Source organism: Schistocerca serialis, chromosome 10 (genome assembly GCF_023864345.2).
Source record: "Schistocerca serialis cubense isolate TAMUIC-IGC-003099 chromosome 10, iqSchSeri2.2, whole genome shotgun sequence".
NCBI classification, from domain to species: domain Eukaryota; kingdom Metazoa; phylum Arthropoda; class Insecta; order Orthoptera; family Acrididae; genus Schistocerca; species Schistocerca serialis.
In genome coordinates, this window is record NC_064647.1 from 163,138,683 (window position 1) to 163,210,771 (window position 72,089).

Genomic DNA, 72,089 nt, shown 5'->3' on the forward strand with positions numbered 1-72,089 from the left:
AGGGCACCTTACGTGCCACTGTCATTACCTCCCTTTCCTGTTCCAGTCGCGTACGGTTCGCGGGAAGAACGACTGTCTGAAAGCCTCCGTGCGCGCTCTAATCTCTCTAATTTTACATTCGTGATCTCCTCGGGAGGTATAAGTAGGGGGAAGCAATATATTCGATACCTCATCCAGAAACGCACCCTCTCGAAACCTGGCGAGCAAGCTACACCGCGATGCAGAGCGTCTCTCTTGCAGAGTCTGCCACTTGAGTTTATTAAACATCTCCGTAACGCTATCACGGTTACCAATTAACCCTGTGACGAAACGCGCCGCTCTTCTTTGGATCTTCTCTATCTCCTCCGTCAAACCGATCTGGTACGGATCCCACACTGATGAGCAATACTCAAGTATAGGTCGAACGAGTGTTTTGTAAGCCACCTCCTTTGTTGATGGACTACATTTTCTAAGCACTCTCCCAATGAATCTCAACCTGGTACCCGCCTTACCAACAATTAATTTTATATGATCATTCCACTTCAAATCGTTCCGCACGCATACTCCCAGATATTTTACAGAAGTAACTGCTACCAGTGTTTGTTCCGCTATCATATAATCATACAATAAAGGATCCTTCTTTCTATGTATTCGCAATACATTACATTTGTCTACGTTAAGGGTCAGTTGCCACTCCCTGCACCAAGTGCCTATCCACTGCAGATCTTCCTGCATTTCGCTACAATTTTCTAACGCTGCAACTTCTCTGTATACTACAGCATCAGCCGCGAAAAGCCACATGGAACTTCCGACACTATCTACTAGGTCATTTATATATATTGTGAAAAGGAATGGTCCCATAACACTCCCCTGTGGCATGCCAGAGGTTACTTTAACGTCTGTAGACGTCTCTCCATTGATAACAACATGCTGTGTTCTGTTTGCTAAAACTCTTCAATCCAGACACACAGCTGGTCTGATATTCCGTAGGCTCTTACTTTGTTTATCAGGCGACAGTGCGGAACTGTATCGAACGCCTTCCGGAAGTCAAAAAAAATGGCATCTACCTGGGAGCCTGTATCTAATATTTTCTTGGTCTCATGAACAAATAAAGCGAGTTGGGTCTCACGCGATCGCTGTTTCCGGAATCCATGTTGATTCCTACATAGTAGATTCTGGGTTTCCAAAAACGACATGATACTCGAGCAAGAAACATGTTCTAAAATTCTACAACAGATGGACGTCAGAGATATAGGTCTATAGTTTTGCGCATCTGCTCGACGACCCTTCTTGAAGACTGGGACTATCTGTGCTCTTTTCCAATCATTTGGAACCCTCCGTTCCTCTAGAGACTTGCGGTACACGCCTGTTAGAAGGGGGGCAAGTTCTTTCGCGTACTCTGTGTAGAATCGAATTGATATCCCGTCAGGTCCAGTGGACTTCCCTCTATTGAGTGATTCCAGTTGCTTTTCTATTCCTTGGACACTTATTTCGATGTCAGCCATTTTTTCGTTTGTGCAAGGATTTAGAGAAGGAACTGCAGTGCGGCCTTCCTCTGTGAAACAGCTTTGGAAAAAGGTGTTTAGTATTTCAGCTTTACGCGTGTCATTCTCTGTTTCAATGCCATCATCATCCCGTAATGTCTGGATATGCTGTTTCGAGCCACTTACTGATTTAACGTAAGACCAGAACTTCCTAGGATTTTCTGTCAAGTCGGTACATAGAATTTTACTTTCGAATTCACTGAACGCTTCACGCATAGCCCTCCTTACGCTAACTTTGACATCGTTTAGCTTCTGTTTGTCTGAGAGGTTTTGGCTGCGTTTAAACTTGGAGTGGAGCTCTCTTTGCTTTCGCAGTAGTTTCCTAACTTTGTTGTTGTACCACGGTGGGTTTTTCCCGTCCCTCACAGTTTTACTCGGCACGTACCTGTCTAAAACGCATTTTACGATTGCCTTGAACTTTTTCCATAAACACTCAACATTGTCAGTGTCGGAACAGAAATTTTCGTTTTGATCTGTTAGGTAGTCTGAAATCTGCCTTCTATTACTCTTGCTAAACAGATAGACCTTCCTCCCTTTTTTTATATTCCTATTGACTTTCATATTCAGGGATGCTGCAACGGCCTTATGATCACTGATTCCCTGTTCTGTACATACAGAGTCGAAAAGTTCGGGTCTGTTTGTTATCAGTAGGTCCAAGATGTTATCTCCACGAGTCGGTTCTCTGTTTAATTGCTCAAGGTAATTTTCGGATAGTGCACTCAGTATAATGTCACTCGATGCTCTGTCCCTACCACCCGTCCTAAACATCTGAGTGTCCCAGTCTATATCTGGTAAATTGAAATCTCCACCTAAGACTATAACATGCTGAGAAAATTTATGTGAAATGTATTCCAAATTTTCTCTCAGTTATTCTGCCACTAATGCTGCTGAGTCGGGAGGTCGGTAAAAGGAGCCAATTATTAACCTAGTTCGGTTGTTGAGTGTAACCTCCACCCATAATAATCCACAGGAACTATCCACTTCTACTTCACTACAGGATAAACTACTACTAACAGCGACTATCGCTCCACCACCAGTTGCATGCAATCTATCCTTTCTAAACACCGTCTGTACCTTTGTAAAAATTTCGGCAGAATTTATCTCTGGCTTAAGCCAGCTTTCTGTACCTATAACGATTTCAGCTTCGGTGCTTTCTATCAGCGCTTGAAGTTCTGGTACTTTACCAACGCAGCTTCGACAGTTGACAATTACAATACCGATTGCTGCTTGGTCCCCGCATGTCCTGACTTTGCCCCGCACCCGTTGAGGCTGTTGCCCTTTCTGTACTTGCCCAAGGCCATCTAACCTAAAAAACCGCCCAGCCCACGCCACGCAACCCCTGCTACCCGTGTAGCCGCTTGTTGCGTGTAGTGGACTCCTGACCTATCCAGCGGAACCCGAAACCCCACCACCCTATGGCGCAAGTCGAGGAATCTGCAGCCCACACGGTCGCAGAACCGTCTCAGCCTCTGATTCAGACCCTCCACTCGGCTCTGTACCAAAGGTCCGCAGTCAGTCCTGTCGACGATGCTGCAGATGGTGAGCTCTGCTTTCATCCTGCTAGCGAGACTGGCAGTCTTCACCAAATCAGATAGCCGCCAGAAGCCAGAGAGGATTTCCTCCGATCCATAGCGACACACATCATTGGTGCCGACATGAGCGACCACCTGCAGATGGGTGCACCCTGTACCCTTCATGGCATCTGGAAGGACCCTTTCCACATCTGGAATGACTCCCCCCGGTATGCACACGGAGTGCACATTGGTTTTCTTCCCCTCTCTTGCTGCCATTTCCCTAAGGGGCCCCATTACGCGCCTGACGTTGGAGCTCCCAACTACCAGTAAGCCCACCCTCTGCGACTGCCCAGATCTTGTAGACTGAGGGGCAACCTCTGGAACAGGAGAAGCAGCCATGTCAGGCCAAAGATCAGTATCAGCCTGAGACAGAGCCTGAAACCGGTTCGTCAGACAAACTGGAGAGGCTTTCCGTTCAGCCCTCCGGAATGTCTTTCGCCCCCTGCCACACCTTGAGACGACCTCCCACTCTACCACAGGTGAGGGATCAGCCTCAATGCGGGCAGTATCCCGGGCAACCACAGTCGTAGTCCGATCAGGGGATGCGTGGGACGAGCTGGCCGTCCCCGACAAACCCCCATCCGGACCCCCACAGTGATGCCCATTGGCAACAGCCTCAAGCTGTGTGACCGAAGCCAACACTGCCTGAAGCTGGGAGCAAAGGGATGCCAACTCAGCCTGCATCCGAACACAGCAGTTGCAGTCCCTATCCATGCTAAAAACTGTTTTGCAAAGAACGTCTGAACTAATCTACAGAGAGCACAAACAAATCGACAAAATTTAAACGGTTATTAAAATACAAGATTGTCTAGTAAATGCAGTAATGCTGCTCCTTGCGCACTGCTGACACTGCTCGGCGGCGGAAGGAGACTACGCGAATTTACACTATTCAGGAACTAAAACGCGATGCTACACTCTCAAATACTATAATACGCCCGAAATTTATGAATTAAACAATGCAAGTACCAAAAACACGCAAAGAAATTAAGAATTAAACTATGTAACAAATGAGTGAGCTAGGAGTATACGACTTCCTGCTGCAGCTGCTTATCCAACGGCGGCAGGGAGCACACTCCTTCTCCAGTACGCTGATGACACCGCCTTCCTTGCCCCTGTCCCCACCCTTGCGCTCCCACCACCTTCTCCAATCCCATCTTGACCACCGCTTGGTGCAACCAGTGGTTGCTTAAGGTCAATCCTGCAAAAACCCAGGTGATCATAGTAGGCAAAACCACCCCTTCCTTCCGCCTCCTCGATTTCTACATCACCATCTATGGCGTCCTATCGCCCTCACCCCCACCCTTAAATACCTTGGTGCCACCCTCGACCGTCCCCTCTCCTGGACCCCCCACCTCTGGATGATCCAAGTCAAGGCATGCTCCCGACTATGTCTCCTCAAACTCCTTTCCGGCCGTTCTTGGGGTCTGGACCCCTCCACCATCCTCCATACCTATAAATCCCTCATTCGTCCTATCCTTTTCTACGCCTACCCTGCCTGGATCTCTGCTCCCACAACCTTTTACAAATCCCTTCAGATCCTGGAACGCCATGCTCTTCGCCTCGCCTATCGCATCTGTCTCCCCTCCCCCACGTGGATCCTGTACGACCTAATTCCCTTCCCCCACCTCCTCCTTTTCCTTGAACGGATACGGATCCTCTACACCTCTCGCAAACTCGATCCTCCTCACCCGCTGGTCTCTCCCATCCTCTCCCACCCCCGTCTGCTGCCGTGCCTGTACTTCCACATTCCACCTGCTTTCCATCTCTCCACTCTCCACACCCTCTCCCAAGGTGGCTTCCGCCAGCTCCCCCTCCCTGATGATGCCCTCCTCCCCTCCATCTACCCCTCCTACCAACTTTGATCCTCCCTCCCTCTTCCTGTGTTTGTTCCTTTGGGCACCCTCTCTCCCTTCTCTCCCCCCTTCCCTCCCTCCTCCCTTTCTCCCCTGGGCTTCCCCTGCCCCCATACCTCCACTCCTCCTCCCATCTCCTCTGCCATTGGCATCTTTGCTCTCCCCTCTCCCTCCCCCTCACCCTTCTTCCCCTCTTGGCAGGTCCCCGGACTCGCACACGTTACGTGGACATTCGCGCGCTGGAGATCATCGCCATCCATTTCTTGTGTGTGCCATCGTGTTTTGTGTTTAGTGTTCGCTGTCACACTCCAACGTTCACATGTACCATCGAAATCATCAGTGTTTGTGCGTCGTGTCAACAGTTTGTCGTGTGGATTATCGTCGAGTGTGAACGGCTCCGTGTTTTTGTATTCTGTGTCTACCGTTTTTTTTTACCCGCAATTATGTCAATTATGTGTATTCTTTATGTTTTCTCATTATCTACTCTAAGGCTGAAGAGCAGCGCAGAATGCTGCTGCCAGTCTACCTGTTGTACAGGCATTAAAAATACAATAAAGGGAAAAAAAGGTCCTTATACCTCTGCCGTGATAACGCTTGAAAGCAACATCTAAGTCACGTGACTCACGGGAGAAAGCCGAATTCCTGTCATTATGCGTTGTGTGAAGTGGAGCTGGCAGTTACAGTTTCTCTCATTTATAACTGAAATCAAGCATTGATTTCGACAATTCAACGAACTGTAATATTGCTATTACATATGTAGTAGTGCAGTTAACGTAGTTTCCCCGAAATTCCTGGTAATAAAGCAGTGGTTATCGTTTTTACATGTCGTCAAGTTGAAAAGTGTTGCCCGTTCTTCTAACAAGCGACAGAATGACTTCTTTAGTGAATACTTATTATTATTATTATTATTATTTTGCACTGTGAATTCTTGTAGTTCGCCGCTTCCATAAAAGTGGAAGACAAAACAACAATTTCGAACGCAGCATTAGTTTTCTAACGATTCTACAAGAATATGTGTAAGCACTTTAGTTAGCTTTTGTAAGAAATGAAATTCGTTTACGTACATAATGTCAAGTATTTGCACAAAATGAACTCGTATGTTTTCTGGCTTTTGCTTAATCCAGTACAGATACCGAAACGATATCAAAATAGAAAGCGTAATATATTACAAAACGTTGATTATAGTGGTGTAGTGAGCTAGATGTTAACAATATGTCGTCTCAAAATCTTAATTATTCACGAAGTTTTACATTCAAGGACCACCATCCATAAGAACTTTCAACTTATGAAAATACCTCTGCAAGTATTTTAAAGTAATTCACTTACACGACTGAGATTATATTTGGTCACTTTACCTAATCTGTCGGAGACGACACAACTATCTAATCTCATCTTATCTGGAGATCTTTACTTCTGCATCTAATAAAAAGCACGTTTAATCTGTAACAAAAATGTCATAAATTGTGTACTGTAAATGCGTAATTACATGCTCGGCTTCGAGCCCCAAGTCACGATGTTGGTTTCAGTAAAATGACGTCATGCGCAATCTATGTTATCTATGGTCTTTGGTTTGAGCTTTGAACTGAGCAATTGTATTGTCTATGACTGGTGACGCAAACATTTCTTTTGTAGCAAGAAGTGGGTCTTAACCATCATTAAGTGGTTTGGCGTTAGTTTGTACGCTGTTGTCTCCGATATTTATAAAGCGCTTGTTGTGCTGTAAAGTTTTGGAGCTAATGTTACCGAAGTAGTGGCTCTAACTGGTGTCATATTGGTCGAAGAGTAATTACTGCATCAGAGACGTGAAGAAGCAGTGTAATCTTGGTTTACCAATCGTGCATTGTTGACGAGACAAGGTAAGACTATTCAATTAATTTTCTTAAAGACGAGAACTGGGACCTTAGTGCTGTTTTCTATTACGTTATTACTTGTTAATGACTCTTAAAGACACTATTAAATTCAATCTAAACCATTTCATGTTCCTGAATCAGAGTCACTTTTATAACCAATCGAAGTTTTGTTTCAAACCATAGTGTTTCGTAATCTAGAAGGCTTGAAAACAGTAAAATTAAGGCTGCTGAAGTAATTGTGATAGTTCACGCGGAGAAAACAGAAGTTTTGAGGTCATTGGTCGCATTGTGATTCAGTTCTTTCTGACGTAAATGTTTCACCGTATTAACTTCAAAGTTTTACTGAAAGCTAATTTCTTGCTAAATAAAATTATTTCCATAAAGTGATTTATAAAATTAAAGATGGCTGCTTCACAGCATGTGAATAAGCTAGAGAAAATAATTGGTACTAACTGGCGTTAAAATCCAGCAGATATCCAGAATTCCATTCAAAATTAAATCCAAGTATGTTAGCTCCATAAAAGCCTGGCGACTGTAAAGAAAACAAGAAATACTTAGTAATAGTATTTATGACAGGAGGCTAGTACAAGGTGAGTCACAAACTATTTTTTCCGAACTTGGAATTTTCCACTGTGGACTGGCGGATATAATCACAATATCAAAACAAAATAGTTTTTTTTCCTGCCTTCCCCGAATTCCTCTCCTGTGCCAACATCTCAGAGTAGCATTTGCAACCTACGTCGTAAAATCTTTGTTTTCCTCCACAGCTTTTTCCCTCTACAGCTCCCTCTGTTACCATGAATGTCACTCCGTGATGCCTTAACAAATCTCCAATCATCCTCTCCCTTCTTGTCAGTGTTTTTCAGATATTCCTTCCCTCTCTGGTTCTGCGCAGAACCTCCCCATTCCTTACCTTATCAGTCCACAGTCCACCTAATTTTAAACATTCGTCTTTAGCACCAGATCTTAAATGCTTCGATTCTCTTCTGTTCCGATTTTCCACACACTGTGTTTCACTACCATGCAATGCTGTAGTCCAAAAGTACATTCTCAGACATTTGTTCCTCAAATTAAGGTCTATGTTTGATACTAGTAGCACGGCCGGAGTGGCCGTGCGGTTCTAGGTTCTGGAACCGAGCGACCGCTACGATCGCAGGTTCGAATCCTGCCTCGGGCATGAATGTGTGTGATGTCCTTAGGTTAGTTAGGTTTAATTAGTTCTAAGTTATAGGCGACTAATGACCTCAGAAGTTAAGTCGCATAGTGCTCAGAGCCATTTGAACCATTTCTTTGATACTAGTAGACATCTCTTGGCCAGGAGTGCCCTTTTTACTAGTGATAGTCATATTTTGATATTCTCGTTTCTCCCTTCATTTGTTATTTGGTGCCTAGGTAGAATAATTCCTTAACTTCATCTATTACGTGACCATCAATCCTGATAAGTTTCTCGCTGTTCTCATTTCTGCTACTTCTCATTACTTTCGTCTTCGATTTACTGTCAGTCCATATTCATTAGACTGTTCATTCCATTCAGCAGATCATGTAATTCTTCTTCACTTTCACTCAAGATAGCAATGTCATCGGCTAATCGTATCATTGATGATGTCCTTTCACCTTAAATTTTAATTCCACTCCTGAACGTTTCGTTTCTTTCCATCATTGCTTCTTCGATGTACAGATTGAACAGTAGGGGCAAAAGACTAAATCCCTGTCTTACACCCGTTTTAATCCGGGTACTTCGTTCTTTCTCACTCTTATTCCCTCTTGGCTCCTGTACAAATCGTATATTACCCGTCTCTCCCTATAGCTTACCCCTATTTTTCTCATAATTTCGAACACTTGTGCTATTTTACATTGTCGAACGCTTTTTCCAGGTCGACAAATCCTATGAACGTGTTTTCGTTTTTCTTTAGTCTTGTTCCCATTAACAACCGAAAAGTCAGAATTGTTTCTCTGGTGCCTTTACGTTTCCTAAAACCATACTTCATCTAACACATCCTCAGTTTTCCGTTCTTCTGTATGTTATTTCCGTCATCAAATTGGATGAGCTATTAAGCTGATTGTGTGATAATTCTCGCACTTGTCAGATCTCGCAGTTTTCGGTACTGTGTGTATCATAATTATCGAAAGTCAGATGGTATGTCGCCAGACTCACACATTCTACACACCAACGCGAATAGTCGTTTTGTTGTCACTTCTCCTAACGATTTTAGAAATTTTAATGGGATGTTATCTATACCTTCTGCTTTACTTGATCGTAGGTCCCGCAAAGCCTCTCTTAAATTCTGATTCTAGTACTGGATCCAATATCTCTTCTAAATCGACTCCTGTTTCTTCTTGTATCATATCAGACAAATCTTCTCCCACATAGAGGCTTTCAATGTATTCTTTCCACCCATCGGTTCTCTCCTGTGCTTTTAACAGTGGGATTCGCTTTGCATTCTTAACGTTACCATTCTTGCTTTTAATTTCACCAAAGGTTGTTTTGACTTTCCTGTATGCTAAGTCTGCCCTTCCAACAATCGTTTCTTTTTCGATTTCTTCACATTTTTCGAAATTTTTGTTAAGTTCTATGGAAGCAAACTGCTGAGGTCATCGGTCCCTAGGCTTACACACTACTGAATCTAACTTAAACTAACTTACGCTAAGGACAACACACACGCTCATGCCCAGGGAAGGACTCGAACATCCGACGGGGGGGGGGGAGCCACGTGAACCGTTTCAAGGCGACTGAGACCGCACGACAACCCCGCGCGGCTTACACATTTTTTTTTTTTCATGCAGCCATTTCGTCTTAGCTTCCCTGCACTTCATATTTATTTCATTCCTCAACGACTTTTCTGTATCCTGCGTTTCCCGAAACACATTCGTAGTTTCTTCTTTCATCGATAAATTTAAGTATTTCTTCTGTTACCCATGGTTTCTTCGCAGTTACCTTCTTTGTACCTATGTTTCCTTCCAATCTTCTGTGATGACACTTTTTAGAGATGTCCATTCCTTTTCAACTGTACTGCCTGCTTAGCTATTCCGTATTGCTTTATCTATAGCCTTCGAGAACTTCAGACGTATCTCGTCATTCTTAGTGCTTCCGTATCCCACTTGTTTGCGTATTGATTCTTCCTGACTAATGTCTTAAACTTCAGCCTACTCTTCTTCACTACTATATTGTGATCTGAGTCTATATCTGCCCCTGTGTACGCCTTACAATCCAGTATCTGATTTCGGAATCTCTGTCTGACCATTATGTAATCTTACTGAACTCCTTCCGTATCACCTGGCATTTTCCAAGTATACCTCCTTCTCTTGTGATTCTTGAACAGAGTATTCGCTATTACTAGCTAAAATTTTTACAGAACTCAATTAGTATTTCTGCTCTCTCATTCCTTGTCCCAAGTCCATATTCCCCTGTAATCTGTTCTTCCACTGCTTCCCTAAAACTGCATTCCAGTCCCCCATGACCATTAGTTTCATCTCCCTTTATGTACTGTATTACCCTTTCAATATCTTCAAATACTTTCTCTATCTCTTCATCTTCAACCTGCGACGTGTGCATGAATTCCTGAACTATCGTCTGTGTTGGTTTTCTGTCAATAAGAAGGTAGGCAGTGTCAACATTATGACAGTGCTTTGTATGCCATAGTGGGTATGGTTGAGGGTCAATCGTCAGTATCCACCAGTAGCTTTGGAATAAGTAATCGATCGCCTTTCTCACGTTTGAGACAATTCAGGTAGGGCACACACGGGTCAGTCGAAACGTGGCAAATAGAGATGGGCAAACTGAAACACGTAACTGTTTCGAAACAAATGAAACAGTACAATGTAATATTTCGATACGCTGTTTCGAAACAGTGAAACAGTTTGTGTTTTGTAATCTAATAAACCTACACATTTTATCATCTTGAATGTCTACTCTAAGTATGTCCATATAAACACAAATGAGGTGCGAGAGCGCTAATCATGTCGCAGAAAGCATGAAACTATCTCTTAGGCGTCTTGGCAGTTTCGTATTTCCTGCAGCAAATTCGCTGCTTTCGTGTCGTGTGACTTTCATACTTTTCAATTGGCTAAGGAAAGCCACAGCTAAAGACAGAAGAACCACCACGAACGGAACTGGAGGTGGTAGCAAACTGCAGAAACAACGGCTTACTACTGGGATTCCCATATTCTGTTAGTAGGCCTATGCGTAATATACCCATTCTGCTAATTTCCATTCACACAAAGGGAATCATTGTGGATAATAGGCACAGTGACTATAGACTCACAGATAACGCCAGATAATTCGAATAAATAACAAAATAAAACAGAAAAATTTTTGCCTTTCAAGGTGTTTCGAACTATTACTATAAATTCACCATGCTTCCCAGCCCTTCCCGTACACTATTACACTATCAGTGATACGTCAAACAGATTGCTTGCAATTACATCTACATCATATTTATGTATATGTCTAATAACTGTCACTCTACGCCTTTTTTTTTCAAAATGTTGTAGGCTTACTTGCGTTTCTGAATGTGATTACTGTACATGAACAGAGAAGCGTACGTTATAAAAAAGTGTAATTTAACTGAATGATTTTCACATATTTATTATTTTGAATGTGAATAGTATGCGTTGTTTTATTGTTTGGTTAGTGTTTATAAAGCAGATGGTACGCCATTTCGTAATAGGACAGTCAGCTAGGAACGAAGCTTTATTTTCGGATATCTTAAGCTTCATGCTATTGCTTGTCAAAAAGATTTCGACACTCTTGAAAGTGTTTCATGAAGTGTTACGTTGTATTTCAGCACCTGTGCCGAGCCCGAATCTCGTCCGACACAGAGCGGAATGAAACATCACTGTTTCGATACAATTAGTCCGTTCCAAGCACAGGTGGACTGAAACAGCCTTATTTTGAAACAACGATACAGTTTCTGTGTATGGCTCGAGATCGAATCTGGTCCGAGACAGGGGCGGAATGAAACACCACTGTTTCGAAACAGTGAAACACAGCCGTTCCGGAACACTGAAACAGTTCCACGTATCGATACACTGTATCGAAACGTAGAAACAGTGGCCAAATCTAGTGGCTAAGTTGATATCACTATTTGCTGGACATTAACAGCGTCGGTCCGCCTCTGAGAGAAAGCAAAATACTGGGGTTTGGCGTAACGGACGTAGTGCTGTAGGGGGCAAAGTCGCCCGCTGCCTCAGTTCGAGCTAACAGTAATAGAGACGAAAGAAAAGAAAACGGAGTGCGGCGAAAGGGTGGTGCATAATTTGACTTGTCGTTACGAATAACGGAAGCTCTAACCCGACCTGTTTGAGACGAAGTAAATTGAGGCAACAGGCAAGAGATGAAAGACCTCTTGTTCGACAATCAACAGTCACTGTAGAACTGCTAAGGCTGCGGTCATAATGCCTCACGCTACAGTCTGGAACCGCGCGACCGCTACGGTCGCAGGTTCGAATCCTGCCTCGGGCATGGATGTGTTTGATGTCCTTATGTTAGTTAGGTTTAAGTAATTCTAAGTTCTAGGGGACTGATGACCTCAGAAGTTAAGTGCTCAGAGCCATTTGAAGTGCTCAGAGCCATTTGAACCATGTTACTTTAAGTGAAACTTCGAGATGTTCAAATGTATTAACAGCCATCAACGTTTTTCGTAATTACAATTTAGTTATGTACTCTTTATTTAAAAAATCGTGTGTAGTAACAGCTTCCGTACTGTTGTGCTATGGTGTCGCGCTGTTAATACGGAGTATGAAAGCAGCTGAGGCTGCTTCCTGTTCCGTAGTGAAACACGCTTGTGGAATACGGTTAAAATGTGCCGAGAAATAGGTTGTTCTTAATGTTTGTCATAAATTTACAGAGACAATCGGCTTTGAAGTTTTCCAAGACACTGTATTTGATACGTTTGCAAGAGAATTGCTAGTTTTTGTACAGCGGAATTGGTAGCTTATTAGCTGGGTACCTTATTGCAGCTCGTGGTTAGCTAGTTAAAGTCTCACGTGAGTCAGTTTTTTTTTCTCGTTCAACTTTAATCTCATAATAGTAAAATTCATCAATTTTATGAGTAATGCACGATTCTTGTTTTTAATTACACATTGCACGAGAAATTCCTGTTTTCATTTCAAACATTTTCAATTATCGATATTTTATGGAAGACTTAGCAGCCTTTCATAAAATATCGATAATTAAATAATAAAGGTTGCTTAAATTAAGAAAACATCACAGTTTAATTTTTAAGGCAAAAATGAAAAACTAAATACTCTTTATTTGGACTATACCACGGATGTGTCGTAGAAACACGAAAAGCAGTCATTCTCTCAGCATCGGGCACACCAAACAAATGCTGCATTTTTACATTTGCCACTGTACCGTTACAATAGGAACGCAACAGAGCTGATCTGGAACCAAATTAAGGGATTTGGCCCGACAAATAACAAGATTGTTAAGCTACCAGACGTACTGGTACTAACGCACACAGCTTTTTCACATGTCACTGCCGAACGTTGGTGGGATATAGAATGACACATCATAAAAGAAGAGGAGAAAATGAGGCGCTTAGTTGGCTTCGTGGATTCTGTTGTTGATTGGCTCGTTATCAACGTAGCAGGTGACAGGTACAGTACTGATACGTATTTCTCGGATTCGGATAAGAAAGGAGCTAAGAGATTACAAGACCACTTACTTTAATTAGTACCGTAAGTGGCTTCAGTAATCAACGGTACGGTTTGCATCACACATAACTCGCTCAGAAAACTGCACTGTGTTTAAGTTACGAATTTCCATCACTCTTGTGTGTAAGTAGAACACTGTCAAGTGACAACGAGAGCATTTCATGCTTTCCGCCTGGTCACCTAAGAAGCGCGCGGTAGTGGAGTTTTGCCGAATAGTATTTCATTCTCTGTAAAAATTAAATGACATTCGAAGCTATATTGTTCCTTTGCCCGTCTCTTTTTACGTCTGAACTGCAACTGCTCACATGATTGCAGGCTAGTTGGACCTCTGGTTGGCCAGTGCTGTCCCAAGTTTAATGCGCCGGTAAAGCTGTTGTCCTGCCCATTATGGCTCAGTCTGTGTACGTGTAACGAAGTATAAAACGTATCCTTATGACTGTACTGGTCACAACTTGGCTTCCGCCCCACGTGAAACGAAATCCAATGAGATTCGAGCAAACGCGGAAGAAAACATGGCGTGTTGTTTCCATCAGGTTTATTCTTATGATGAACAGAGTATACACTTTATGCTTGTCCTTACTGGTGTGTTAAATGACAGTCACTGAAGGTTAATTGACGCACGTCAGCACAACTTTAAATAAATACAACGAAACGGAGTGTTTATAACTTGCTTTTCAAAGTCACCTCGAATTAAGCCGAGTAGGTAGCAGAACGTTTCTCCCGTCATCTCATATATTCGTAAAACTTGTCTAGTTATTCCGATAACTAAGGACCGAGTGTTCAGTACTCGCCACGTTATTTACGAGACAGGAAAGCTCATTCACGCGCATTCGGCGTCTCGTTAATAGCTGAAGCCGCTATGCAGCACTCGTATCCAAGCACATAGGCGTCGTCGGCCTGTGTGGCCGAGCGGTTCTAGGCGCTTCAGTCTGGAACCGCGCCACCGCCTTGGGCATGGATGTCTGATGTCCCTAGGTTAGTTAGGTTTAAGTAGTTCTAAGTTCTAGGGGACTGATGACCCCAGCTGTTAAGTCCCATAGTGCTCAGAGCCATTTGAACCATTTTTTTGATGCATAAAATTAAACTACGCCCTTCACCGTACTGTAACCATTGTCACGTTATAGACACACTGGCTCACACCTTCGTTTGTAGAGAGAACATCGCGACATGGAACTCGACGCGGAAAAAGCTATCGATTATTAACAGGACGACAGAGTATGCGATTACTGTGGACAATGTGTTACAACCAGACTGGCATTTGTATCCTGCCGCGAAGAACAATAGTTATACCTGGCTTCTCGGACAATGTGCGTACTACATTGTTACGCAACAGCATGCAGACCTCCAAGCGTTCATTTTGTATGGTCAGGAACATCATAATCTGGAAAAAAAAATCTTAAGTATAAACAATTGTTCCAAAACTTTCTTCTTTGCACTTTACCTCAAAATTGAGGTTAAGTCTCGTTTTATTACTTCATGTTTGGAAAAGCAACTTCCACATAGTTGAGGAGTGCAAGCGCGACAAAGCCACAGGTACACACGCCAGTCAAGGAGACTGTAAATTGTCCAAGAAGAAATGTTGTGAAATTTGTTGGCGAAATCTTTGCTTTTATTTTCTTTCTTTTAAACTACATTTCCAAATGGTGAGGAGGATGAGGAGGAGGAGGAGATCTGTGTTTAACGTCCCGTCGACAACGAGGTCATTAGAGACGGAGCACAAGCTCGGAATGGGGAAGAGTTGGGAAAGAAATCGGCCGTGCCCTTTCGAAGAAACGCTCCCGGCATTTGCCTGAAACGATTTAGAGAAATCACGGAAAACCTAAATCAGGATGGCTTGAGACGGGTTTGAACCGTCGTCCTCCCGAATGCGAGTCCAGTGAGCCATCTCGCTCGGTCCAAATGCTGAGAATCTACCAACAAAGAAGACGCAACTTTCTTTTCTTTACGTTTATTTATTGTGTATAGGAGTCATATGCAATATTCATTTGCATATTTTTTAAAAACAAAATAGAAAAGAAAATAAATAATAAATAAATATAAAAACAATAAACGAACAAAAATATTAAAAAATGAATAAAATGAAAAAATAGTGTCAAAACACTAAAAAAAATAAGACATACATAAGTGGCCCAGTTGATTAGATGAATCCTGGGGGGGAGGGGGGGGGAGGATCGGGGACAGGGATGCGACCCCTGCTCACTTTGTCCCCACCTCTCCCTTTGGGCACCGTAAGAAAAAAAGAGAAACGGTAGGAGATCGGATTCGCATTGAAAGGGTCGCAGTTTCCTCTCCGCCCGGTCGCAAATATTTTTGTGCTCCTTGGCAATGCGTACACTACTGACATTACAATTAACCACAACATAAAATTTTGTACGTGGCTGCACGTTCTGAGACCGTGAATAGTTACAATTGAAAGAAAAACAGCCCTAGGTCACTATTTTTAACAAATTAACCTGGTTTCAACACTGCTAGGAGTGTCTTCCTCAGAATCTAAAACAAAGAATGGTCTATATTCTGCAACATGGTCACAGAATTATGACTAAAAAGGTATGATAGGGTATAAGTACGGAATCATCGTGACAGACGGGCAGTACTTATGTCATTTATAAAATAATAAATATGCCAAAAGGGCATTAGTCACAAAGATATTTAAGATAAAAGAAAACTGTGATGGCGAGCCACTAAGGGACGCTCGATACTTGCGTGGTGCAGCTTGCAAAACGGACTGCCAGTCTGTCACGATGATTTCGTACTTATACCCTATCATACGTTTTTAGTCATAATTCTGTGACCATGTTATAGGATACAGACCAGTCTTTGTTTTAAATTTTGAGGAAGACACTCCTAGCAGTGTTCAAACCAGGTTAATTTGTTAAAAATAGTGACCGAGGGCTGTTTTTCTTTCAATTGTAACCACATCACATAGGTTGTTTTATTAATTTATATAAGCACAAAAAGTATAGGCATAGGATAAAATACGGGACTGCAAACATTAAAAAATGGATTGTAGTTAACGCGTGCACGGGAAAATCGTGTATGTAAATCGATACTAACATTCTTTTGCAATTTTGCATGTACCGAGGTGATACTTTCCCACTCCTCAATGGCGATTCGGCGTATATCCCTCAGAGTGGTTGTTGGGTCACGTCGTCATAAACAGCCCTTTTCATTCTATCCCAGGCATGTTCGAATGAATCCTGTCGAACATGGTGGCCACTCTAGTTGAGCGATGTCGTTATCCTTAAGGAAGTCATTCACAAGATGTGTACGTTGGGGGCGCGAAATGTCGTACACGAAGGAGGTCTCGCCGATATGGTTGCACTATCGTTCGGAGGATGGCATTCACGTATCGTACAGCCGTTATGGAGACTTCCATGACCACCAGTGGCGTACGTCGGCCCCGCATATTGCTACCCCGAAACACCAGGGAACCTTCACCTTGCTGCACTCACTGGACAGTGTGTCTAGGCGTTCAGCCTGACCTGGTTGCCTCAAAACACGTCTCCGACGACTGTCTGGTTGAAGGCATATGCGACACTCAGCGGTAAACCGAACGTGATGCCAATCCTGAGCGGTCCATTCGACATGTTGTGGGGCCCATCTGTACCGCGCTGCATGGTGTCGTGGTTGCAAAGATGGACCTCGCCATGGACGTAAGAAGTGAAGCTGCGCATCATGCAGACTATTGCGCACAGTTTGAGTCGTAACACGACGTCCTGTGGCTGCACGAAAAGCACTAATCAATATGATGGCGTTGCTGACAGGGTTCCTCCGAGCCATAATCGGTAGGTAGCCGTCATCCACTGCAGTAGTAGCCCTTGGGCTGCCTGAGCGAGTCATGTCATCGACAGTTCCTGTCTCTCTGTATCTCCTCCATGTCCGAACAACATCGCTTGGGTTCACTTAGAGACGCCTGGACGCTTCCCGTGTTGAGAGCCCTGCCTGGCGCAAAGTAACAATGCGGTCGCATCGAACCGCGGTGCTGACCGTCTATGCATGGTTGAAATACAGACAACACGAGCCGTGTAACTCCTTCCTGGTGGAATGACTGGAACTGCTCAGCTGTCCGACTCCGTTCGTCTAATAGGCGGTGCTCATGCATGGTTGTTTACAGCGTTGGTTGGGTTTAGTGACATCTCTGAACAGTCAAAGGGACTGTGTCTGTGATACAATATTCAGTCATCGTCTATCTTCAGGAGTTCTGGGAACCGGCGCGATGCAAAACTTGATGTGTGTAGTTTGAAGCAAGCTTCTCTGGAAGTGTTTTCTTCTTCTTTATCGATGAAGTATGTGCAGTCTTGACATTGTTTTATTAGATTTTTTTACCTGAAGATAAAAATATACATCGCTGGGTTACAATAGTGGCCTACATTTAGGGGGAATTACTTTGATACTGCACGTTAGCAGTCCGTCTTCATCTTGGAACAATTTGTCGTATATTTGTGGATTTGTTTGTCCTCCCCACGAGTCAGTGAACAGAAGACAGTTATTCTCTCGCACGTATGGCTTCATCACATCAGTTAAATACTTTTCGTACAACTCTGTTGTCAGTTTACTGGAATTTGAAGAAGTTATGATTATACCAGAATGAGATTTTCACTCTGCAGCGGAGTGTGCGCTGATATGAAACTTCCTGGCAGATTAAAACTGTGTGCCGGACCGAGACTCGAACTCGGGACCTTTGCCTTTTGCGGGCAAGTGCCCTACCAACTGAGCTACCCAAGCACGACTCACGCCCCGTCCTCACAGCTTTACTTCTGCCAGTATCTCGTCTTCTACCTTCCAAACAAGCCATGTCTCCGCAATATCCTTTCTTTCAGGAGTGCTAGTTCTGCAGGGTTCGCAGGAGAGCTTCTGTAAAGTCTGGAAGGTAGGAGACGAGATACTGGCAGAAGTAAAGCTGTGAGGACGGGGCGTGAGTCGTGCTTGGGTAGCTCAGTTGGTAGAGCACTTGCTCGCGAAAGGCAAAGGTCCCGAGTTCCAGTCTCGGTCCGGCACACAGTTTTAATCTGCCAGGAAGTTTCAAGTTACGATTATATTTGTATATTTTGCCTGGTATGTATCTTCTGATTTTTTAACCCACGGTCCAAAAGAGCCATTACTCTCCTGTAGGCATATGTAAATATGTGGTAATAGTTTTCCTGAAAGGCTCATAGCATATTGTGCTGTATAGGAGAGTGTTACTTTGTACATATCCTTTCGTTTCAGGCATACCAGTTCTGACCCTTGGTGTTCTAGGGTTCGGTCATATGTCGACTGATACTGGCAGCCTGGAAGGGGAAGATACAAATGTAAACCTATTATACGTGGCAGTGCGAAGAGTATGTCGATTGAAGTAGACAAATAAAACGTCTGGCTTTCCTGTCTTATCGGTGTTGATAACAAATTCCTTACCGTAGTTGGGGATAAGAGGTCGAGTCTGGCTCCGAAAATTCTCTGCCACGGCAAGGGTTTCCTCAAGAGTAGCAGTCTCTCTTTCCGATACAAATTTTGTAACCTTTCAATGTCGGATTTTATGCCTTTGTTTAAACCCCTTGACCAACGTTGCTCAAGCTCTGAATTCCAAATCTGGAAACTGTCTCGCAGCAGCAAGTGCCCACTGTTGCAGGTTTCTAGTAGTGACTTGCCGGTTACAGATCCGTGCTTCTACGAAGCGATCATACGTACAGGAATTAATTGTGTGATATTTGTCGTTCCGAGTTCCACCCTGTTTAATATGTTCTTCCCAAATTTTCAAATCCCCCATGTGCTTCAAGCGAGATGCACCTTTTGTTTGCAGACTCTTCAACTTCCACTTAGGATGTGTATTTGCAAGATTAACCGCCGGACGCAGTAGCCGAGCGGTTCTAGGCGCTACAGTCGGGAACCGCGCGACCGCTACGGTCGCAGGTTCGAATCCTGCCTCGGGCATGGATGTCTGCGATGTCCTTAGGTTAATTAGGTTTAAGTAGTTCTAAGTTCTAGGGGCTGATGACCTCAGAAGTCCCATAGTGCTCAGAGCCATTTGAACCAGCTTGTGTGACAAATTTGGGAATATACTAAAAGTATTTTTTGTCATCAGTCTAGTGACTGGTTTGATGCGGCCCGCCACGAATTCCTTTCCTGTGCTAACCTCTTCATCTCAGAGTAGCACTTGCAACCTACGTCCTCAATTATTTGCTTGACGTATTCCAATCTCTGTCTTCCTCTGCAGTTTTTGCCCTCTACAGCTCCCTCTAGTACCATGGAAATCATTCCCTCATGTCGTAGCAGATGTCCTATCATCCTGTCCCTTCTCCTTATCAGTGTTTTCAACATCTTCCTTTCCTCTCCGATTCTGCGTAGAACTTCCTCATTCCTTACCTTATCAGTCCACCTAATTTTCAACATTCGTCTATAGCACCACATCTCAAATGCTTCGATTCTCTTCTGTTCCGGTTTTCCCACAGCCATTCTTTTTCACTACCATACAATGCTGTACTCCAGACGTACATCCTCAGAAATTTCTTCCTCAAATTATGGCCGGTATTTGATATGAGTAGACTTCTCTTGGCCAGAAATGCCTTTTTTGCCATAGCGAGTCTGCTTTAGATGTCCTCCTTGCTCCGTCCGTCATTGGTTATTTTACTGCCTAGGTAGCAGAATTCCTTAACTTCATTGACTTCGTGACCATCAATTCTGACGTTAAGTTTCTCGCTGTTCTCATTTGTACTACTTCTCATTACCTTCATCTTTCTCCGATTTACTCTCAGATCATACTGTGTACTCATTAGACTGTTCATTCCGTTCAGCAGATCATTTAATTCTTCTTCACTTCCACTCAGGATAGCAATGTCATCAGCGAATCGTATCATTGATATCCTTTCACCTTGTATTTTAATTCCACTCCTGAACCTTTCTTTTATTTCCGTCATTGCTTCCTCGATGTACAGATTGAAGAGTAGGGGCGAATGGCTACAGCCTTGTCTTACACCCTTCTTAATACGAGCACTTCGTTCTTGATCGTCCACTCTTATTATTCCCTCTTGGTTGTTGTACATATTGTATATGACCCGTCTCTCCCTATAGCTTACCCCTGCTTTTTCAGAATCTCGAACAGCTTGCACCATTTTATATTGTCGAACGCTTTTTCCAGGTCGACAAATCCTATGAAAGTGTCATGATTTTTCTTTAGCCTTGCTTCCATTATTAGCCGTAACGTCAGAATTGCCTCTCTCGTCCCTTTACTTTTCCTAAATCCAAACTGATCGTCACCTAGCGCATTCTCCTCCGTAGTGTGAGCCATTTGGCCGGCCGCGGTGGTCTCGCGGTTCTAGGTGCGCAGTCCGGAACCGTGCGACTGCTACGGGCGCAGGTTCGAATCCTGCCACGGGCATGGATGTGGATAATGTCCTTAGGTTAGTTAGGTTTAAGTAGTTCTAAGTTCTAGGGGACTGATGACCACAGCAGTTGAGTCCCATAGTGCTCAGAGCCATTTTTTTTTTTTTTTTGTGAGCCATTTGGGGAAGAGCACCTTACCTAGTGTCTCCGACGTGCGCCCTCCTAGTATATTCCACGTTTTCTTGAACGTCGTTGTCTGATGCTAGGGTGCATAGCCATCACGGTAGCCAGCCCGTGTGGTGGGGTCGCAATGTACCCTTTTGGTTGAGCCCCCTGAACACACAGGGATCACACTTCTGATACCTGAGCTGTGACCTCCTCATGCATGCCTTGGAGTGGTTGCTCGTCATCCTGGAGCATCGGAACTCCTGGCAATGGCCGCCGTGCCAGATGGCCCTTGCTGTGGCTGGTTGGTGTCCGTGAGGAGAGCCCCTGATTGGAGTGGGTGGTATCAGGGTGGACACTACGCAAATGAAACGCATACGGGTCCAGAACTCTGGCCATTCTTCCGTGGCCGTCTCTCTGCGTGGAACTGGTCCAAGTGCTGCTTCTCTTGTCCCTTCGGCCTTCCGTTCCATGGCTACCCCCTGGGAAGAGGGTCAGGCTCGTCAGCTAGGGGCGAAACCTTTCCCCCGTTATCTAGTTTGCACCAGAACTGATGGAGATACTTTCACCAATACCAAACCTTTATTCTTTGTGGAACATATTGAAGACAAGTTTGGCGAAGTGGACTCCCTGAGCAAGATGCGGTCGGGTTCATTGCTGATCAAAACTGCTTCAGCTGCCCAATCTGCGGCCCTTCGTGCCTGTACCCATCTTGGCACAATTCCTGTGTCCGTTACCCCCCACCAGTCTCTAAATATGGTACAAGGTGTGATTTTTCACAGGGACCTCATCCTTCAAACTGATGAGGAACTTCGGGACAATCTCGGACGGCGGGGTGTTCACTTTGTTCGGCATGTTCAGAAGGGTCCTAAAGACAGTCGCATTGATACTGGTGCCTTTATCCTGGCCTTTGAAGGGGATACCCTCCCTGAGAAAGTTAAGATTATGGTTTATCGATGTGATGTGAAACCGTACATCCCACCTTCTATGAGGTGTTTTAAGTGCTTGCGTTTTGGACACGTCTTCCTGCTGTTCACAGGGCCCTCTCTGTGGTGACTGTGGACGTCCACTCCGTGAGGGGAGTCCCTGTGTTCCCCCTCCTATGTGTGTAAATTGTCATGGTAGTCATTCTCCACGTTCACCAGATTGCCCAGTATATAAGAAGGAAAAGAAGATACAGGAGTATAAGTCCCTCGATCGTTTAACCTACACAGAGGCCCATAAGAAATATACGCATCTTCACCCTGTGTCCATGACATCTAGTTACGCCTTGGTTACATCTTCACCCTTTCCTCCCCCTTCCATACCCCCATCCTGGACCCCTCTCCTCCCCCCTCTCCTGCAGGTCCCACACCTTCTCCTCTGGGCGTTGCTCCCCCTCCCCAGCCGGAGAAGTGTCCTACTCCTTCGACGTCTGCCGGTCAAGGGCGCCTCTCCCAGGATGCCCCTCCCCGGCACCTTCCAGGCCAAAGGTCTGCTGCTGCACGACGACCGTGAGAGCCGCGGTCTGTCGGCCCCCAGATCGCCCGGTCTCTTTCTGTTCCTGATCTTGCTGCAGCTGGCTCCTTTATGCCACACAGCCCTCCTCGATCTCAGCCTGAAAAGAAGAAACATAAGTCCTGGGACAAGGAGCCACTGATGTCACCAGAGGTCCCTTCCCCGACTTCACAACCGGATTCTGACCTGTCGTTCATGGATGTCGTCCCCTCCTTGTCGGTGACGGGTGGGGACCTGGCGGTATGACTGGCTTTAGCGTGTTCAGCCCCCATTTAAATCATCGTTGTTCTCCAATGGAATTGTAATGGATACTATCGTCACCTTCCGGAATTGAAATCCCTTCTTTCGTCTTACTCTGCAGCTTGTGTGGTTCTCCAGGAATCTCATTTTACTGATTCTCACTCACCGACCCTCCGTGGGTTCTGTGTTTTCTGTCGAAATCGGGTCTGACCCCTGCGGGCTTCTGGTGGCGTTTGTACGTTGGTTCGTACAGACATTGCTAGCACGTGGATTCCTCTTCAAATTACATTGGAAGCGGTTGCTGTTAGGGTCTACCTAGACTCTGCGGTCACAGTCTGCAATCTTTATCTCCCTCCTGACAGGACTTTTACACCTGCTGCCTTAACTGCCCTCCTTCAGCAACTTCCTCCTCCCTTCCTCCTCCTTTGGGATTTTAATGCTCATCATCCCTTGTGGGGCAGTGCCTTTCCATCTAGACGAGGTCTTCTTATAGACCAGTTTATTGCAGACCACGACTTGTGCCTTCTTAATGATGGCTCCCCTACTCATTTCAGTGCCGGTCATGGTACCTTTTCTGCCATTGATCTTTCTCTTTCTTCTCCCTCTCTCGTCCCTTCATTACACTGGTCGCCACACGACGACCTTTGTGATAGCGACCATTTCCCGTTGATTATCTCGCTCCCTTCCCGCTACCCGATGGACAGGTTACCTCGCTGGTCTTTCCAACGCGCCGATTGGCCTCTATACACTGCACAGGTCGTGTTTTCTCCCTCTTTGTCGGGTTGTATTGATGACGTCCTACATGACGTGTCTGACGCGATTGTTCGCGCTGCTAACTTTGCTGTCCCGCGCTCATCTGGACCATTTCGTCGCCGGCAAGTCCCATGGTGGAGTATGGCCATTGCCATTGCCATCCGTGATCGCCGTCGAGCTTTGCAGCACTTGGGTAAGAGGCACCCATCCGTAGCCAGCCTTACTACCTTTAAACGCCTCCGCGCTAAAGCCCGTTATTTAATCGGAGCAAGCGGATATGTTGGGAACGATTCGTTTCTTCCCTTGGTTCTACTGTCCCTCTGTCCCTCTGTCACGGGTATGGGCTACACTTCGCACTCTCCAAGGTTGCCATTGGCAGTCCACCCTCCCAGGCCTTCACCTCCCAGATGGCCTTTGTACGGACCCATTAGTTCTTGCAGAACATTTTGCGACCCATTTTGCAGTGGCATCAGCATCAGCCTCCTATCCAGCTGCTTTCCTTCACCAGAAACAACGGGCCGAAGCTTCCACCTTATGTTTTACCACTTGTGAATCAGAATCTTACAGCGAATCTTTTACTGAATGGGAATTTCTTTTTGCTCTGTCTTCTTCTCATGATACGGCCCCTGGTCCAGATTACATTCATAACCAACTGCTTCAACATCACAGTGCTCCACAATGGCAACATCTTCTTTGGGTGTTTAACCGTATCTGGCTCCAGGGTGACTTCCCATCTCAGTGGAGGGATAGCATCGTGGTTCCTGTCCTTAAGCCTGGTAAGAACCCCCTATCTGTTGACAGCTATCGATCAATTAGTTTGACCAATGTTGTTTGTAAGTTACTTGAACGGATGGTAGCCCGTCGGCTCAATTGGATCAGCAAATCTCGGGATCTATTGTCCCCTTACCAGTGTGGCTTTCGAGAGGGACGGTCTCCAATCGATCATTTACTTCACTTGGAATCCGCAGTTCGGCAGGCTTTTTCCCAGCGCCGCCATTTGGTTGCAGTGTTTTTTGACCTTCGCAAGGCCTATGACACAGCCTGGCGCCATCACATCTTACTTACCCTTCATCAGTGGGGTCTTCGGGACCCTCTCCCGATTTTTATCCGCCAGTTCCTGTTCCATCGGTCATTCAGAGTTCGAGTTGGTACTGTGTTTAGTTCTCCAAGGACCCAGGAGACGGGCATCCCACAGGGTTCTGTCTTGAGTGTCCTTCTTTTCCTCATTGCTATCGATGGACTTGTGGCCTCTGTCGGTCCTTTGGTCGCCCCTGCCCTATATGTGGATGATTTCTGCATTTGGGTTAGTTCCTCTTCGATGGCATTTGCAGAGCGGCAGCTCCAGGGAGCTATACGGCGTGCCTCCGCATGGACCCTCTCACATGGGTTTCAATTCTCTCCTCTAAAATCGCGGGTGGTCCACTTGTCACCATACTACGATCCACCCTGATCCAGAACTCTATCTCGATGCCCAACGATGGCCTGTGGTCCCACGGTTTCGTTTCCTGGGTCTTCTTTTTGACAAGAAGCTCACTTGGCTGCCCCATATCAGACATCTGAAGGTAGGATGTTTCCGTAAACTCAATGTCTTTCGCTTCCTCGCCCACTCCTCTTGGGGTGCGGACCATTCCCTCCTTCGTCTTTATCTTGCTCCAGTTCTGTCTCGCTTGGACTATGGTTGTCAAGTTTATGGTTCAGCTGCTCCTTCCACACTGCACGTGCTGGATCCAGTCCACCATCGTGGTATCCGTTTGGCCACCGGTGCCTTCCCTACTAGCCCTGTTGATAGTCTCCTGGTTGAAGCTGGGATCCCCCCCAACCCCCCCCCCCTTTCTGTTCGGCGGTCCCAGCGTCTGGTGTCTTATGCACTCACTATCCGTTCCTCTCCCACTCATCCTTCCTACTCTATCCTGTTCCCAGACCATGGACGTCGCCCTCCCGACTCCCACCCTCGGGTGGGCTTACCGGTTGGGCTCCGCCTTGCGTCTCTTTGCCGTGATTTTCAGCTTACTTCTTTGTCCTGCCTTCCTCGCTCCTTTCCTTCCACCCCCCCTTGGTTAGTTCCTCGGCCTCGAATTTGGATGGATCTCCGCCGAGATCCAAAAGATTCCATCTCCCCGGTTGTGTTCCGTTCCTTTTTCCGCCAAATTTTATGGGAGTTTTGGGATGCTGTTGTTTTTTACACTGATGGCTCTAAATCTGCTGATCATGTGGGGTATGCCTTCACGTCCTGTCGGAACGGAAAACCATCTGCTGCCACCTACATGTGGTGTGTTTACTGCGGAATTGATGGCAATTTCCCAGGCCCTTACCTTTATTAAACAGTCCCAACACAACCGCATTTTGTTATGGACGGACTCGATGAGTGGCCTTCGTGCTATTGACCGGTATTTTTCGCGCCATCCCTTGGTCTCTGCCATCTATGACCATCTCGCTGATATTCACCGTGCTGCTTGTTCCATTGACTTCCTTTGGGTCCCTGGCCATGTGGGTATCCCGGGTAATGAGCTCGCTGATCGTTTGGCTGGGGGAGCAGTCACTTACCCCACGTTTTCTGTAACCCCTCCTGCAGCGGACTTATGGCTTCACATCAAATCCCACTTCACACAGTCATGGGCCAGTTCTTGGGAGGCTACTCCCCTGTCTAATAAACTTCGTGTGATTAAGGTGACACAAGGCCCGTGGTGTTCTTCCTTTCTTTCGCCTCTCCCGAAAGGACTCGACCACACTGTGTCGTCTCTGCATTGGCCATACCAGGCTGACCCATGGTTTTCTTTTGCGTGATGAGCCACCCCCATTTTGTGGTTGTGGAGCCTTCCAGTCAGTAGCCCACATTTTGGTTTCATGCCCCCTTCTTTTGGCTCTGCGTGCTAAGTACAGACTCCCCCACACTTTACCTTTGATATTGGCTGACGATTCCCGGATGGTCTCTCTGGTTCTCGGTTTCCTCCGGGAAAGTGGTTTTTATTCTCAGTTTTAAGGTTTTTAATCTCTCTCTGGTATTGGGGCAGGGCGGTGAGTGTTTGGGTGTCTCCCACTGTAAGCAGTGTTCAGCGATTCCCGATTCACCTCCCTGACCGGAATCCTCTTTTCTTTCCCTTTGACTCTGTTTTTACCCTTTTTTTAAGGATTGGTTAGTTTCCTTTTCCCGCAGCCTTTGAATTTAGCTCATTCCAGTCACTGTGTTTTCCTTGAAAAAAAAAAAAAGATCCATAAGCTTTTTCATAAGAAATATTACAAAAAAAAGCATTCGCTTCAGGCCAGTATCTTCCATGCTCAACTACTGAATGAGAGTTCTAAGGTCCCCGTATGTGCACATTCTTTCACTTTACTTTACCAGCAACATGACATGTAGCTTCCTTCATCACTGAGAACTAAATGGAATATAAATCAATCGTGTTCATTGTTTACCAGCAGAGGATTGCTGAAGTCAATAGGTTCCCTTTTATCAACAACCGAAAGAGCTTGCGATAATTCTAGTCTGCAAGCCTTATACACCGAACGTCACATGAACACTCAGCAGGCAGTCATGTAAGGAACTGCTCGTCTGCTGCTTGTGCGGCGAGTACACTACTACGTAAAAATGTTTGCTGAATTCTTTCCACGGTTTCGTCGGAAGTGCAGGGTCGATCTGGACTCTTACCTTCGCATAAACATTCTGTCTCATCAAACTGACGATACCATCAACGAAACTTTTTCAGCAAGGGCATATCAAACCTACAATGGCGATGAAACTCACGCTGGACTGTTATCAGTGACTTACTCTGGCTATACTGTAGCTAAAGTACACAAAAATGGTTCAAATGGCTTTGAGCACTATGGGACTTAACATCTGAGGTCATCAGTCCCCTAGAACTTAGAACTACTTAAACCTAACTAACCTAAGGACATCACACACAACCATGCCCTAGGCCAGGATTCGAACCTGCGACCGTAGCAGCAGCGCGGTTCCGGACTGAAACGCCTCGAACTGCTCGGCCACCAAGGCCGGCTGAAGTACAGAAAACGCATTCTGTTGAGCGGACGCTATCTCGCTTCAGACTGGCTGAGCAGACATTCTAGGCCACACCCATTCAGTCACCACACATTTCGTGCCCGGCAAAGCCCCTATTTCGTAATTATTACGATTTAAAATGTGGTCATTCTTTTTGATACACTACAGAGTTAACGTTATGGGAGACATTATACATTGAAGAGCCAAAGAAACTGGCACACCTGCCTCATATAGTGTAGGGACCCCGCGAGCACGCAGAAGCGCGGCAAAACGCCATGGCATGGATTCGACTAATATCTGAAGTAGTGCTGGAGGGAACTGACACCATGAATCCTGTAGGGCAGTCCATAAATCCGTAAGAGTATGAGGGTGTGGAGATCTCCTCTGAACAGCTCGTTGCAAGGCATCCCAGATACGCTCAATAATGTTCATGTCTGGGGAGTTTGGGGACCAGCGGAAATGTTTAAACTCAGAAGAGTGTTCCTGTAGCAATTCTGGAAGTGTGAGGTGTCGCATTGTCCTGCTGGAATTGCCCAAGTCCGTCTGAATGCACAGTGGACATTAATGGATGCTGGTGATCAGACAGGATGCTTTCGTACATGTCACCTGTCAGAGTAGTATCCAGACGTATCAGGAGTGTCATATCACTCCAACTGCACACGTCCCACACCATTACAGTGTCTCCACCAGCCTGAACAGTCCCCTGCTGACATGCAGGGTCCATGGATTCATGAGGTTGTCTCCATGCCCGTACACATCTAAACGAGACTCGTCCAGCCAGGCAACATGTTTCCAGTCATCAACTATCCAATATTGGTGTTGAGGGCCCCTGATGCGGCGTAAAGCTATGTGTCGTGCGGTCATCAAGAATACACGTGTAGGACTTCTGCTCCGAAAGCCGATATCAGTGAAGTTTCGCATGCTGACACTTGTTGATTGCCCAACGTTGAAATCTTCTGCAATTTGCACGAGGGTTGGACTTCCGTCACGTTGAACGATTCTCTTCTTTCGTCGTTGGTCCCGTTCTTGCAGGATCTCTTTCCGGCCGCAGTGATGTCGCAGATTTGATGTTTTACCGGACTCCTGATATTCACGGTACACTCGTGAAATAGTCGTACGGTAGAATCCCCACTTCATCGTTACCCCGGAGATTCTGTGTCCCATCGCTCATGCGATGACTATAACATCAAGTTCAAACTCACTTAAATCTTGATAACCTGCCATTGTAACAGCAGTAACCGATGTAACAAATGCGCCAGACACTTGTTGTATTATATAGGCGTAGCCGGCCGCAGTGCTCTATTCAGCCTGTTACCATATCTCTACATTTGAATATACATGCCTGTATCTGTTTATTTGGTGCTTCAGTGCTTTTTTTCTGAAAGCAGGTTGGTTTTATTCAGAATTCCAATACATCATATTATTTCCTACTCTTTTGGCTACAAATACAACTCAACATAATCTCCTTTGAATGCGATGGCATAACGCAGACTTACTGGGAGGGCCTGTATGGCCAAGGAGCGAATATCTTGCGGCATCAATACTCTCCCCATCAATGATGTACTGCTCCCTGTGGGGAGCATACTTCATTGGGCCAAACAGATGGAACTTGGAAGATGCGAGATCTGGACTGTACGGTGGTTGAAATTGAACCATCCAGTGAAGTTTTGTGAGCTCCTCTCCGGTTGGCAGACTTCTGAGAGGTCTTTCATTGTCTTAAAGAAATTCGTTTGCCTTTTCGCTGGCATTTTTGTGGCAACGAACATGTTGAAGCCGTCCTGAGGGTGGCACTGTGCACTTCAGAGCTGATCGTTGCACCACGAGGGAGGATATCAAACAGAATAACCCCTTCAGATTCCAAAAGGACTGTCGGTTAACTTTGACAACTGATGGTGTCGCTTTTTGTGGTGTGCGTACTGTAAGACCTAGATTATTTGACTTGTCACTCTAACGAAGTAGGCGAATGTCAGCAATATGTCTCGTGGTCTTATCGTGGCGTGTTTATCTTCTGCCGTTATGTCAGATGATAGAAATGCCACTTGCATGCTTAGAGTAGCAGATTGACGGTGACCAACATTAAACAGAACTAGATTAATTTTCACACACATTTATTAAAATAATAAGCATAAACATTACATAACTTGATTCTGTACGCTATTTACAATTGACAATCTGAATTTCCTTTGGTCTTGTTACGTTAATCTTATTCTCACATATCTCTGATACTTGACAAAGTGTCTATTCATTTATCTTCATGGCTACATATAGGAATATGGTAATCTTATTAGGCGCCGACTGAAACTTGACTATAGACTAATGCAGACTGACTGATCGGAGGTCTGTACACTCGTTATAATACCTCGAGCGTTCAGGTTTCACTGTGCGAGTGTGATATGTGAGGAGAAATGGTTCTACATTAGCAGAAGTCTCATTGGATGCCTTACATATTAATACGCGGATCAGCGGAAGCAGAATTTGGTCCGTCTCTAAGGCAGCGCCATCTCGTAGTGCGGAGACGGACGAGCGCTGCGCCTGCGCTGTTGTGCTTAGCAGGGCGCGCTCTGTTGGGAAAGTTGTGTATGCGCTGACTACGTGCAACTATGTACACAACACTTTTGAACTACTCCTTTGAGAAGTAGTGTGGCGCCACTCCATGAATTGCCATTTTATTTCCAGTTCGAAGTTGCGAACCCAAGTTTCATCAACCTGTGACGATGTTCGACGAAAGATTATCAAGATAAGCCATGTACGTGGCAAGCAATTCCGCACAGATGGTCTTTCGTTACTCTTTGCGGTCTTCTGTTAGGTGGCGGGGAACCCAGCGGGCACATACCGTTGGCGTACCGCAACTGGTGGACGAGTGTGTCAGTGCTACCGACAGTGACTTTCAGTTGAGGAGCGTGAGGTTTGATCGTGATCCGTTGATGATCTCGAATTGGAGTGTCAGCATGTTGCAACATTGCAGGAGTCACAGCTGTGTGCCTCCGGTTGGCACGCGAGAGATCGGACAGGTTTGCGTGACGTTGTTGCGATGACAGACGCCTCGTTGAACGACTCACCGTGCTTTTGTTCACTGCCAGGACGCCGTAGACATTCTGCAAGCGCCTATGAAAATCTGCGACGCTGTGGTTTTCCGCCAAAGGAAACTCAACGACAGCTCTCTGGTTGGAATGCACCCCCATCATTTTGAAGGCTACGTATAGTGCTGCCTCCTATTGGAACATCGTGAAACTATAGGGACTGAAACGGGAATATTCCACAACGTCCCACAACCAACTCCGCATTTTTCAGCCAATATTGGCCGAGAAAAAGATGCCCGCCCTTTGTATTTTTTGTGCCTTGTGCTGTGTTGTGTAGACAACAGTTCAGTTGAAACCTTTAAAGAAATCCACTAGTGTACAGCTGCACTATTGATGACAAACAGCTGCAGACAGCGTCTGCCGTAAAATATCTAGGCGTAACTATCCAGAGCGACCTTAAGTGGAATGACCATGCCGGCCGCAGTGGCAGAGTGGTTCTAGGCGCTTAAATCCGGAACCGCGCGACCGCTACGGTCGCAGGTTCGAATCCTGCCTCGGGCATGACGTGTGTGATGTCCTTAGGTTAGTTAGGTTTAAGTAATTCTAAGTTCTAGGGGACTGATGACCTCAAATGTTAAGTCCCATAGTGCTCAGAGCCATTTGAACCACTTGGAATGAGCATATAAAACAAATAGTGGGAAAGCAGACACAAGACTCAGATTCATCGGAAGAATCTTAAGGAAATGTAACTTATCCACGAAAGAAGTGGCTTATAAGGCGCTTGTTCGCCCGATTCTTGAGTATTGTTCATCTATCTGGGATCCCTATCAGGTAGGACTGATAGAGGAGATAGAGGTCGTTTAGCTGGCGAGAGAGCTTCACGGAGATGCTAAACAAACTCCACTAGCAGATGTTACAATAGAGGCGTTGTGCATCACGGAGAGATTTACTATTGAAATTTCGGGACAGCACTTTTCAGGAGGCAATACAGAGGCTTACCGACAATCATTCTTCCCACGTACTATTCGCGAGTGGAACAGGGTTGGAGGGATCAGATAGTGGCAGCGAAAGTACCCTCCGCCACACACCACTAGGTGGCCGGGGAAGTATGATGTAGATGTAGAGGATGTACTGAAAAGCGAGTTTACAAGATCCAGGACACACATAAATGCCTCTGTGAGATGTGTGGTTATCTGCTACATACAGAATGCAAGGGCGCGCTGAAAAATAATGCCTCCAAATTTTTTTGTGTGAGGGCTCTAGAATCATTTTAAGTATGACATACGTCATTAACATTCTATGTCTTTTTTCTTCATGTTTACATCTTCTCAACATAATCATCCTGGCGACGAACACATTTGCCTCAACGAGAGACTAGTCTATTGATAGTGTCACTGTAGAATGTTTGACTTTGTTGCTTGCACCGTTTCATCACTGTCAGAAGCGAAGTCCTCTAAGGCGGTCTTTTAACTTTTGGAGACAGATGAAAATAGGACACGGCGAAACCGGGTCTGCGTGGAGGATGAGCGATGACAGTGAACCCAGATGTTAGAGCGCCCGTTTATGGTCCGGCATTGTCGTGCTAAAGCAGGCGGTGCTCCATGTGTCGACGAACTCTTCTAATTCGAAACTCGGTTACAGCACAATGTTTCTCTCGCCGACATAAGTCCTCTCACGCTAAGGCATTACTTTTCAGCACGCTCTCTCTTTTCTGTTGTCTTCTGCTGAATAAATACTTGGTTTGTTTTATGTACACTGCCCCGGACTGAAAATAAGCAAAATACGCCAACATTGTTATGTCATCGCAGTGAGTTAGCCCTCTAAGAAAGTAGAAAAAGAAAGCTTTGATCATCCAGTACACCATTTAGCCCAATTGCTTGATGTTAAGAAGTATCATCCCATCCTTCATTGTTTATCACATCATTAAATACTGCTCTAAGGTCTGTACTGTAAAGAATAATGACTTGTACAACGCGTGTATGAAAATTCTACCTTATTTCACAAGGACTTGGTAGTTTAAATCCCCTTTCCCTCAGAAATTCATTTCTTTTACTGGAACGGCTAAAAATGCATGAAATCCTATTAGATTTGCCACAAAAATATTCACAGGCGTAATTTTTTTACGAGCACAGAGGACTAGGTTCAACTGATATGAATAGCAGTGGATAAAGAAAGCATGATATGCTTGTTTCACAATAGAATGGACACCGTTGTTGGTCCGTGGCGTTGCACTGTACCGTCGTATGTATGCGATTCTAATTTGTTCTTACCAGTATTCCAAGTGCTTAGCACCTGCAAGAAAACAGAGGCTATGCCTTGTGTACTCCGGTCTTTGGATGAGTCATAAAACCGTACGAATCTTTCTTGCATTTCTCCTGATTCGTTAATTGCGAAACGTACAATTATATTCATTTGACTTCTAGTTGAGACATCTGTTGTTTCGTCGCTTGAACTGATATAAAAGGACTATTTTTACCTTCACTTGAAATTTGTTCTCTAACAAACATCCGTGCTACAAGCTATTAATTCATTCTGTATGTCACAGGAAGTGCTGTTAAGTACTCCATCGGATGCCAAATGATCTTTCATGCACGGTTCTTCTTCTGCCACGGAATCCAAAGTTCTAAATAATTTTAGAAATGATATTTTGAAGACTATCCTCGACTACTCCTTAACGCCATTCAAAGCCGTCATTGCCCATTTCAAATAGTACACAGTAAAAACAAAAATGTTTGTTCCTCACAAAGCTGCCACTTAACCACGGTTTTCAGTTGTACCATTGTGTTTGGGAACGTCGTACAAATTTTCGATAAGATTCTTTTAATAGACAGACTTGGCGTCGGCTTTCGTTCCTTCACCAGAGTTTATCTTGCAAAGAAAGACGAGAGAAGAATGCAGGTTCTTCATTTAAAAAATTCAGTCGATCTTGTGATGAAATAAACGCCTTGATGACAGTTTGAGGTATTCAGCAGTACTGTGCATCACAAGATAATTATTTAAATATTAGACAACTCAGTTTTCCTCTCGACAACGCAATGACAAGATAGACAACGAAACCTTACATGTGACAGGGCACCCGAAATATACTTAACTAATCAGTTAATTACTACCACTGCTTACTACATTTTAACTACAAAATTCATGTTCCAAGTTTCACTGTAAGTATGTCTAGTATTAATGATACGGAAACCCACAGGCATGCTGCAGAAGTACCAACGTTTGAAATAAGGCTATTAAATTTTAATCTCGGGAACAATGAAAATACATAGGCAATTTCCTTTCATATTGCAACAACATTCAATGATGCATTCACATTTATTTTCTATGACTTATGAATGTCTTCTTGTTCTTTGTGTTATAAACAAACACTTAAATTAAGGGTTAATGTTTCTAATTCTGCCCGGCCTGCTGCTAGCGCCTAGACGATGCAAAGTAGCGCTATCTGTTACAGAACTGCTGAATTACTTTCATTTCACGTAGAGGTGTAAACACCTGCTGGCGACAGGTAGAAACAAATAGAGTTCCAGTTTTCAAATCATATCCACTCTTTAGAAACCCCAGTCCGCCACGCTAAAGAAACGGTCTTACTGCGCATGCTCATAACAGGCTCGGAATTCCGAGCTGCTATTGATTGCAAAGCTGGGAGCGTGATACAATATACTGGCGGTTGCATATACGAAGTTCAGACGTAAGCTATTTGAAAACATTTACGAGAGTATGTGATCATATAGGATTAAATTCAGTTTGGACGAATTAATTTGGAATTTTTTGAATAGGTTCAGCCTTAGAGACTTAATGGACGCGTCGCCAATGACCGAAACGTAGCTCTGTTAAAAAGCAGAGGGAGAATTAAAAGTGAAATGCTATAGAACAATTATACGCAGAGTCCTCAGACGTTGCATCAATACTTAGTGGTCGTGCGGTAGCGTTCTCGCTGTCCGCGCCCGGGTTCCCGGGTTCGATTCCCGGCGGGGTCGGGGATTTTCTCTTCCTCGTGATGACTGAGTGTTGTGTGATGTCCTTAGGTTACTTAGGTTTAAGTAGTTCTAAGTTCTAGGGACGCCTGAGGACTCTGCGTATAATTGTTCTATAGCATTTCAATTTTAATTCTCCCTCTGCTTTTTAACAAAGCTACGTTTCGGAAAGTGGCGACGCGTCCATTAAGTCTCTAAGGCTGAACCTACTCAAATTCCAAATTAATTCGTCCAAACTGAATTTAATCCTATATGATCACATACTCTCGTAAATTGTTACTTAGGTTTAAGTAGTTCTAAGTTCTAGGGCCCCCCATGAACCATGGACCTTGCCGTTGGTGGGGAGGCTTGCGTGCCTCAGTGATACAGATAGCTGTACCATAGGTACAACCACAACGGAGGGGTATCTGTTGAGAGGCCAGACAAACGTGTGGTTCCTGAAGAGGGGCAGCAGCCTTTTCAGTAGTTGCAAGGGCAACAGTCTGGATGATTGACTGATCTGGCCTTGTAACAATAACCAAAACGGCCTTGCTGTGCTGGTACTGCGAACGGCTGAAAGCAAGGGGAAACTACGGCCGTAATTTTTCCCGAGGGCATGCAGCTTTACTGTATGATTAAATGATGGCGTCCTCTTGGGTAAAATATTCCGGAGGTAAAATAGACCCCCATTCGCATCTCCCCGGGTGGGGACTACTCAAGAGGATGTCGTTATCAGGAGAAAGAAAACTGGCGTTCTACGGATCAGAGCGTGGAATGTCAGATCCCTTAATCGGGCAGGTAGGTTAGAAAATTTAAAAAGGGAAATGGATAGGTTAAAGTTAGATATAGTGGGAATTAGTGAAGTTCGGTGGCAGGAGGAACAAGACTTCTGGTCAGGTGACTACAGGGTTATTAACACAGTCAAATAGGGGTAATGCAGGAGTAGGTTTAATAATGAATAGGAAAATTGGAATGTGGGTAAGCTACTACAAACAGCATAGTGAACGCATTATTGTGGCCAAGATAGATACGAAGCCCACACCTACTACAGTAGTACAAGTTTATATGCCAACTAGCTCTGCAGATGACGAAGAAATTGAAGAAATGTATGATGAAATAAAAGAAATTATTCAGATAGTGAAGGGAGACGAAAATTTAATAGTCATGGGTGACTGGAATTCGAGTGTAGGAAAAGGGAGAGAAGGAAACATAGTAGGTGAATATGGATTGGGTCTAAGAAATGAAAGAGGAAGCCGCCTGGTAGAATTTTGCACAGAGCACAACTTAATCGTAACTAACACTTGGTTTAAGAATCATGAAAGAAGGCCGTATACATGGAAGAATCCTGGAGATACTAAAAGGTATCAGATAGATTATATAATGGTAAGACAGAGATTTAGGAACCAGGTTTTAAATTGTAAGACATTTCCAGGGGCAGATGTGGACTCTGACCACAATCTATTGGTTATGCCCTGTAGATTAAAACTGAAGAAACTGCAAAAAGGTGGGAAGTTAAGGAGATGGGACCTGGATAAACTGAAAGGACCAGAGGTTGTACAGAGTTTCAGGGAGAGCATAAGGGAACAATTGACAGGAATGGGGGAAACAAATACAGTAGAAGAAGAATGGGTAGCTTTGAGGGATGAAGTAGTGAAGGCAGCAGAGGATCAAGTAGGTAAAAAGATGAGGGCTAGTAGAAATCCTTGGGTAACAGAAGAAATATTGAATTTAATTGATGAAAGGAGAAAATATAAAAATGCAGTAAATGAAGCAGGCAAAAAGGAATACAAACGTCTCAAAAATGAGATCGACAGGAAGTGCAAAATGGCTAAGCAGGGATGGCTAGAGGACAAATGTAAGGATGTAGAGGCTTATCTCACTAGGGGTAAGATAGATACTGCCTACAGGAAAATTAAAGAGACCTTTGGAGATAAGAGAACCACTTGTATGAACATCGAGAGCTCAGATGGAAACCCAGTTCTAAGCAAAGAAGGGAAAGCAGAAAGGTGGAATGAGTATATAGAGGGTCTATACAAGGGCGATGTACTTGAGGACAATATTATGGAAATGGAAGAGGATGTAGATGAAGATGAAATGGGAGATACGATACTGCGTGAAGAGTTTGACAGAGCACTGAAAGACCTGAGTCGAAACAAGGCCCCCGGAGTAGACAACATTCCATTGGAACTACTAACGGCCTTGGGAGACCCAGTCCAGACAAAACTCTACCATATGGTGAGCAAGATGTATGAAACAGGCGAAATACCCTCAGACTTCAAGAAGAATATAATAATTCCAATCCCAAAGAAAGCAGGTGTTGACAGATGTGAAAATTACCGAACAATCAGTTTAATAAGCCACAGCAGCAAAATACTAACACGAATTCTTTACAGACGAATGGAAAAACTAGTAGAAGCCGACCTCGGGGAAGATCAGTTTGGATTCCGTAGAAATACTGGAACACGTGAGGCAATACTGACCTTACGACTTATCTTAGAAGAAAGATTAAGGAAAGACAAACCTACGTTTCTAGCATTTGTAGACTTAGAGAAAGCTTTTGACAATGTTGACTGGAATACTCTCTTTCAAATTCTAAAGGTGGCAGGGGTAAAATACAGGGAGCGAAAGGCTATTTACAATTTGTACAGAAACCAGATGGCAGTTATAAGAGTCGAGGGACATGAAAGGGAAGCAGTGGTTGGGAAGGGAGTAAGACAGGGTTGTAGCCTCTCCCCGATGTTATTCAATCTGTATATTCAGCAAGCAGTAAAGGAAACAAAAGAAAAATTCGGAGTAGGTATTAAAATCCATGGAGAAGAAATAAAAACTTTGAGGTTCGCCGATGACATTGCAATTCTGTCAGAGACAGCAAAGGACTTAGAAGAGCAGTTGAACGGAATGGATGGTGTCTTGAAGGGAGGATATAAGATGAACATCAACAAAAGCAAAACGAGGATAATGGAATGTAGTCGAATTAAGTCAGGTGATGCTGAGGGAATTAGATTAGGAAATGAGACACTTAAAGTAGTAAAGGAGTTTTGCTATTTGGGGAGCAAAATAACTGATGGTCGAAGTAGAGAGGATATAAAATGTAGACTGGCAATGGCAAGGAAAGCGTTTCTGAAGAAGAGAAATTTGTTAACATCGAGTATAGATTTAAGTATCAGGAAGTCATTTCTGAAAGTATTTGTATGGAGTGTAGCCATGTATGGAAGTGAAACGTGGACGGTAAATAGTTTGGACAAGAAGAGAGTAGCTTTCGAAATGTGGTGCTACAGAAGAATGCTGAAGATTAGATGGGTAGATCACATAACTAATGAGGAAGTATTGAATAGGATTGGGGAGAAGAGAAGTTTGTGGCACAACTTGACTAGAAGAAGGGATCGGTTGGTAGGACATGTTCTGAGGCATCAAGGGATCACCAATTTAGTATTGGAGGGCAGCGTGGAGGGTAAAAAGCGTAGGGGGAGACCAAGAGATGAATACACTAAGCAAATTCAGAAGGATGTAGGTTGCAGTAGGTACTGGGAGATGAAGAAACTTGCACAGGATAGAGTAGCATGGAGAGCTGCATCAAACCAGTCTCAGGACTGAAGACCACAACAACAACAAGTTCTAGGGGACTGATGACTATAGATGTTAAGTCCCATAGTGCTCAGAGCCATTTGAACCATTTTTTCAATACTTAGTAGGAAAGAAGCAGCCACACAACAGCGGACACATAAGATATCGAAAACAGCTCATACACGTATGAAGCCTCATGCCCAACTGAGCGTAGAGAACAGCAGTGTTGCGGAAAAGTGCCACAATTGAAACCACTGTATTAAAGACACATGAATGTGTATCTCTAGGACTTATGACCTGTAACTGAAAAAGTGTCGTGATGGTCTCTCCATTGGGAAGAGATTCCAGACGAGTCCCCCATTCGAATTTCTGAGAGGGAATTATCAAGGGGGAGGTGATCTTGAGAAAAAGACTGAATAACCAACAAAAGTATAATTTTCTAAGAGTCGGAGCGTGGAATGTGAGAAGTGTGAACGTGGGAGGAAAACTAGAAAATCTGAAAAGGGAAACGCTGATACTCAGTCTAGATATAGCGAGGGCCAGTGATATGAAAAGTGAAGGAGACAAGGATTTCTAGTCAGATGAGTATAGAGAGAGCAGAAAATGGTACAATGGGAGGAGGATTCATTATGAATTGGAAAATAGAGCAGAGAGTGAGTGAACAGTTCAGTGGTAGGTTTTTTCTTAACAGTATCGATAGAAAATCAACATCGACAACGATGGTTCAGGTATACTTGCTGACCTCGCAAGCAGAGGATGAAGAGATTGAGAAATTATGTGAGAATACTGAATGGGGAATTCAGTATGTAAAGGGAAATGAAAATCGAATAGTCATGGTGGATTCGAATGCAGTTGTAAGGGACGAAGTAAAAGAAAATGTTATGAGAGAATATGGCTCGGTAATAGGAATGGGATAGGAGAAAGACTGAGTTCTGCAATAAATTTCAGATAGTAATAGCGTATACTCTGTGCAAGAAACACAAGAGGAGGAAGTACCCTTGGAAATGGCTGTGAGATGTGGGTAGATTTGTTAGACTTCGTTTTTGTCAGGCAGTGATTCAGAAATCACGTACTGGATTGTAAGGCGTACCCATGGGCAGATATAGATTCTGATCACAATTTAGTAATAATGAAGAGTAGGCTGAAGTTTAAGAGACTAGACAGGAAGAACCAGTGCACAAGGAAGTGGAACACGGAAGTATTGAAGAATGATGAGATATGCCTGAAATTCTCTGAGGCTAATAGATACTGTGATAATTAATACTTCATTAGGCAATTCAGTTAATAAGCAATGGAAAGATCTAAAAAGTACAGTCGCAGAAGTTGGAAAGAAAATCATTGGTTAAAAGAAGGTAACTGCAAAGAAACCGTAGTTAACAGAAGGAATGCTTCAGTTGATTGATGAAAGAAGGAGGTACAAAAATTTTCAGAGGAATTCAGGAATAGAAAACTACAGTTCACTTAGGAATGGAAATAAATAGGAAGTGCAGGGAAGATAAGGCGAAACGGCATCACGAGAAATGTGAAGAAATCGGAAAGGAAATGATTGTCGGAAAGACTGACTCAGCATACAGAAAAACCTTCTGTGAAATTAAAAACAAGAATGATAACATTGAGAGTGTAATGGGAATTCCACTTTTAAATGCAGAGGAGAGAGCGGACAGGTGGAAAGAGTATATTGAAGGCTTCTCTGTGAGGGGCAGGACTTGCCTGATGACGTGGTGGAACAAGAAACAGGAGTCGGTAGGAAAGAGGTAGGGGCTCCAGTAGTAGAATCAGAATTTAACGGGACTTTGAAGGACGTAAGATCAACTAAGGCAGAATGGATAGATAACATCCCATCAGAATTTTTAAAATCATTGCGGGAAATGGCAACAAAACGACTATTCACGTTGGTGTGTAGAATGTATGAGACTGGGCCAGAGCTGACAAGTGCGAGATTTACTACACAATCAACGCCAGCAGTTCGTGCTTCCAAGTTGCTGACAAGAATAATATATAGAAGAATGGAAAAATAGAGAATGTGTTATATGATCAGTTTGGCTTTAGAGCAGGTAAGGGCACGAGAGGCAGTTCCGACCTGGAAAAAGCGTTCGACAATGTCAAATTGTGTAAGATGTTCGAAGTTCTGAGAAAAATTGGGTTAAGCTATAGGGCAATATGTACAAGAACCAAGACGGAACAGTACGAGTGCAAGATAAAGAACGAAGTTCTCGGATTGAAACCGGTATGAGACGGATGTAGTCTTTTGCCTTAACTGTTCAATCTATACATCGAAGAAGCACTGACTAAAATAAAAGAAAGGTTCAAGAGTGGGGTTAAAATACAAGGTGAAACGATATCAGTGCTAAGATTTGATGTTGAATCTGATATCCCGAGCGAAAGTGAAGATGAATTTCGGGATGTAGTGAATGGAATGAAAAATCTAATAAGTACAGAACATGGATTTAGAGTAAATTGAAGAAAAAGGAAAGTAATGAGAAATAGCAGAAAAGAGAACAGCGAGAAATTTGACATAAGGAATGGTGATCTCGAAGTAGATGAAGTTAAGGAATTCTCTGCCTAGGCAGCAAAACAACTCAAGACGTACAGAACAAGGAGGGCATAAAAAGCAGACTAGCAGTGGCAAAAAAAGATCTTCCTCGCGAAGAAGAGTCTACTAGTATAAAAATAAGCCTTAATATAAGGAAGAAATTTATGAGAATGTACTTTTGGAGCATAGCAATATATGGTAGTGAAACGTGGACTGTGGGAAAACTGGAACAGAAGAGAATCAAAGCATTTGAGATATGGTGCTACAGACGAATGTTGAAAATTAGGTGGACTGATAAGGTAAGGAATGAGGAGGTTCTGCACAGAATCGGAAAGAAATATATGGAAAACACCGATAAGGAGAAGGGACAGGATGATAGGACATCTGTTAACACATCGGGGAATAACTTCCATGGTACTAAAGGGTGCTGTAGAGGGAAAAACTCTAGAGGAAGACAGAGACTGGAATACATCGAGCAAATAATTGAGGATGAAGGTTGCAAGTGCTACTCTGAGATGAAGATGTTGGCACAGGAGAGGAACTCATTGCGGGTTGTATCAAACCAGTCAGAAGACTGATGACTTAAAAAAAAGAGACTCACTGACCCAACAGCTGGAGATCTCTCCTGAACCCCTTACATTAACATATTAATGATTCCTATCCATTTAGCCTTTCATTTTAAGTGACTTCGTTTTCCAGTCTAGGTTTCATTTGCAATAATAATAAAAAAGGTTTAAGGTCAGAGAGAGAGAGGGGAAGAGGAGATGGAGAAAGATGGGGGAGGGGTATGGACAGTGTTAGGGAGGAAGAGAAGATGGGCAGAGAGAAGGAGGAAGAGAAGAGATAAAGACAGGGGAAGGAGGAGGAGGATACTGTGGCATATATATACAATTCCCACAGATATTCAGCAGCTGCGAAGTATTTTTGGTTTCGCTAGTCTTTTATGAACATAATTCACATTTATTTATTTTTTTAGTTGAAGATAGTCAATAAGCCCGAAACTAACTTGAAATAAACAAAAATCAGTAGAACAAATATGTCACGTTATTTCTTTGTTTCATATCTTGGATGTTGTTTAATTCACATCTTTTGGTACTTGCTCTATGTTTAGTAACTGTAGCAGCTAACATTCCACATGAAATAACTGTATTCTGTAATATTATTGACTATTACTCTGTGCAGTAAGTAATTTCCTTAAAATACATACATCAAAAAATGTTTTGCATTACCTCGGTTCCGAGAGTTCCGGAACCTGTACAGAAAATTGGAATAGAGATCAACATAAACATCGTTTCCGCCCTTCGTATTTCTCATGAAAACCACACATTGCATGTTGTACCACCATTCAGCGAGACCTTCAGAGGTGGTGGTCCAGACTGCTCTACATACTGGTACCTCTAATACCCAGTAGTACGTCCTCTTGCGTTGATGTATGCCTGTATTCGTCGTGGCATACTACCCACTAGCTTATCAAGGCATTGTTGGTGCAGATCATCCCACTCCTCAACGGCGATTCGGCGTATATCCCTCAGAGTGGTTGGTGGGTCACGTAGTCCATAAACAGGCCTTTTCAATCTATCGCAGGCATGATCGATAGGGTTAATGGCTGGAGAACATGTTGGCCATTCCAGTCGAGCGATGTCGTTATCCTGAAGGAAGTCATGCACAAGATCTGCACGATTTGGGGGGGGGGAGGGGGGCTAATTGTTGTCTATGAAGACGAATACCTCGGCAATATGATGCTGATATGGTTGCACTATCGGTCGGAGGATGGCATTCACGTATCATACAGCAGTTACGGCGCATTCCGTGACCACCAGCGGCGTACGTCGGTCCCACATAATGCCACCCCAAAACATCAGGGAGTCTCCAACTCGCTGCACTCACTGGACAGTATGTCTAAGGTGTTCAGCCTAACTGGGTTGCCTCCAAACACGTCTCCGACTGTTGTCTGATTGAAGGCGTATGCGACACTCATCGGTGAAGAGAACGTGATGCCAATTCTGAGCGGTCCATTCAACATGTTTTAGGCCCATCTATACCGCTCTGCATGGTGTCTTGGTGGTGAAGATGGACCTCGCCATGGACGTCGGTATTGAAGTTGCACATCATACAGCCTATTGCCTACAGTTTGAGTCTTAACACTACACCTGTGGCTGCACGAAAAACATTATTCAACATGGTGGCGTTGCTGTCAGGGTTCTTCCGAGCCATGTCCTGTAGGTAGCGGTCATCCACTGCAGCAGTCCCCCCAGGGGGTCCACAACTCTTTTGTGGACACGTGCGTAGCGAGCACGGGACCCCGAGCTAATGTGGCCCTCCTTCCTTTCCGGGCTGTATACCTTCCCTTTCCGCATCCTTCCCCGTCCACCATCTTCGCCCCCCCCCTCACCTCTAGCTCTTTCCTTCCCTTTCTCCCCCTCTGGGAGTATGGTTTGTGCCTACGTCCAGAGACGGACGCTCGAAACTGTTCCAAATTCCTTGCTTTCTACACTTGCAAGTCTACGTCCTTCCTCTGTCCTTCTCTTTTCCTTCCCTCTTCTCTTTGCCCTTTTCTCCGCTGCGGCGTTTGAGACCCCTCTTCTTTCCTTTCCCTATCTCTTTTTTCCTCCCTGTGCGTGTCTGAAGGCCGACCCACGCACTTCCATGCGTAGCTGGTGACGGGGTAACGCGTAATTCCCCGCCCCGGGTAGACAGGTAGGACACGTACGTACCCCCTGGTAACGGCCAGGCCCAGGGAGGGGTGATTACCCGAGCTGATACCTTCCGAAAGTGCCGATTGGTCCCACCGTTCGTTTGTCGGGAGGTGTGACCTGAGGTGTGAACAATCACCTAAGGCGGGAGTGCCCTCAGTGAGGGGCCCCCCACAAGGAAGGAGCGCGCCATCGGAGACGCCGGTAATCATGGGGGATTCTTCCGCAATGGTTTCCTCACCTTCCACTATGTCTGCTCACAAACGTAAGTTCACTGAGTCTCAGCCACAGACAGTTCTTCCATCGTTGCCACAGTTCCTTGTTGTTTCTTGGTCTGACGAAGGTCATGACTTCTCCACGGTCAACCCTTTCATTATTCAGAAAGGTGTCGACGCAATTGCAGGTCCTGTGAAGTCTTGTTCCCGATTACGGAATGGCACCCTGTTGTTAGAAACAAACAGTGCCCTCCAGGCACAAAAATTGCTGCGTACTTCTCTGCTCCACACCTTCCCTGTCGGGGTGGAACCGCACCGTACCTTAAATTCCTCGCGTGGAGTCGTTTATACACGCTCCCTCGATGGATTGTCTGACGAAGAAATTCAGCACTACCTGTCTGACCAGGGCGTAATGGCTGTTCATAGGGTTATGAAAAGGGTTGATACGAACATCATTCCAACCCGCACTGTCTTTTTGATATTTGACAAAGTTCAACTCCCATCAAAAATCAAAGCAGGCTATGAGATAATTTCCGTTCGCCCTTACGTCCCAAACCCTACGCGTTGCTATCGATGTCAGCGGTTCAATCACACCAGCCAGTCCTGTTCCAATCCGGCCAAATGTGTTACGTGTGGCAAGAATGCCCATGAGGGTGCTTGTCCACCTCCATCCCCTCGCTGCATCAACTGTATGGGTGACCATGCTGCTTCCTCTCGAGATTGCCCCGTTTTTAAGGATGAAAAGCTCATCCAGGAAATAAGAGTGAAGGAAAAGGTGTCGACCTTTGCTGCTCGAAAATGATTCGCCAGTCGACAGCCCACCGTGCCTCAGACAGGAAAATACAGCACTGTCCTTGCTTCTCCTCGGCCACGGTCTTCAGATCAGCCAGCGCAAAGATCGCCCGTTCAACCTCACCACTTTCGCCTGCCCACTCTATGGCTCACCCTTCGTCAGGTTCTGCTAAATCTCGAGCCCAAAAGTCAGACGCCAAGTCTTCGAAAAAAGAGCATACCCGTGAAGAGTTTTTACGTACCGCAACTTCACAACCATCGGTTCCTCCTTCATCTAAACATCATACTTCCAAGAAGGCTACAAAGAAACCCAGTTCCTCTCCTTCTCCGCCAAGGCGTGTCCCATCTACAGCACCCCCTGGCGGAAATCGCCCTCGGCCGTCTTCTGTGTCGCCGAGGCGCACTGCTGGTGGCCGGTCAACCGGCCGATCGCTGGTGGCAGGAGCTGCTCCTGACCAACCTATGGATCAGGATCTTCTGCCTTCGGCTGAATGCCATTCCATGCTGTCGGTCGCAAGCTCTGAGCAGTCATTGTGTTGACAGCGACCTTGGTCACATTCCTCCATTTTCTGTTCACCCTATGTCCATTATCCACTGGAATATCCGCGGCATTCGAGCCAATCGGGATGAATTGTCGATCCTCTTACGATCCTACTCGCTGGTCATCTTCTGTCTTCAGGAAAGAAAGCTGCGTCCCCATGACCGCTTTGTTCTCCCTCATTTTCAGTCCGTCCGATATGACCTCCCCTCTGTTCAAGGCACTCCAGCCCATGGAGGACTCATGATTCTTCTCCTTGATACTATCCATTATCACCTAATCCCCTTAAACAGTTCCTTCCAAGCAGTCGCCGTCGGACTTTCCCTTTCCGGATACACGTTCTCTCTTTGTACTGTATACATTCCATCGTCCACATCAATGGCACGAGCTGATCTCCTTCATCTTCTTGGTCAGCTTCCATCCCCCTATTTGCTGGTTGGGGACTTCAATGCCCATCACCCGCTTTGGGGATCTCCACATTCTTGTCCACGTGGCTCACTATTGCTAGACGTCTTCCACCAAGCAGATCTAGTTTGCCTCAACACTGGGGTCCCTGCATTTTTGTCTGCCTCCACGATAAATTTATCTCATTTGGACCTTGCGGTCGGTACTGTTCCGCTAGCTCGGTGCTTCGAATGGTTCGCCCTTGATGATACGCACTCGAGCGACCACTTTCCATGTGTCCTTAGACTGCAGCCTCAACTGCCATATATGCGCTCGCGATGCTGGAAGTTTGCCCAAGCCGATTGGACACTTTTTTCGTCTCTAGCGACATTCGATGACCGTCGCTTTCCCAGCGTCGACGATGAGGTCACACATATTACCGACGTTATTCTTACAGCTGCGGAACGTTCAATACCACGCACCTCCGAATTGCCCCGGCGCCCCCCAGTTCCTTGGTGGAACGAGGCATGCCGTGACGCAATACGTGAGCGGCGACGTGCTCTTCGCATTTTTCGTCACCATCCTACTTTGGCCAACTGTATCCGCTATAAGCAGCTCCGTGCGCGATGCCGTCGCGTCGTCCACGATAGCAAGAAGGCAAGCTGGAAATCGTTTATTAGCTCATTTAACACCTTCACTCCCTCCTCGGAAGTTTGGAGTCGGCTTCGACGGTTCTCAGGCGCGCCTAGTTTCTCCCTGGTCTCTGGGCTCACTGTCGCGCATGATACCTTAGTGGACCCCGTCGCAATTTCTAACTCACTGGGTCAGCACTTCGCTGAGATTTCGAGCTCTTCAAATTACCCGCCAGCGTTTCTCCCGAAGAAACGTGCAGCGGAAGTGCGACATCTTGCTTTCTCCTCTCAAAATCACGAAAGCTATAGTACTGTTTTCTCCATGCGGGAACTCCAACATGCCCTCTCTTCTTCTCGCTCCTCCGCCCCAGGACCGGATGGTATCCATGTCCAAATGTTGCTGCATTTATCAACCCATAGTCTGCGTTACCTCCTTCGCCTTTATAATCGAATTTGGACCGACAGTACTTTTCCCAGACGATGGCGGGAAGCTATCGTCGTTCTCGTTCCGAAACCTGGAAAGGACAAACATCTCCCCTCTAGCTATCGCCCCATCTCTCTCACGAGTAGTGTCTGTAAGGTTTTGGAGCGTATGGTGAATTACCGTTTAGCTTGGTGGCTGGAATCCCACAGTCTTTTTTAACACCTGCCCAATGCGGATTCCGAAAGCATCGTTCTGCAGTTGACCATCTTGTTGCTCTCTCCACTTATATTATGAACAATTTTCTCCGGAAACGCCAAACGGTAGCAATATTTTTTGATCTGGAGAGGGCATACGATACCTGTTGGAGGACAGGCATCCTCCGCACACTGTTCTCTTGGGACTTTCGAGGCCGGCTGCCCCTTTTTCTTCGCGAATTTATGGCAGAGCGCACATTTAGGGTGCGGGTGAACACTACTCTCTCCCGTACTTTCTCCCAAGAAAACGGGGTACCCCAGGGCTCTGTGCTGAGTGTTGTACTGTTTGCCATCGCCATAAATCCAATTATGGATTGTCTCCTTCCTGATGTCTCGGGCTCCCTCTTTGTGGACGATTTTGCGATCTACTACAGCTCTCAACGGACCAGCCTTCTTGAACGACGTCTTCAAGGATGTCTCGATCGCCTCCACTCTTGGAGCATCGAAACCGGCTTCCGTTTCTCTCCCAGTAAGACCGTTTGTGTTAATTTTTGGCGACGTAAGGAGTTTCTTCCACCCTCCTTACATCTAGGTCCTGTCAACCTTCCGTTTTCAGACGTCGCTAAATTCTTGGGTCTTATGTTTGACAGAAAACTGTGCTGTTCCTCCCACGTTTCCTATCTTTCGGCTCGCTGTCTGCGATCGCTTAACACCCTCCGTGTCCTGAATGGTACTTCCTGGGGAGCCGACCGAGTGGTCCTTCTCCGCCTCTATCGCGCCTTAGTGCGCTCGAAATTGGATTATGGAAGCATAGTCTACTCCTCTGCTCGGCCGTCTATTCTTTGGCGTCTCGACTATCCACCACCGTGGATGACGTTTAGTGTCTGGAGCTTTTTACACTAGCCCTGTGGAAAGCCTTTATGCTGAGACGGCTGAACCTCCGCTGTCCAATCGGCGAGCAGTCCTTCTGAGTCGTTATGCTAGCCATCTGTCTTCCATGCCTTTTAATCCAGCCCATGACCTTTTTTTCGACGCCTCCTTTGATGTAGGGTATGCAGGCCGCTCCTCCTCCCTACTACCCCCGGGAGTCCGCTTCTGTCAACTGCTCCATTCTCTTTCCTTCCGCTTTCCTAAAACCCTCCTGACAACTTGGGGTACAGCACCGCCTTGGCTCCGTACTCTCGCGTCCGTCGGCCGTCGTAATTTAATATATATATATTATTATTGTTATTATTATTTTTTGATTGTTGCCGACTTACGTGGTGGGCCTTAATCAAAATGATATTTCATTTAATTTTGATTTTACGGTTAAATGCTTTCCTGAAGTTCTCCTTTTTAACAATATTAATTTCAAATTATTCGTTACGTTAATGAATGTTAGACTCGCTGAATCTTAAAACATGAGCATACAAGCTGAACAATGTAATAAACTTTTCATATTAATTTCCTCGGCTAGTCAGTTCACCTTAAAGCATAAGATCTTTAGTTATTAATTACAATTGCGGCCCACACACGCGCGAGAATATTTTTCTTACCTCCGTTAACCATTGTATTGTAGTCAGAGTCCTGGCTCTGGGTCTCGGCTATGGTACTGAAAATAAGAATCTTAAAGCTAAGTATTTCTGCAACTTCGTGCGGCTGTGGAGAAAAATTAATATTATGCTAATAGCGGGCGAGTTTTCCGCTTCCGCTAATTTTTCGTAAGTTAATATCGCCACGTAATGGCGTCGTTGGCTGCATCGGCCGCTGCGATTGTTGAGCTGTAAATTACTTGAATCCAGGTTAATTCAAGGAAGGCGGACATGAAATCGGGATCACCTCTTACAAATTAAAAGTGCACAATAATATTAAATCAGTATATTATATGCTTAACTCATACAAATATGCTTACATTCGCCAGCTCTCGCAACATGTCCCTCTATGCACATTCAAGACAAAAGAGGAAGTGAAGTCGACTAAAAAATTAACAAAAGAGCGTATCTTGTCGTCTCTTTAGATCATTCTGTCATAAATTATTTCTTTGCAATCTAAACCTACACAGAGAAATTATTACTTTACGGCTACATGATAAAAATATATTATTCAATTTATAAATACTGTTTTTAAGTCTTTTCGTAATATGGCACTGGGGACGCTATAGTACCCGGATCTGCCTGCTCCGTGACCTTTGTCGATTTCCCAAGGATGGTACCCCTACACTTGTTTATCGTCGGGCACTTGCTGCTCTATGTGCACAAATGACGGACGCCACATTTATTTACACCGACGGCTCGAAAACATCGTTAGGTGTAGGGAGTGCCTATTATGTTAGCGACACCCCAAATCACTTTCGGCTTCCCGATCAGTGTTCGGTTTATACTGCGGAGCTATACGCTGATCTCCAGGCTGTCCACTACATCCGCCGCCATCAGCGGATACAGTACGTTATCTGCTCAGATTCTCTCAGCTCTCTCCTCAGTCTCCAAGCTCTTTATCCTGTGCACCCTCTGGTCCACCGGATTCAGGACTGTTTGCGCTTGCTCCACCTGGGGGGCGTCTCGGTGGCGTTCCTCTGGCTCCCGGGACACGTTGGTATCTGTGGAAATGAGGTGGCCAATATTGCAGCCAAGGCTGCAGTCTCTCTTCTTCGGCCAGCTATTCCATCGATTCCTTTCGGCGATCTACGGAGCGTTTTATGTCATCGTGTTGTTCATTTATGGCATGCGCATTGGTCAACACTTCCCCATAATAAATTGCGGGAAGTGAAAGCTCTTCCTTGCGCTTGGACCTCTTCCTCCCGAACGCGTCGTCGGGAGGAGGCAATTTTAACTAGACTCCGGATAGGGCACTGTCTTTTTAGCCATCGACATCTTTTAAGCGGCGATCCTGTCCCCACTGCTCTCAGCTGTGGACGGTAAGACACCTTTTAATTGAATGTCCCTATTTTAATCCGTTACGCTCCCGTCTACAGCTATCGCCTGATCTATCGTCGATTTTAGCAGATGACACGCGCTCAGCCGACCGCGTTCTCCAGTTTATTAGTGCCAGTGAAATGACGTCAGTCATTTGAAGCTTTTTTTGGGGACAACCAACCCCTTTCTGTAGTGGATTTTTAAGCCTTCCTTCTGCTTTTAGTTTCTCCAATTTTATGACTTTGTTCCCATTGCTGCTGGTTTTCAATTTCGGTTTTTTACTGTTTCCTAAGTCACGGGCTGGGCGCTAATGACCATAGCAGTTTTGCGCCCTAAAACAAAAAAAAAAAAAAAAAATCCACTGCAGTAGTAGCACTTGGGTGGCCTGAGCGAGTCATGTCATCGACAGTTCCTGTCTTTCTGTATCTCTTCCACATCCGAACAACATCGCTTTGGTTCAGTCCGAGACGTCTGGACACTTCCCTTGTTGACAGCCATTCCTGGCACAAAGTAACAATGCGGACGCGATCGAACCGCGGTATTGCCCGTCTAGGCAGGTTGAACGAAAACCAACACGAGTCGTGTACCTCCTTCCTGGTGGAACGATTGGAACTGATGGGCTGTCGGACCCTCTCCGTCTAATAGACGCTGCTCATGCATGGTTGTCTACATCTTTGGGTGGGTTTAGTGACATCTCTGAACAGTCAAAGGGACTGTGTCTGTGATAAAATTGATAAAATATCCACAGTCAACATCTATCTTCAGGAGTTCTGGGATCCAGGATGATGCAAAAGGTTTCGTGAAGTGTGTGCTATGTCTGCGTGGTTCCTCCGTGGTTTTCAAATTGTATAGTATATAATTTGTTGATTTTCAGTGTGTGATCTTTTGCTAGTTACATTTTGCGATGGTCATTTATGTACTGTAATAGTTGCCAGCGTCATCTGATGATGGCAGTTGTTCTGCTTAACAGTACTGGTCTCTGTGTACGTTCAGTTGGGCGCAAGGCTTCATATGTGTATATTGTCAGTGCCTTATGTGTACACTGTTATGTGGTTTGTTCTTGTATTTCTTGTAAGTACTGATGCGCAGCGGCTGACCATTGTGTGTGTAAACACAAATTTTACATGATACCCCATATGATCGAACTTTCGACAATAAGCATAGATGTGGTACTGAGTCAAATGCTTTTAGGAAATCAAGACATAAGTCATCTACCTGACTCTTGCTCCAAAGCTTTCAGTATGTCATGTGAAAAAAGTGAATGATGTTTTCGGAGTAGGTCATTCTGTACGAGACACCTCATTGTGTTTGAGATCAAAGTATGCTCTAAGAGTCTACAACAAATCGATGTCAAGGATATTGGACGATAGTTTTGTGGATCACTTCTATTGCCCTTCTTGTAAACAGGTGTGACCTGTCCTTCTTCCAAGAACTGGGCATGGTTTTTTGTTCGAGAGAGCTATGATTGATTATAGTTAGAAGGGGGGAGGGGGCTAACTCAGCTGCAAATTCAATTTGATAGGGACTCCATTGTTTTCCACAGCTTTGTTCAATTTTAACGCTTTCAGGTGTTTCTCAACACCTGTGACATACTTCTTTCATTCATCATTTCAATAGTACGAGGATTAAATTAGGGCATTTCTCCCGGGTTTTTCTTTGCAAAGGAGTATTTGAAAACAGAGTTAAGCATTTCAGTTGTTGCTTTGGCACCCTCAGTTTCAGTTCCTATCTCTTTCGCTAAGGACTCGACGCTGACATTTTTGTCACTAACGCCCTATACATACGATCAGAATTTCTTCGAGGTTTGTGAAAGATCATTTGACAATATTCTGCTGCAATAGTCACTGAAGGTTCGCGCATTGCTCTCTTGACAGCCGAACGTATTTCATTCAGCATCTCTCTATCTATAGTCCTACGTTTTGTTTTACTCCTATTATGCACTAGTCTCTGTTTCTTTAGAAGTTTCTTTACAGCGAGTGTTCTACTGTCTGCATATCTATCCAGTGCATGCTCAACTATTCTTTTAAACTTGAGCCATAGTTCCTCCACATGCTCCTTCTCCGTGCTGAAAGTTTCATGTTCCTCATTGAGATTCGACGATACTAAATTTTTGTCTAATTTACTGACCATATATATTTTTATGCTTGTTTCAGTTCTTCGTACTTTGGTGACTGTTGTTGCCACAACCATGTCATGATCATTGATACCAGTTTCACTGTGGATATCTTCAAAGAGGTCTGGTCTATTTGTTGCCATCAGACCCAATATATATCCCTCATGGGTGGGGCCCCGAACTATATGCTCGAGGCAGTTTTCAGAGAAGGCAAAACTGTAATTTTTCCAATTGATTGTTGGATGATTAAAGTGTCTACTGATGATCACAGTATGTCTGGAGAACTCACATACAAGCGAACTAAGGGTTTTCTTAAGTTTTCAGTTTCATTATGAGTCCGGTGGGCGTTGGAAGCATTTAGTTACCGTTTTATGCCCTCCCCTGAGACTTTGTCTTGGCCATTCAATTTCACATGCTTCAATTTCTATCTTGGTGAATTTGAGTTGTCTACTGTGGCAAATACAACACCTCCATTTCCCATTAGCTCATTGTTCCAATACAAACTTAAATTTTCCCAGAACTTTCACTGCAGTCAATTTCAGATTTCAACCAGCTTTCTGTATCTAGTATTATCACTGCTTGCCATGAGCACTTCAAACTCTGGCACTTCGTTGTGAATGCTTTGGCAGTTAGGGGGCATTCCTTCGGACCTTACATTTATACTTCTTGGTCTCCAATAGGTGTTATCTGGACCAGATGGAGTGTCTACTAATGAAAGACCTATGTGTGCATCCCAAACATAGTCAGCTACCTGGATAGCAGCCTCTGATGTGCAGTACACACCTAACACCTTAAGGGGGACTCCACAGTTCTCAACCCTATGGGGCAAGTCCAGGAGGTCGCAACATAGCTTGTCACAGAACTTTCGAAGTGTCTGGTTCAGTCCTTCCTCTCAACTCAGAACCAAGCAACCACGATTAATATTGGGGGCAATTCTGCAGACTGTGAGCTTCGTTGAAAGTCTAGGCTGGTCCTCTCAACCTTCTCTGCCAATTGCTAGAATGATAAAGTATGACCCGAGCCCAGACATACGGCATTATTTGTTCCAACGTGAGCCACAATCTGGAGTTGGTTGCAGCCTGTTCCCTCAATGGCTGCTGGAATATCTCTTCAACATGATGAATGAGGCCCGTGTCATTCACGCTGAGTGCACATGGTGTCTTTTCCTGTCTCTTGCTGCTATTTCCCTAAAGACACCATCATCCACCATAAGTTTGATCTGCTGACGATCAATAGTCCCCTAACCTTTTGCTTTTGCCTGCTCTTCACACCGGACAGAACAGGTTTCCCCAAAACAGGCGAAGTGAGTTCCACTGGCTCAGTTTTAGTGAAACACTGTTATGTCCGCACTATAACACAACAAATATTCCGTGATAACCAAATTTATTTGACCTACAGTCACTCAAAACAAAACTTTAGTTCGTCTACAGAACACTTCGCTGGCTGTAGCGCCAAGGAGAAATTAGTCACTAGTAGAGAATACAAGCCCAAACCACTGCCAACCAGTCGATACCGAAGCGTCGCAAGTTTCCACCCAGGGAGGCCATAGTACGGTTCGGTCGTCGTGAATCCAGCAGCCGGGTAGTAACACAGTCAACGGCGAAGATTGAACTGGTTAAACGGGCTCAGGGAGTTCGCTTAAATCCGCAGGTCCGGCCAATCAAGTGTTGGTAGATGGCGCCCTTATAGCTCACTCTGGTGGCAAGGGCAGCGACGCCAGGGCAATCCGTATCGATAGTGGTGTGTACGCTGCCGCTAACCCCGCGACGACGCGTTCACTGGCGCCAGTTGACATCGTCTGTGGCGCCAGCGGTACTCGCTGTGTCGTAGCACGCCGCGCCGATTTGACGGCTGCTGTGCGGCAGCCGATACAACAGGCTGCATTCGAAGTTGTTAGTTAGTGGGATCGATATAACACCCTGAGTCCTCCCTGGTACCTGTTAACACAACAGTATGCATAGATCTACCACTGAAACGCCACTAACAGTCAAGTGGGTATTGACAGATCTCGTACTTTCTGGAGAGGAGACAGGATCCACAGGCTGGATTTCGGCTAGTGCTGTGTATTACAGGAAGTCCGGCCGCGGTGGCCGAGCGGCTCTAGGCGCTACAGTCTGGAACCATGCGACCGCTATGTTTGCAGGTTCGAATCCTGCCTCGGGCATGGATGTGCGTGATATCCTTAGATTAGTCAGGTTTAAGTAGTTCTAAGTTCTAGGGGACTGATGACCTCAGATGTTAAGTTCCATAGTGCTCAGAGCCATTTGTACCATTTTATTACAGGAAGGTGAACAAGCAATATTAAACTAAGCCTGCCGATCATCTTTCAAATCTGTTGATCTAAAAAGATTACTAATTTCCTATAGGAATTGAAAGAAATACACAAAGCGAATTTGTATAAAGGCAACAGAAAAACTGTGGTAAAAATTACTGTTTCACTAACACATTTGAAGTTAATTATATTTATTAACAAACTCGAAAATAGAGTAATTTACGATAAATGTAGATAACATACCTCCTCTTCAAGGAAAAAGTAGATGTAACATAATACGTTAGTTAGAATATCTGCTACAATAACTAAATCATAAACGTCGATTTCCTACAAATTAGAATATGCACAGGACAATGGTAACTTCCAAAAATTCTCAAAAATGACCGTTTATTTGCATTAACATACAATGAAATCTGGGGTGATCTAGTCTTTGGTAGTAACTATGATTCACAAACGCTGATTTGCTACGAAAGACGTTATCCGAACCAGCCCTAACGGTAACTTCAGAATATATAGTTTTGCAAAAGTCTGAAAATTTTCAGTTTCTCACGTAACTATACAAGGAAATTGGACCTAGTGTTTCGCACGAGATTAGGCCTACTGTTTCCAAAAATTTTAAAAGATTACAAATAAGTTTACGGCTACAATTTACGATAATAGTAGGACTTTATTGCGGCACTCCCGAAAGTTCGAAATTTCACAACGTATCTCAGTACAAACTGTTTTTAATACAATCGGTGAAAGATTATGCACAATCGACGTGAACAGAAAAATATGCTAATGTAGAATTATAAATTGGCGCACTAGTCTTGCGTTCATGGTTTCCCACAAAAGAAAATCCTGAAGGCAGATTTAACTTATAGCTAAAGGTGCGAATTGCACGGACAAAACTTAGCTATTTCTGTGCCAAATTCTAGAGTGGCGTATCGAAGAACAACACTGCAGCGTTAGTTTGTCTCAGTCAAAAGCTAGAAAATGTCATCACCAACAAAGCACGTCTTCTGCCTGTTGCAGCTAACAATGGGTCTCGGACATTGTGGCCGCTCTGGTATATTGACTTAACCCATTACTGGCCATTGTCCCTTTTTTGGGACGCATATATTTTACTTACCTCTACGTAAGCAATGGAGTTTTTAGCGTTTATTGTTGAACCTGTAGGTTCAAGTAACTGCTATAATGCCTGTAAATGTAAAATAAATAACTTTTTTCTAAGTACTTGACGTCAGGAAAAATTATAAACTTGCCGATTTTTTGTTCTCGCACTTGGCAGCACTGTATGTCTGCTGGTAGTTCCTGGACGACAATGAGCTGTGATTTAGTTGTCTGGGCGTGTTTGTTATGAACATATGGATGTCCAGGTTAGATTAAGTATACTTCAGATTTTCTCAAGTAACTGCAATATCGATATATTTTATGCGTCCCAATAATGGGACAATGGCATGTTACACTATCATTTATTGTTGATGTGCCCTATTCTTGTATACACGTATTATACAGAGAACTGCTTTCTACGTTGTTTATATTTGCTTTTTTTCCTGTTCTATTCGAATTTTAAGATTCCAACAGGATTAAAACATGCCGCGTGGACTTACACTTGAAGAAATTCTAGCTGAACTATCGAATCATCAAGAGAGTGACAAAGATGATGACGTAGGATTGGCGATTATTCCACGCGATGCAGATGTAATAACAGATGAAGAAGACATTGACAAAAATGTATTGAACAATGTGTCTGCTGTACAAGATGAAGCCGGTACTCCAGATAGAACCTCTCACTTTTGGATGTCCGACAGAGAATAGTTATGTTTTACCTATCAGTACCAAAACGCAGAGGACCACAAGGAAGCAAATTGATGGGAGGACGGGTGAGCACAGATGTACGACTAGATCCAGGAAATCATTTAACTGTGTCAAGTAAAACACAGAAGAGAGTAAAACACAAGAGATGTGCTTACTTTAAGAACAAAGCAACCAAAATTTGTGATAGGTGCAATGTTGGTGTACACGATAAGTGTTTTGCTTCATTTCATACTGAATAGACATTCAATAATATTAACATTCTTTATTTATTGTTTGTGTTGTTTCTTACAATATTATGCATGGAGAATAAGGTTGTTAATTTGGATAGCGCATTTGGCCAATGTCCCAAAAATGGGACGATCTGTAGTTTTTGTTCTAATAAACTGAAAATTTTCGAAAGCACTTTTTATTCAATCAATCACTCAATGTAACGTATTTATGAATAAAAGTTTGCAAAAAATGACCCGATAGAGTTTTGGCCAGTAATGGGTTAATTTGTCCGTGAAGCTGCAGCTTGCATTCGTGACCGCTGAAACCTCTCAAGTAAGATAAGTGACCAAAAGGGAGTCGTTTACATGTTCCATAGTTTCTGACACTCTGTATCTCAGACGTCGTTATACATCCAGCAGTTCAGTCTCCAGGAAGAGAACCGTTCCAAAAACGGTGGAAACGTCGGTTTTAGTGTCTCACTGTGAAACGGCATAACATTGAAAACGCTTTTTTCAAAACAGGTAAAAGGTGTTTCTTAGAAAATAAAATGTTGTTGATCAAATTAGAGTGACGTTCATAGCGCCATGCGTCCAAAATGCATATAAAATAACTTACATGTCTGACGAAGTTAACTTTCTGTTAGATGGGCATTGGTAAAGCTTTTGTGGCAAAAAATATATAAAAATTATAAATTTAATCAGTACCATTGTTCACTCTAAAACATCATTACTGTTTACAGGTTGCGAAGCTGCTTATGCTTAAAATACTGGATGGAGAGAACGTCAACAAGTGTTGGATCAAATATGGAAATGCATCGAGAATCCAGTGGAACTAGTCAACTGGACAAGAGCAGACACTCAGACTGTTGCACACCATTGTACTTAGCAACCAACAGCGGTAGCGCAGAATTTGTCAAGTTGCTGGCCTATGAAGTCAAAAACCTTTGGTTGACAGATCGGTATTCTCTCACAGTACTGCACTATACTGGCGATGATGAAAGTTTGAAGCGCCTCCTACGTGCAGCTGCTCACAGTATCCCAGTGAGAGGCATCTTTAACACACTTCTGCTTGAGACAGCAAAAAGAGGTAACGCCTTGCGTGTGAGGCAGCTGTTGAAAGCGAAAACAGATGTGACAGCGAGGATCGCTAACAGTGTCAGTGCCGTGCTATGCACCGTACTGAGCAGCTACCCAGAGTGTTCGAGGCATCTCCCGAAAGTTGGTGTAGATATACAGGAGAAGGATGGATCTGGTTTCACACCCCTAAGTAGGGCACCAGAAGACAGTTCAGCATGTGTCAGGCTACTGGTGGAAGCAGGAGCTGAAGTGCAAAGGAGGAACAAAGATAATGACACACCTCTAAATTTTGGCAGCCTGTCCAGTGACACAGAGTGTGTGAAACGACTTTTAGAAGTTGGTGCAATGGCGGTAAGAGAGGATAATCGTGGAAACACACCACTGCACTACGCAGCATCTGTGGGCAATGTTGAAAGTGTGAGGCTGATGCTGGACACCGGGGCATACCCCGAGAAAGTGAATGAAGATGGCCGGACCCCAATACATTTCGCCAGCATGTCTGGTGACACAGAGTGTGTGAAGCTACTTTTAGAATTTGGTGCAAGGGTGGTAAAAGTGGATAATCGTGGTAACACGCCACTGCACTATGCAGCATCTGTGGGCAACGCTGAAAGTGTGAGGCTGCTGCTCGAGGCCGGGGCATACTTGGGGCAAGTGAATGAAGATGGCCAGACCGCACTACATTTCGCCAGTATGTCCGGTGACACCGAGTGTGTGAAGCTACTTTTAGAATTTTTTACAAGGGTGTCAAAAGTGGATAATCGTGGTAACACGCCACTGAATTATGCAGCATCTGTGGGCAACGCTGAAAGTGTGAGGCTGCTGCTCGAGGCCGGGGCATACTTGGGGCAAGTGAATGAAGATGGCCAGACCGCACTACATTTCGCCAGTATGTCCGGTGACACCGAGTGTGTGAAGCTACTTTTAGAATTTTTTACAAGGGTGTCAAAAGTGGATAATCGTGGTAACACGCCACTGAATTATGCAGCATCTGTGGGCAACGCTGAAAGTGTGAGGCTGCTGCTCGAGGCCGGGGCATACTTGGGGCAAGTGAATGAAGATGGCCAGACCGCACTACATTTCGCCAGTATGTCCGGTGACACCGAGTGTGTGAAGCTACTTTTAGAATTTTTTACAAGGGTGTCAAAAGTGGATAATCGTGGTAACACGCCACTGAATTATGCAGCATCTGTGGGCAACGCTGAAAGTGTGAGGCTGCTGCTCGAGGCCGGGGCATACTTGGGGCAAGTGAACGAAGATGGCCAGACCGCACTACATTTCGCCAGTATGTCCGGTGACACAGAGTGTGTGAAGCTACTTTTAGAATTTGGTGCAAGGGTGGTAAAAGTGGATAATCGTGGTAACACGCCACTGAATTATGCAGCATCTGTGGGCAACGCTGAAAGTGTGAGGCTGCTGCTCGAGGCCGGGGCATACTTGGGGCAAGTGAATGAAGATGGCCAGACCGCACTACATTTCGCCAGTATGTCCGGTGACACAGAGTGTGTGAAGCTACTTTTAGAATTTGGTGCAAGGGTGTCAAAAGTGGATAATCGTGGTAACACGCCACTGAATTATGCAGCATCTGTGGGCAACGCTGAAAGTGTGAGGCTGCTGCTCGAGGCCGGGGCATACTTGGGGCAAGTGAATGAAGATGGCCAGACCGCACTACATTTCGCCAGTATGTCCGGTGACACAGAGTGTGTGAAGCTACTTTTAGAATTTGGTGCAAGGGTGGTAAAAGTGGATAATCGTGGTAACACGCCACTGAATTATGCAGCATCTGTGGGCAACGCTGAAAGTGTGAGGCTGCTGCTCGAGGCCGGGGCATACTTGGGGCAAGTGAATGAAGATGGCCAGACCGCACTACATTTCGCCAGTATGTCCGGTGACACAGAGTGTGTGAAGCTACTTTTAGAATTTGGTGCAAGGGTGGTAAAAGTGGATAATCGTGGTAACACGCCACTGCACTATGCAGCATCTGTGGGCAACGCTGAAAGTGTGAGGCTGCCGCTCAAGGCCGGGGCATACTTCGAGCAAGTGAATGAAGATGGCCGGACCCCACTACTTTTCGCCAGCACGTCTGGTGACACAGAGTGTGTGAAGCTACTTTTAGAAGCTGGTGCAAGAATGGTAAGAGAGGATAATCGTGGTAACACGCCACTGCACTATGCAGCATCTGTGGGCAATGCTGAAAGTGTGAAGCTGCTGCTCAAGGTCGGGGCATATCCCGAGAAAGTTAATAAAGACGGGCAGACTCCACTTCATGTTGTTGGCGTGTCCATAGACATTCAGTGTGTGAGACGAGTTTTGAAAGCTTGTTCCATAGTCGCAACACGTAACAATCATTACAATATACCAATCTACTGTGCAGCAGTAAAGGGCATGAGCAAGAGGTATTAAGCTACTGTGGAGGCTGTTTGAAGAAGCTGTAGCTGATTCACAGTTGAAAATTACTTACTTTTGAACACCCTTGTTCAGAGCTGTGTTATGTGGCAATAAAAGGACCAGAGCTACAAGCGACGCATAAGTTTGGTAATACATTCTTTCATTGTTCCAGCTGATATGTAGCATGGAAATCGTTTTACTGCCAGTGAGGGAAGTTGATGCTGTGGACATGAGAAGCAGGATATTGTGGAGGCACACTTTGTTCTAACATAACTGGACCTAACGTAATACATTTTCTTTTTTTTCTTTCCTCCTGTGTATTTTTGATGTAATGGGAGTGAGAGACAAATGGATGTTGTAAAATATTAAAAGATTCTAATATTATAATTTTTTTCTTCTTTAACATTTAACTGCATGGGCATATATTGTTTAAAGATGCAATTATTAGATAATGAAGTAGCACACTATGAACAGAGTGATGAAACATCACTCTCTAAGAGTTAACAACCACTAGGGAGCAGTGAAAGAACCAGAGACAATTGAGGCACTGGCAACTACAAGAGCTCAAGGCACAGATACAACATTTTGAGGAAAATAGATGTTTGTGAAAATCAGGTTTGTAGGCAAACAACTGGCCCCACAGAACTGGCTTGATGGTTAACCAAGTCACAACATCCTTTGTTTCCTAGGAAAAAGTATTGCACTTTATCTTGTAACATTTTCATTAATTAATTTTGATTAATATTTAGGATGTGATTCTTGAGTTTCTCCCGGCGTATTTGATAATCAAAATATCCACGGGTGTACTGCCAGTCTAGTGTCCAACGGGCACAATATTTCGGCGACCATACATGTCGCCATCATCAGGTGAACTGACGGACTGAGCTCCTGTGAACATGCCGACACGGAGATCCGTACGCTATGGCTGCTGAGGGGGAACTGGGTTCGGTCGCGGCGGCGGCCGATTTAAATACCCTCTGCCCGCGTCGCGCTCCCTCCGCCGTCCGCGCCCCGCGCCACGGTCGCGCGGTGCAACAGATTGCGACGGAGTCTGAGGTGACGTCGGTGTGACGGCTCTGTCCGCCGTGGTCGTCACAACTACACGTTTGCTCGATGTACTCTCGATTAACCCAATCGCTGGTTCCCAAGCCTTGCTAAGAGTATAACCACACTCACGGTTTATGAGGTCGTCATTGGTGCGAATTTCGATGGCCTCTCTAACAACGCTGTCCCAGTATCTTGACGTCTGTACCAGAATCCTCGTGTGTTCCTACTCCATAGCGGGATTTTCCGACAAACAATGTTCAGCGACCGCCGACTTGCTCGGGTACATCAGTCGAGTGTGCCTCTGGTGTTCACAGCATCGATCCTCGACGGTACGCATCGTCTGACCAATATACGACTTTCCACATTGACTCGGAATCTGGTACACGCCGGCCTTCCTCAAACCGAGGTCATCTTTGGCGCTCCTCACCAGTGCACGAGTTTTATTCGGAGGACAAAACACAGTTCCGACTCGGTGTTTCTTCAAAACGCGGGCGATTTTCCGCGAGAGTGCGCCTGTATATGGAATAAACGCAGTGCCTACCACCTCCCTCGTTATTTCATCCATCTCCACAGGTTGTGCTGTAGTGGTTGGGCGTAGAGCCCGTTGAATCTGCCACTCTGAGTATCCATTTTTTCGAAATACAGTTCTCAGACGTTCCAATTCCTGGGGTAGACTCTCTGCGTCGGAGATAGTGTGCGCCCTATGTACTAGGGTTTTAAGTACCCCATTCCTCTGTGAAGGGTGGTGGCAGCTGTCTGCGTACAAATACAGATCAGTGTGCGTTGTCTTCCGATACACCCCATGACCTAGGGTGCCGTCAGCCCTTCTCTTGACCAAGACGTCAAGGAAATGTAATTTACCCTCCGTTTCAGTCTCCATAGTGAATTTGATGTTGGGGTGTATGGGGTTTAGATGTGTAAGGTAGTCAAGGAGTTTATCCATACCATGTGGCCAGATGACGAACGTGTCGTCCACGTAACGGAAAAAGCAAGTACGTTTCCATTTGGATGACGACAGGGCTTCCTCCTCGAAGTTCTCCATGTACAAATTCGCTACCACCGGTGAGAGTGGGCTACCCATGGCGACTCCCTCCGTTGCATAACAAAACTGTTGCGTCCTTCAGCCTCCGGTTCTAGATGTACCCTTGTCGGGTTAGTGGCCGACGCTACAGATCTTTATTTATGAAAATAGAAGAGTGCAATCAGCTACAAATTTTACGTATTCACATACACCTTTACCTTTTACCCGAATAAATACAGATTCATTTTGATTAATTTTTCTTTTGCTACGAGTATACAAGACAAGAGATGTTGAGTCATAAGCTGATTTACCAAAATCTTTACTACCAATTTCAAACATATGACAAGTACGATGGGCAATTACATCTCTATCATTAAAACTTTAAAGACCAGGTACACTAGAAACTCCGCTACCACCTCTTACTATGGCAACGGTGAACCATCCATTTCCATGTGAGAAAGTGTCGTTTATATCCAAACTAAAATTAAGTGAACATCCAAGAAATACACAGGGTCCATCGACGAGGGCGTGGGCTGCAACACTCTTCACTGGAACGCGATTTTTCTTGTCTCCTGATGTTGTTGTAAGTTCAATGTTTTCTATTGTTTTGTAGACTGTTGTGCGGAGGTATTGACTGTCATCAATTTGAGTGGCATGGTGTCGAGTGTTGATGCGGTCTCGGTTTTGCAGAAAGGTCTCAACTTCGCCCCAACCCCAAAGTTCACTCCGGTCGCAGAAATTGTTAGTGCTGTTGAACAGGTTGCAGCTCGACTTCCGCCTGAATCAGCTGAGGAAATACGTAGTGAAGCTTGTCGTGCGTTGACGAAATCCAAGCCGATCAAGTTAAATGTCGCCAGTAAAAAGAGGGCAGCCATTCGTGATCTGAGGGAGCGCTCTGAAATTGTCTTACCGGCTGACAAAGGCAATGCTACAGTTGTTGTCTCCAATAAGGACTACACTAATAAGATGCAGAGCCTGCTAAACGACGATTCCTACCGGAAGATCAGCGTTGACCCTACAAAGAAGGTGAACAAGACGAGGTCGCTTCTCAAGGACGCAGATTTACCGGAGGGTGACGCTAAGAAATTGTTACCCCCAAGGTCCGGTACCGCCTAGACTATATGGACTCCCGAAGGTTCACAAAGTGGGGGTACCATTACGCCCCATTGTCAGCAACATCAGGGCACCTACATATTTGTTGGCCAAATACCTGACGGGAATATTAAGTCCTTATGTGGATAAATGCCCTCATCACATCCGTAAATCCGTGGATTTTGTCAAACGCCTTCATAGCTTCAGGTTGGATGAGTCAGATATCATGGTGAGTTTTGACGTCGTTTCCTTGTTTACGAGGGTACCCCTACGAGAGTCACTAGAATTGATAAGTCAGAAGTTTGACGAGAAGACCACTGAACTTTTTAGGCATGTCTTGACTTCCACGTATTTTCTTTTTAATGGAGAATACTACGAACAAACGGAGGGAGTCGCCATGGGTAGCCCACTCTCACCGGTGGTAGCGAATTTGTACATGGAGAACTTCGAGGATGAAGCCCTGTCGTCATCCGAATGGAAACGTACTTGCTTTTTCCGTTACGTGGACGACACGTTCGTCATCTGGCCACATGGTATGGATAAACTCCTTGACTTCCTTACACATCTAAACCCCATACACCCCAACATCAAATTCACCATGGAGACTGAAACGGAGGGTAAATTACATTTCCTTGACGCCTTGGTCAAGAGAAGGGCTGACGGCACCCTAGGTAATGGGGTGTATCGGAAGACAACGCACACTGATCTGTATTTGTACGCAGGCAGCTGCCACCACCCTTCACAGAGGAATGGGGTACATAAAATTCTAGTACATAGGGCATGCACTATCTCTGACGCAGAGTGTCTACCCCAGGAATTGGAACATCTGAGAACTGTATTTCGAAAAAATGGGTACTCAGAGTGGCAGATTCAACGTGCTCTCCCCCCAACCACTACAGCACAACCTGTGGAGATGGATGAAATCACAAGGGAGGTGGTAGGCACTGCGTTTATTCCATATACAGGCGTACTCTCGGGGAAAACCGCCCGCATTTTGAAGAAACACCGAGTCGGAACTGTGTTTTGTCCTCCGAATAAAACTCGTGCTCTGGTGGGGAGCGCCAAAGATGACCTCGGTTTGAGGAAGGCCGGCATGTACCAGATTCCGTGACAATGTGGCAAGTGCGTACCGTCGAGAATCGATGCCGTGAACACCAGAGGCACACTCGACTGATGTATCCGAGCAAGTTGGCGGTCGCTGAAAATTGTTTGTCGGAAAATCCCGCTATGGAGTATGAACACACGAGGATTCTGGTACAGACGTCGAGATACTGGGACAGCGTTGTCAGAGAGGCCATCGAAATTCGCACCAATGACGACCTCATAAACCGTGAGTGTGGTTATACTCTTAGCAAGGCTTGGGAACCAGCGGTTGGGTTAATCGAGAGTAAATCGAGCAAACGTATAGTTATGACGACCACGGCGGACAGAGCCATCACACCGACGTCACCTCAGAAGCCGTCGCAATCTGTTCCACCGCGCGACCGTGGCGCGGGGCTCGGACGGCGGAGGGAGCGCGCCGCGGGCGGAGGGTATTTAAATCAGCCGCCGCCGCGACAGAACCCAGTTCCCTCTGAGCAGCCACAGCGTACGGATCTCCGTGCCGGCACGTTCACAGGAGCTCAGTCCGTCATTTCACCTGATGATGGCGACATGTACGATCGCCGAAGTGTTGTGCCCGTTCGACACAATAGACCGGCAGTAAACCCGTGGATATTTTGATTAATATTTAAGATTACTATTATTAATGTTAATTCACAAAAGTTTCATATAAAGGCTGGTGACAGTAGTCTTTTTTGAGAAGTCAAGTTTCTAATTTATAATAATGATAAAGTAGATAACAGATGGTAATGCACACACAAAATGATGATATATTTCATACTGCATGGTTCTCGTTAGCACCATTTTTGTGATCACATTCTGTGGCTTGCAGTCGCCTATCTACCTCTGATTACAAAGTAAGCTAGTTATGTGTTCCATCGATAAGTCTCAAAGTAACTGTTATGACGTGGAATGTGCCAAGTGCATAAGAAATGCACATATGAATGTTTTTTTTAATGTTAAATTGTTTTTTACCCATTCCATGCTCTTAAATGGAACAAAATACAAATATTATACCTATATGCTTATTTATTCCTATTCAAAAATTCATCTGGTATAGGAGTTGTCAAGATTATATGATTTCAGTTTATTGTTAAAACTGTTACTGCTGAATGTCTGACATTTTATTTCATCAGGTAATTTTTCAAAGAGTTTTACAGCAGAATGTTTTGCCCCTTTGTGTGCCAAAGATTGGTTAAGCAGAGGATAGTGTAAGTCTTTCTTTCTTCAGGTATTATAATTACGAATGTCACTGTTGTTTTTAAAGTGGTCTATCTACATCAACATCCATACTCCGCAAGCCACCTGACGGTGTGTGGCGGAGGGTACCCTGAGTACCTCTATCGGTTCTCCCTTCTACTCCAGTCTCGTATTGTTCGTGGAAAGGAGGATTGTCTGTATGCTTCTGTGTGGGCTCTAATCTCTGATTTTATCCTCATGGTCTCTTCGTGAGATATACGTAGGAGGGAGCAATATACTGCTGGACTCTTCGGTGAAGGTATGTTCTCGAAACTTTAACAAAAGGCCGTACCGAGCTACTGAGCGTCTCTCCTGCAGAGTCTTCCACCGGAGTTTATCTATCATCTCCGTAACTCTTTAGCGATTACTAAATGATCCTGTAACGAAGCGCGCTGCTCTCCGTTGGATCTTCTCTCTCTCTTCTATCAACCCTATCTGGTACGGATCCCACACTGCTGAGCAGTATTCAAGCAGTTGGCGAACAAGCGTACAGTAACCTACTTCCTTTGTTTTCGGATTGCATTTCCTTAGGATTCTTCCAGTGTCTGGCATCTGCTTTACCAACGATCAACTTTATATGATCATTCCATTTTAAATCACTCCTAATGCGTACTCCCAGATAATTTATGGAATTAACTGCTTCCAGTTGCTGACCTGCTATTTTGTAGCTAAATGATGAGGGATCTATCTTTCTATGTATTCGCAGCACATTACACTTGTCTACATTGAGATTCAATTGCCATTCCCTGCACCATGCGTCAATTCGCTGCAGATCCTCCTGCATTTCAGTACAATTTTCCATTGTTACAACCTCTAGATACACCACAGCATCATCTGCAAAAAGCCTCAGTGAACTTCCGATGTCATCCACCAGGTCATTTATGTGTATTGTGAACAGCAACGGTCCCATGACACTCCCCTGTGGCACACCTGAAATCACTCTTACTTCGGAAGACTTCTCTCCATTGAGAATGACATGCTGCGTTCTGTTATCTAGGAACTCCTCAATCCAATCACACAATTGGACTGATAGTCCATATGCTCTTACTTTGTTCATTAAACGACTGTGGGGAACTGTATCGAACGCCTTGCGGAAGTCAAGAAACACGGCATCTACCTGGGAACCCGTGTCTATGGCCCTCTGAGTCTCGTGGACGAATAGCACGAGCTGGGTTTCACACGACCGTCTTTTTTGAAACCCATCCTGATTCCTACAGAGTAGATTTCTAGTCTCCAGAAAAGTCATTATACTCGAACATAATACGTGTTCCAAAATTCTACAACTGATCGACGTTAGAGATATAGGTCTATAGTTTTGCACATGTTTGACGTCCTTTCTTGAAAACGGGGATGACTTGTGCCCTTTTCCAATCTTTAGGAACGCTACGCTCTTCTAGAGACCTACGGTACACCGCTGCAAGAAGGGGGCAAGTTCCTTCGCGTACTCTGTGTAAAATAGAACTGGTATCCCATCAGGTCCAGCGGCCTTTCCTCTTTTGAGCGATTTTAATTGTTTCTCTATCCCTCCGTCGTCTATTTCGATATCTACCATTTTGTCATCTGTGAGACAATCTAGAGAAGGAACTACAGTGCAGTCTTCCTCTGTGAAACAGCTTTGGAAAAAGACATTTAGTATTTCGGCCTTTAGTCTGTCATCCTCTGTTTCAGTACCATTTTGGTCACAGAGTGTCTGGACATTTTGTTTTGATCCACCTACCGCTTTGACAAAGACCAGAATTTCTTAGGATTTTCTGCCAAGTCAGTACATAGAACTTTACTTTCGAATTCATTGAACGCCTCTCGCATAGCCTTCCTCACACTACATTTCGCTTCGCGTAATTTTTGTTTGTCTGCAAGGCTTTGGCTATGTTTATGTTTGCTGTGAAGGCTTCCGCAGCAGTTTTCTAACTTGGTTGTTGTACCACGGTGGCTCTTTTCCATCTCTTACGATCTTGCTTGGCACATACTCATCTAACGCATATTGTACGATGGTTTTGAACCTTGTCCACTGATCCTCGACACTATCTGTACTTGAGACAAAACTTTTGTGTTGAGCCGTCAGGTACTCCGTAATCTGCTTTTTGTCACTTTTGCTAAACAGAAAAATCATCCTACGTTTTTTAATATTTCTATTTACGGCTGAAATCATGGATGCCGTAACCGCTTTGTGATCGCTGATTCCTGTTCTGCGTTAACTGTTTCAAATAGTTCGGGTCTGATTGTCACCAGAAGGTCTGATATGGTATCGCCACGAGTCGGTTCTATGTTTAACTGCTCAAGGTAGTTTTCAGATAAAGCACTTAAAAAAATTTCACTGGATTCTTTGTCCCTGCCACCCGTTATGAACGTTTGAGTCTCCCAGTCTATATCCGGCAAATTAAAATCTCCACCCAGAACTATAACATGGTGGGGAAATCTACTAGAAATATTTTCCAAATTATCCTTCAGGTGCTCAGCCACAACAGCTGCTGAGCCAGGGGGCCTATACAGACATCCATTTACCATGTCTGAGCCTGCTTTAACCGTGACCTTCACCCAAATCATTTCACATTTCTGATCTCCGTCAATTTCCTTCGATACTATTGCACTTCTTATCGCTATAAACACGCCTCCCCCTTCACTGTCCAGCCCCTCTCTGCAGTATACATTCCAATCTGAGTTTAGGATTTCATTACTATTTACGTCTGGTTTCAGCCAACTTTCTGTCCCTAGTACTATATGGGCGTTGTGACCGTTTATTAATGAGAGCAGTTCTGGGACCTTTCTATAGACGCTCCTGCAGTTTACTATTAGAACATTAATATTGTTATTCCCTGTTGTATTTTGCCTACTCCTACCTTGCCGCGTCTCAGGAGGCGTCTTGTCGGGCCTAGGGAGGGAATTCTCTAACCTAAAAAACCCCCATGTGCACTCCACACGTACTCCGCTACCCTTGTAGCCGCTTCCGGCGTGTAGTGCACGCCTGACCTATTCAGGGGGACCCTACATTTCTCCACCCGATAGCGGAGGTCGAGAAATCTGCACCCCAGATCTCCACAGATTCGTCTGAGCCTCTGGTTTAAGCCTTCCACTCAGCTCCAAACCAGAGGATCGCGATCGGTTCTGAGAACGATACTACAAATAGTTAGCTCTGATTCCACCCCGAGAGCGAGGCTTTCCGCCTTCACCAATTCCGCCAACTGCCTGTACGAACTGAGGATGACCTCTGAACCCAGACGGCAGGAGTCATTGGTGCCGACATGAGCAACAATTTGCAGTCGGGTGCACACAGTGCTCTCTATCGCCGCCGGCCGGACCTCCTCCACATCTCGGATGAGACCCCCCAGCAAGCAGACAGAGTGAACACTGGCCTTCTTCCCCGACCTTTTCGCTATTTCCCTAAGGGGCTCCATCACCCGCCTAACATCGGAGCTCCCAATAACTAATAAACCCCTCCCCCCGCGTTCCTGCTCGGACCTTGCTGAAGGAGCAGCCACATGTCCACTCACAGGCAGAGCGGGCGATGCCACACGGCCAGCGTCCACATTTACCCTCCGCCTCGTGCGCCGCGAACGCCGCTAAACCCGCCACTCCCCTTGGGGAGAGGGTGGCCCAACCGCGCCCGGTACCCGCGAAGATGTCTCGACAGCAGGGACAGTGGGTCAAGCATGTAACACCTGGGGTGTACCTTGCGACGCACCAGACTCCCCACTGCCGCTACACTCCGAGGCAGCAGCCTGAAGACGGCTGACTGCGGCCATCAACACGTTCAGCTGTTCGCGAACAGTGGCCAGCTCCTCCTGCGTCCGTACACAGCAGTCACACATCCTATCCATCCTATGTTCTTGACAACAAATTTCATCTCTGAGTAAATGTACTGTGAGGCTATTGAAAAAATTCCTAATCTTGTAAGGAGATACCCACGAGATGCGCAATTATGAGCGCTACACATTATTCTAACCACTTTCTTTTGAGCAGCGATTACTTTTTACCTGAGGGTTGAGATATCCCAAAATATTATTCCGTATGATATCAGAGTGAACGTATGCAAAAACTTACTATGCTCTACCCTGGCTACTGACTTGTGTTGTGTTCTGTATCCTCAAAATTAGTAATTACTCCGATTGCAAAAGCTGCTGAACCTAGTCGCTTTAGTGATCCAAAATATGAATTTTCCGATTAAGATTCTCGTCTATATGTACACCCAAAAACTTAGTATGCTCTACCCTGGCTGCTGACTTGTGTTGTGTTACATTTATTGAAGGAAATGTACTCCTTACAGTAGAAAATTGGATGAACTGTGTTTTTTAAAAGTTCAGAGCAAGCCCATTTGTAGAAAACCAATCAAAATCTTTTCCAAAGAAATTCTTTGTATCATTTTCTTTTGGGATTTCTTTCACTGGATTAATAATGATGCTTGTATCCTCAGCAAACAGCGTCAGTTTAGCTTCTTGTTTCAGATAAGAAGGGAGGTCATTCAAGTATATCAAAAACAGAAGGGGACCCATGATTGTACTCTGTGGAACACCAGTTAGGTGAAGTGGAAAGCTTCCTTACATCACTCAAACCATATAAAGAAACTTATTGCTTTCTGTTCTGTAGATATGACGTAAGCCACTCATATGCTGATCCATTTATACCATAGAATTGTAACTTATGTAACATAATGTCATGGTTCACACAATCACACGGTTTGTATAAGTCGGAGGAAATTTTTTTTTTTTTTTTTTTTTGTTATCAGTTTTGGTTTGATGCGGCCCGCCATGAATTCCTTTCCTGCGCTAACCTCTTCATCTCAGAGTAGCACTTGCAACCTACGTCCTCAATTATTTGCTTGACGTATCCCAGTATTCCAATCTCTGTCTTCCTCTGCAGTTTTTGCCCTCTACAGCTCCCTCTAGTACCACGGAAGTCATTCCCTCATGTCTTAGCAGATGTCCTATCATCTTGTCCCTTCTCCTTATCAGTGTTTTCCACATATTCCTTTCCTCTCCGATTCTGCGTAGAACCTCCTCATTCCTTACCTTATCAGTCCACCTAATATTCAACATTCGTCTATAGCACCACATCTCAAATGGTTCGATTCTCTTCCGTTCCGGTTCTCCCACAGTCCATGTTTCACTACCATACAATGCTGTACTCCAGACGTACATCCTCAAATTTCTTCCTGAAATTAAGGCCGGTATTTGATATCAGTAGACTTCTCTCGGCCAGAAATGCTTTTTTGCCATAGCAAGTCTGCTTTTGATGTCCTCCTTGCTCCGTCCGTCATTGGCTATTTTGCTGCCTAGGTAGCAGAATTCCTTAACTTCATTGACTTCGTGACCATCAATCCTGATGTTAAGTTTCTCGCTGTTCTCATTTCTACTACTTCTCATTACCTTCGTCTTTCTCCGATTTACTCTCAAACCATACTGTGTACTCATTAGACTGTTCATTCCGTTCAGCAGATCATTTAATTCTTCTTCACTTTCACTCAGGATAGCAATGTCATCAGCGAATCGTATCATTGATATCCATTCACCTAGTGTTTCAATTCCACTCCTGAACCTTTCTTTTATTTCCATCATTACTTCCTCGATGTACAGATTGAAGAGTAGGGGCGAAAGGCTACAGCCTTGTCTTACACCATTCTTAATACGAGCATTTCGTTCTTGATCGTCCACTCTTATTATTCCCTCTTGGTTGTTGTACATACTGTATATGACCCGTCTCTCCCTAAACCTTACCCCTACTTTTTTCAGAATCTCGAACAGCTTGCACCATTTTATATTGTCGAACGCTTTTTCCAGGTCGACAAATCCTATGGAAGTCTCTTGATTTTTCTTTAGCCTTGCTTCCATTATTAGCCGTAATGTCAGAATTGCCTCTCTCGTCCATTTATTTTTCCTAAATCCAAACTGATCGTCACCTAGCGCATTCTCAATTTTCTTTTCCATTCTTCTGTATATTATTCTTGTAAGCAGCTTCGATGCATGAGCTGTTAAGCTGATTGTGCGATAATTCTCGCACTTGTCAGCTCTTGCCGTCTTCGGAATTGTGTGGATGATGCTTTTCCGAAAGTCAGATGGTATATCGCCAGACTCATATATTCTACACACCAACGTGAATAGTCGTTTCGTTGCCACTTCCCCTAATGATTTTAGAAATTCTGATGGAATGTTATCTATCCCTTCTGCCTTACTTGACCGTAAGTCCTCCAAAGCTCTTTTAAATTCCGATTCTAATACTGGATCCCCTATCTCTTCTAAATCGACTCCTGTTTCTTCTTCTATCACATCAGACAAATCTTCACCCTCATAGAGGCTTTCAACGTATTCTTTCCACCTATCTGCTTTCTCCTCTGCATTTAATAGTGGAATTCCCGTTGCACTCTTAATGTTACCACCGTTGGTTTTAATGTCACCAAAGGTTGTTTTGACTTTCCTGTATGCTGAGTCTGTCCTTCCGACAATCATATCTTTTTCGATGTATTCACATTTTTCCTGCAGCCATTTCGTCTTATCTTCCTTGCACTACCTATTTATTTCATTCCTCAGCGACTTGTATTTCTGTATTCCTGATTTTCCCGGAACATGTTTGTACTTCCTCCTTTCATCAATCAACTGAAGTATTTCTTCTGTTACCCATGGTTTCTTCGCAGCTACCTTCTTTGCACCTATGTTTTCCTTCCCAACTTCTGTGATGGCCCTTTTTAGAGATGTCCATTCCTCTTCAACTGTACTGCCTACTGCGCTATTCCTTATTGCTGTATCTATAGCGTTAGAGAACTTCAAACGTATCTCGTCATTCCTTAGTACTTTCGTATCCCAGTTCTTTGCGTATTGATTCTTCCTGACTAATGTCTTGAACTTCAGCCTACTCTTCTTCACTACTATATTGTGATCTGAGTCTATATCTGCTCCTGGGTACGCCTTACAATCCAGTATCTGATTTCGGAATCTCTGTCTGGCCATGATGTAATCTAATTGATATCTTCCCGTAACTCCCGGCCTTTTCGAAGTATACCTCCTCCTCTTGTAATTCTTTAACAGGGTATTCGCTATTACTAGCTGAAACTTGTTATAGAACTCAATTAGTCTTTCTCCTCTTTCATTCCTTGTCCCAAGCCCATATTCTCCTGTAACCTTTTCTTCTACTCCTTCCCCTACAACTGCATTCCAGTCGCCCATGACTATTAGATTTTCGTCCCCCTTTACATACTGCATTATCCTTTCAATATCCTCATACACTTTCTCTCTCTCTCTTCATTTTCAGCTTGCGACGTTGGCATGTATACCTGAACTATTGTTGTCGGTGTTGGTCTGCTGTCGATTCTGATTAGAACAACCCGGTCACTGAACTGTTCATAGTAACACACCCTCTGCCCTACCTTCCTATTCATAACGAATCCTACACCTGTTATACCATTTTCTGCTGCTGTTGATATTACCCGATACTCATCTGACCAGAAATCCTTGTTTTCCTTCCACTTCCCTTCACTGACCCCTACTATATCTAGATTGAGCCTTTG

General features: G+C 44.7%; 2 protein-coding genes across 2 annotated transcripts; both read left to right on the forward strand.

Annotated features, from left to right (window-relative positions):
* Positions 1-6,607: 6,607 nt before the first annotated feature.
* On the forward strand, positions 6,608-57,975 carry LOC126424630 (serine/threonine-protein phosphatase 6 regulatory ankyrin repeat subunit A-like; the record flags this gene model as incomplete). The annotated part of the gene is made up of 2 exons (XM_050087364.1): positions 6,608-6,806; positions 56,373-57,975. A coding segment is annotated over exon 2 (1,572 nt), but the record flags the coding sequence as incomplete, so codon positions are not given.
* LOC126424957 (ankyrin repeat, PH and SEC7 domain containing protein secG-like) lies at positions 57,974-59,380 on the forward strand. Its single transcript, XM_050087826.1, has one exon. It carries the CDS (start codon positions 57,997-57,999, stop codon positions 59,110-59,112), a length of 1,116 nt encoding a protein of 371 aa, XP_049943783.1. The 5' UTR covers positions 57,974-57,996; the 3' UTR covers positions 59,113-59,380.
* The last annotated feature ends 12,709 nt before the right edge of the window (positions 59,381-72,089 follow it).

Coding starts and splice junctions, on each gene's coding strand:
- LOC126424957 (XM_050087826.1), top strand. CDS start 57,997: ATGTCCGGTGACACAGAGTGTGTGAAGCTACTTTTAGAATTTGGTGCA.